The following is a 71,773-nucleotide window of genomic DNA, read 5'->3' on the forward strand; positions in this document are numbered from 1 at the left end:
TAAAACATGCAAACACACTGAACAGTCTCTGAAGTGTCTACCTGTATACATGTATAGACACAAACTCTAATTGGTTTTTCTGCAGGGGAGTCATTTTTCTTCACAGGGTGCTCAAAGTCAACCCTAACCCAGCAAGTAAAGCACGCCAACCCAAAAAAGCCTCTTGTTAGACTTCCCACAACACACTGAGAGACGCATAAGGTCAGCACGCATAACAGTTTTCTACCATGTTTTGGAATGGGTTACAGAGCCAACACCTCACACACTGTCATCAGCGAGTTAACACCCAACTCTCAGTGGTCACGCTTGCCAGGTTGAGTGTTTAACTGACAGGTGGGAATGAGGGAATTGTATATGTGTGTGTGTTTAGCAAGCAATCTATAATGAGGGGGCAGTGTGTGTTTAGGCCTGTAATGAGGTGTGAGAGAGAAGCGAAGACCTTAATAGGCAGCAATTACTGAGTGTGTTGTCATTGAGCGAGTCTATTTGTGTTTCGGTATATATGTGTGTGTGTGTGTGTTTGCATGCCCGTGTTGCAAAGGTTACTTTGACACCTACTCTCTAGTAATTCCAGTAGAGATCATTTGATTGACAGCATATCAAAGACACGGATCCTATTTCAAAACAAACCTTTGCATGCGTGGTTGTGTGTGTATGAGAAAAAAAAATTCTTTAATATAATATATTTTAGTCTTTTAAATTACTCAGGAAATTAATAAATAATATTTTAATATACAAATAATTATATTTAATTGAATATTATATAAAAATAATATATTTAAAAATTCATAATTTAATAAAAAAATAATTATATTTGTTGTTTTGTACCATTTTCACTCTGACTTATTTTTTTAACGAAATATACAACTATTTGTCATGCCATTAAAATGCACTAAAAGCATGAAATCATTAAAACCTTGAGTGTTGATTCAAGAATTTTCCTTGATGCTTTGTGCAAATCGATCATGTTTGTGAAAATCTTGTTAAAAAAAAAAAATACAATAGATTTTTTTCTCATTTAAGTGAATTTGAAGTACATTTGATGTGCCAAGAAGTTTAGTAATATTTGTTGATTGAAACGCATAGGAGCTGGAGTTGCGTCAAAGTTGTTCATGCATGAGTCAGACTCTGGACATAGAAATGTCTGGGGACACAGGTTCAAATCCAGCTTGCATCTTGGCCTGATCCCACTTCCTCTCTCTCTTTCCACTTTAATATTTGTCTAAAGACAAAAAGGCCTTAAACAAAGAATTAAAAAAAAAAAAAAAAAAAAACATGAAGGAAAGTTACACACTACGTCATCTCTCTCCGATGCTCTTTGACTTTTGGATGACCTGGTGATGACCTCCTGGGGACACGCTGGTTTTGGGATAGTCCCCAAGATGACCTCATCAATTAAGATGACGATGAGTTCAACAGCAGTAAGCCACCCCATCGTCATCTTTCTCCCTCTCTTGCTCACTCTGTACATCCTTTGTCTCCATTAGTTTCCATCTCTCTGTGTGCATTCCTTCATTAGACACATCTCTCGTGATCTCTGTCCCTGTTGTCCCTTCTTTGACGTTGTCTCACCCCTTCACCTCAGTTGAACTTCATTTGCCCTCCATTACAGTAGTTTCTCCATTACATTCCTTCTGTAATTTTTCCAAAAACAAAATGATAATCATTTCACTCCATGTCGGAGTGATACATTTATTTGTGCAGACACAGTCGAGTTCAAAAGTCTACACTATTTGCACTATCTGCACTAATCACTAGGTCACTAATCAAATAAATACATTCTGATGTGACTATGTTAACTTTTTACAAAAGGTCATAATGTTTGTGCCTCACAAGATGCTCTTTGGAGAAACTTTTCACTTAAATTGTTCCAATATAATATATATTCATTATATTAATATTATTATAATAATTACAAACATTTTCATAAGTGGACTTTGAACCTCTTTGCATTTGGGGGTGCTGAATATGCATTGGAACAGGGCCTGTCTAATTCAGAGACACGGTAAAGTAAGACATCTCAGCATGTTTGACCATGTGTATGAAGGACGGAAAGAAAAAGAAAAAGAAGACAGAAAAGTGAGAGAAAGAGAACATAGCTCTGATCTCTGATGAATATGTAAATCCTGATAGCGGCCTGCTCTCCAGGGGACCCCCTTCGCCCCTGCTTTCCCACCCCACACAAGAGACGAGGGACCGGGCCGTACTGAAGCTTAGCGGCCCGAGATCTTCACTCCCCGGATGATAATCCCACTGTCCAAAGGCACGGATAACGAGAAGAGGACCATAATCCTATTGTCCCTCTGTGTCACATATGTCGCTTAACACACTGTCTCTCCATCACAAGACTTCATCCAGAGCTGCAACAGATTGGCCCCCTCCAAAATAGTGCTTGTCTTTCTTACTGTCCCTCCCTCTTCCTCCAAACATTTTCCATACATAATAACATAACCCACACAAACCAAGACCCTTCAAAAAGCACACAAAACATCATCTTCACAAACTCCTCAGGCTGGGTTTGTATCAATGTCGCATCTCCATATTGCTTTGTGGGTGGCATGTGGTGGGGTGTGTGTGAGAATATATGCATGTGTATGTGTGGACGTTCCAAGTTAAGATGCACCCCTCGTCTCGCCCGCCTACCTCAGCCCCACAGCGCTTTGTGTCAGAGAGGACCTGTTGGTATCCGCCTTTGTCATTGAGTGTGTATGTCCATGGGCATATGGTTGATCCACCTCCAATAGGTTCATGTAGGCAGAAAACAGCCATTCATACGCCTATTCAGTCAAGCTGCTAGAGACACAGATTACTATGTCATAACACAGAGGGAGGGAGAGAGGGAGGGGTTCGAGTGATAGCGAGAGAGAAGAGCGAGAGAAAGAGAGATTACTTCATAAACTTACTCTGATCTCTATGTGTGTGGCGCTGCGCTAGCAATTGAAAAGACAGCCATTGTCGTTCTTTCAGGCTCGACTTCAAACACCAAAATTTGTTGCACCAACTTTGCCGAACTTGAGAAAAAGAGATGCTGTGTTTGCATGCAAGTCAGCTGTGAATCAAACACCGTAAGGCCTGATAGGTTTGCACAAAAATGCTGAATTGACCCTAGAGAGCGGCGTCAACATTTTGTCTAATATTTATACTCTCTTACGTCAGATTTGTTTTCCAAATTTGAGAAACAAACATGACAAAGGTGTGTGGGATCGATATATCCATTCATAAAACCTAGCATTATCTTCATGTGATAAATTCAAGCGTTTTGTTGTCGAAAAGAGTCGGAAATATGTAGGACGACAGGTTCATTGCTTATTCCTTGGGGAAATCCTATTAAAGCCAAAATGAATAGCAGATACAGTCCTTTCAAGGACAGTCTGTTCAATCGGCGGCCATATTTGCAATGCCTCCGGGCAGCTATTTCGGGCATTCAACACCAAGTCCTGTATATATCTGAATGGTGGAATCCTGAAATCTCAAAAACTGCTTGACGAACTCACAAATAAATAACATATTTCAAATCAGCAACAAAATTTGACATGGACAGTCCCATAAATGTTGTTTCGTATGCTCAAATAGCATTAAAAAAGCTCATTTTTCAGGCTAGATGGGCCAGCACGCATGTGCTAAGCGCCTGTCTCAGGTTTCTATGGGAATCGGAGCTTTAAATGGTAGCTGTAGTGATGCAATGATATTACCAATCAGCGATTGACTCTTTTACTTAGAAGGCGGGACGTATTCTGCCATATTGCGTGTTGCAGTTTGTCATAACTAACAGAAGTGAACCGTCTTTCTATATCTAGTCTTTGTATTTAGTCAATATCCATATACATCGATTCTGACGATTATGGAATTTCAGTCAAATAAATGCTATTTTTGCTGTATAAAAAAACATACAATGTGCATCAAGTGGTTATTTATATAAGCAACTGCACGACTGTAACTGCACTATGGATGTTGTGGGAAAAATTAAAACTTAAGTCACTGTAGAAATGGTTCTCTTTTATACCACGTTTAAAGTTTATGGCCCGCCCAACTCGGAAACTAGGTTATCAAAATTATCTCTGTTTCCCAGTCAAAAATATAACTTGAAAGGCCATTCATGCCCAGTTTCCATCTTGCAGACTTGTGTTTTACGATAATGCCGACAGCACGTGAAGGCAGCATTACCCATGGTGCATTTGGACAACATTAAGACAGCTTTGTGGTAAAGAACTTAACCATCTTCCTAAAATAAATAAATAAAAATACATAGTAAAAAGTTTGTAAAGTGTGTAATTTTTTAAGTTAAAACACTCCTATCCAAGTTATTATGCTGAGACATTTAAAAGTAGTATATTTATAGGTTAATGTTCTTAAATGGCGTAAACTTTAATGTGATAGCTCACAAAAAAATTAAATATTTTGTCATTTACTCACCCTCGAGTCGTTCCAAAACTTGTACGGCTTGATTTCTTCTGTAGAACATAAAATGGGATATTTAGGGGAAAAAAAGAAAGGAAAAAAATATATTCCATACAATTAAAGTCTATTCTTGTTTGAACCTTATACAAAAACCTATTATAACTGTATGTATACATACTGACTTTGTTCCTTGTGGTGCTATTGAAACATTATTCTGCATCCTGATCAGCCTGACACAGCAACACTGTGGAAGAGCCATCTGTTTTCCAACCAACGGCAGGCAGGGAAAGTACTGGGGAAACCTGTTTGAAAACAATCCATTAATTTAGTATTTCTGAATACTGCTGCTGTTAGAGTCACGGACACTTCACACAGTGACAGAAAAAAAATGCCATGGAAAGTTTCTGCTACCTCCACGAATATCCTTGAAGTGTCCCGTTTTCTTTCCAAATCAGTTTTTATATAAAGTTCACTTTCCTGACCTCTGCATTGTCTACTTGTCTAACCGGCTTGTTTGTCTCTCTCTCTCAGGCACAGCACTGTCTGCGTTATTCTCTGCATGTCCATCCTCGATCACCTTTTATGCCCTCCTAGGACAGAAAGCCTCTCCTTCTGACAGCAACGGCCATCACCGTCTCACTTCCTCTCATTCTGATGACCTCTCGTTCTCAGGCCCCAATCACTTGTTCGCCAACAGTGTCAACACTGTCATTAAAGGCACATTGTCCTTATTAATTAATGAGTGCTGTTGTTTTTTCCCTCTCTCCCTCTCTACATACTTATTCGGGCAAATGCGGATTAACATATTCATGAGTCGGCCAGCTTTGCAGCAGCTTGCTCGCGAATGGGGCGGCTCTGTTTAGCCCCTGTGTTTTTGTCTTTCTCCATACCTAACCTCGTTTGCTGGGCAGATCCCTGAACCATTAAAGCTCATGATCCCTTTATGCCAGCGAGACTCAGACAGGAGGGTCGGGTTATGAACCCAAACGTTGCTGTTTCACGCACCAGTGAACACACCCCGGATAATAAGGCTCAAATGCTAAGTGTTACAAACTGATTAAAATGTCTGTGTTACAACTTTATCTAGCCTCAATAAACAATGCTCTTCCACGAGAAACTGCGGCAGCTTTTGATATTGTCCCAGAACTGCTCAAATATTCCCAGCCCTGGTTATTTTGCTGGGTGATCAGACAAAGAAATGTTTATTTGTTTATCGTATGCAGGAACATAAAAAGCATTGTTAACAAGCATTAAATCCCAGACATAATTAAAACTGAATGTTCAAAATGATTATTACAAAAATCTTTACTGCAAACTTAACCTAAAAATCTCTGATGCTTATTTTGCCAGAGTACATTTGATATTTGGATACACAATATATCAGAACCATATCAGTTATCCGTCAATATCAAAGTATTTCTATTTATTTATCAGTAATGGTTGATATTGGATATTTAATTGTACATGCCCATTTGCTCTATTTTTACATTTATTTAAATGACATTTGCCATCATCTAACACTCACTGAAAGTTAATCTTTAAAAATACTAATATTATTTTATAACGGTGTTAAATGTAATCTTTAACGAATCTCAAAATGAATATCCATTTTTAAAACAGTACATTATATTGCTGTGATCCCTCATTCACGTGTAGCATTTCAAATGTTTGATTTTTTTTAGTGTTTTTGACTAAACAGGGCTGTAGCTGGTGTATCCTGGGCCCTGGTGCAGGTTGTTGCTATGGGCCCCCTTGAAACTGTGTTCCAGTTAAAATCGTGGGGCCCCCCTAAGACCAGGGGCCCCTAGAATCAATAGAGTCAACACCTTTCGCCCCGATAGTGACGGCCCTGAAGGCAAATTAACATAGAATAAGCCAATAATTAGCAGCTTACAAGTATCAGCCAGAATTTAATGTTGGTGATTTTCCTTAACATAACGAATGTGGGAAATGAATAGAAATGGTATTCTGCGTGACAATATATCTTGCAAACGTGATAATAAATCTATATTTCTCCAAATGTGAGCAAGCTTCAACTAAGAGCTCTAATGAACTTGTCTAGTGCATTTATGTGAACACAAATAAACCGGAGCAGACATGAGGGAATATGAAAGAACGGAATTATTCTGTTCAAAATAAACATTACAGATTGATTATTTTGCACTTCTGACAAAAATTAAGAAATTAATGTCACCGCAAGCTAAACAGTGGTCAAATATCGAAGCTGGAGCCTTTAATCTTTCTAATGATGCTCAGTTTGTCCCGAACAAGTAAGAATGTTATATTTTAAAGTGCAGACAGTGAATGTTGAACAACAACAATCTGGGGCCGTTGATGATCCCTGAATGCGAGGGGGTTAAACAGTTTTTTCAACTATGCATTTAACAAGTTTTTTCATTTAAATTCCAGATCAAAGCTTTCATTTTAAATTAGCCATAATTTCATAATGTAGTAATTCATTAAAATTAAATTAAATTAATTAAATCTAAATCAGTGTATATCCGAAGAAAACGTATAATGAAAAGTGAAATTATTAAAAAATTGGGAAGGTTTGTATTTAAGTGATTATCTTTTTTCTTTCTTTTAATTTCCTGAGCAGCGAAAGCCCTCTTATTAGCCATTATTGGTTGTGTCCACCACAAAGCCTTGCTAAATGCTAAACATTTACCTTACACACACACAGACTGAATCTGTCTCTCCCTTCAACTCACTGCCCCTGCTTACACATTCACTCATGCACACACATACACAAACTAAAACAGCCTCCATCTCCAACTCTTCGTCTCTTGCCCGTACACACGTGCACACACATTCTCTCTCACACACACAAACACAAGCACAAAACACACAAACTAGCACTCACCAATTTGTAGCCTGCACAGTCACATTGTTTGTTAAGGCTTGCAGTGCAGGCCGCTTCGTTAGCTTGGCCTTTAACGAGCTGCTTAATTGAGCTGTCTAGCGGGCCACCTGTCGCCCTGCACCTCATTAGCATACTAATGCTCCTACATTGTGCTGTAGTGACAGCCAGAGAGTGAGAGAGAGGGAGAATTGAGGGATAAAGTGGGCGGAATGGAGACGGAGATGTTATGATTAACCAATTTTTTACAATTACCAAAAAAAAAAAAAGGATATATTTAGCATTATTAATCTGACAAAAATATGCATATTATCAAACTGGAATTAAAATCTTAATGGCTTTCCCAGATAAGATTTGATTATATTTACCTGTTCCAGGTCTTGCTAAATATTAAAACTTAAATGTAAAGAATACAAATGAAAAACATCTTTACAAAGCATGAAGGTGATACCAAAGAAACAAACAAGATTTATAAGTTAAACGTAATGTGTGCAACCAAACGTGCTGTGTTGAGCAAAGGATACAGCTTTTAAGAGCTAAAATTAATTTGATCACTTATTCATTTTATTACTAGGCTGGATGCAATTGGGGAATGCTAGTGCAATGATCGTGGAAAGGATTAATGGTCTTTTTCACCTTTTTCCTGGCTGCACACAGTTGCTCAAGTGCCTGCTTTCATTCAATTCATGACATGCAGCTGCAGCACCAAAGATCTACCTGCCAGAGAGAGAGAGAAGTGCAGTGTTTTTGTCAATGGTCAAATGGCTTGACAGGTATTGTTGTGCGTGATTGGAGCATTCAGTACAGCCTAGGGCTAAATTTGCCTCTAAACACACTGTAAACTGAAGAGGCCTTTAGACCTCACACATGGACATGTGATTCACACACTTGTTCTGTCACACACAAACTAAACTTCTGAAGACAAGCTCCACACTTGCAGACACTTTTTAGCCCTGACCCTCAGAGGCCGAGTCCCCACCAGATGGAGAGCCGTCCACCTCAACCATTGATGACCGTGAACTTTGACCCGTAACAGGCTGACCACTCACACTGATCGTCTGACAGATACCCACACAAAATACACAATTGCACATACATACATATACCTCTGGCCAAAGGGAAATATTCAGCGGTGAGAGTCTGCCAACGGTTCATTAGATGATGAAGGATTCTTGCTCCCACTTACCCATTGCAGCAGGTGTGAATAATTGCTCCAAAACATCCCAGAGAGACACTTAGCAAAGCAAGACAAACATGATGACACTTACCGAATCTGTTTGAAAGACCAAAAAGTACTCCCTGTTCGCTAAGTAAGCAAGCTAAAAAGCTAAAAGTCCAAGAGTACATTTGCATGTGATCTCCTGCATTTGACATGCACTAATTTGACAGCAGAAAGCTGGCACGGGGAAACCAGCACACAAAAGATGAGAGGCACCACACTGGGCGACCTGCTCTGCTCTTTTTCAGCCCCAGAGAAAAGTGCAAAATACTTTACCTTACTGCGAGAGGACAGAGGCACACATGTCTGATCATGTAAAACACCATTTCATTAACAATAATAATACTAATAGTAATAACAAATAATTTAGTAATAAGTAAATAAATATAAAAAAAATATATATATATATAAAAGATATATAGATATCTTAAATATAGATAATAGACATGTTGAAAACATAATTAACACTTTATTAAACTGTTTTCAAAACCTATAATAATAATAAGAAGATTATAAAATTATTTTAATTAATTATAGAATTGCAGTCAGCTGATCACATCATTCATTGCTGGATACGACTGATCTTTAAAAAAAAAAAAAAAAAAGGAGGAAGGAGGAGGGGAAAAAAAAGAAGAATCGGCCCAGCCGTTGGTAACAACCTTTATATTATACATTCACACCATTGAGAAAGAGGGCAGAAAAAGGCAATGGCCATGGAAAAGAGGTAAGAAAAGAAACTGAAAGGTGAGGGGGTCTTCAGAATGGGGGAAGGCTGTATCTGAAAAGTGGCTGTAGAAATTTAGGGGGGGACAAAGTCACATCCATGCCGCACACGCATTCAATTCTGCCGGTAAATACCAGGTCTGGACAAACCACCATATGCTAATCACCAGAGCATTTACACGTCAAAATCAGCATCCCTGTCCCTTTTGCTCCCAAACTCATTCTTCCTGCTCTTTCTTTCCTCTCTTTCCCCCCTCACCCCTCGTTAATTACCGTATGTCTTTCGCTTTGATAGAGAGTCTCTTGCACGAATTAGTACAATATTGCAGTCCCCTTTAAAGCCCAACCCCCCTCCAGCTCCCCCTTCTTGTTGGATTGGGCCACCTTGTGCACGTATTGGTACCGGGTTTTTCAGTAGAACACTTGTCAGTGGCATGCATATGGAAATGTGAGTCTCCATTTTAGCTGCTAATTCTGCATCCCCTCTAAGGCCCCTTGCTGTGTGCCCCCCACTATCACAACTAGGGGATGCTGGGACCTCATGCTGGGGGCAACAAGGCGTTGTACTATTGAGGGATGGACAGGGGTCAGTGCAGGGGTACACTAACAGACAGGACACGCTTCTCTGGTCAAACACCAGCCCACCCCTATATTCTGGACCTGGAACGGTTCGGCCCGACACTGACCAGCTGTCATATTTAAAAAGCGGTTGAATTGTGGGTTAATATCTGAAAAAAGAACAAAAATATTTATTACTGAACAGACATATAAAACCAGGCTACGTTTTTACAACCAACTCTTTTATGGATCAAACATGATTATTTCTAACAAATGTGTTGTGATTTTTTATTCAGTAGCATAAAACTGAATAATTATCCTTCTTGCGTCTTAAACTGACAAAAAAAAAAAAAAAAAAACTTTAAAAACCTTTCAAATGGGGTAGGATGGGGGAATATGATGTCATGAGAAAAAAATCCCCTTTCATTGTATGGACTAGTACGACCTCACTGTAGTAAAAAAGCCTCTCAAGGAGCATAAGCCAATCAGAATAAGAATAAAAGAGAACACAGAACCTAATCCGCAGCCTGCTATCAAACAGGCCTCTTCTGCATAAGTGTGAGCGGTTGAGAAATGCTCTCTCCGGGCGTACGTGTGTGAAAGCGAAGGTGTTTGTGAGAGAAAGCGAAATGACAAGTGTGGGTGTGTGTGTTAAAGAGAGTGTGTGTGACTGGCATGCTCTTGACCTGCGGCTGTATGCTGCTAATCCTCTGATCAGGATGCCAGGAGGACTGCAGGGCCTCAGGCCTCAGTCCGGCCCCTGATAGACTGGCCCACTCACAATAATACACTGAGACCTCAGCCCATTTACATCCCACAGGCTGTCAGAAACGCTCACACGGTCCACATTTTATCTCAGGACAGATGGAGCCCAAACAACTACAGGAGGAAAGTTACTTATTTCTGTAATATTCCACATAATTGTGTAGTACAAGTAGTGTGTTTATACTCAGTGCAACTAGACCAAGTATACTATGAGTACTCGGATGATGTCCGACTGAAATGTCAAAAAAATTAGTAAAGATGCGGATGTGACCACAACCCAAACTTTACAAATTTGAGCTGAATGCTTAACATCACACCATGTGTGAATTATGGTTAAATATTCAAACTCATGTGTTAAAACAATGACAACACAAACACACAGAACATGCATATGTAAAACAATTTCCCTTAACTAAAAATAACTAATTAGTTTCATGTAGTACAAAAACATTATTTGAGATGATTACTACCCTACTACAGCTTGAGAATGGGAGGAAAGGTAGAATTAATTATGAAAAAAATGTTGAGAATGAAAGTAAAACAAAATGAATGTAATTTTTGATGCCTTAGACCAGTTTGAACCATCTTAAATTCATGATCTGCTTGAATTCTGTTACTGGCACAAATGGGTAAAACTGTAAAATCTGTAAAAACCAACATGAAAGACCTAAAAAAAAAAAAAAAAAAAATCATATTCTGGTCAATGAAACCTTCAAAGCCATTTTTTGACAGTCAACATAAAGAAACCAGTTGTCCGAGAGCGTAGAGAAAGCACCAAGTGAGTGTGTGTTAATGCATAGAAGGGGTGGGGGTGAGGAATCTCAGACTGCCAGGCAAATACTTACCATTTGTCTGTGTAAGAGTGTCTGCAGGCCCCCAAATCCCCACGTTTTGTACGAACAAATTGGCAGAACGCGGGGTCTTGTTTGCCCAGCCTCTTTGGAAGGCTGTGGGAAGTGGGTAGGCTGATGAGAGGTGGGTGGGAGAAATCCCCATCAAAGAGGGCCGTGCCTGGGAACAGAAGAACTAGATTCCCTGGTCTGAGAACTGGCCTCCGTCAGAAATAGTGAAGTCTAAATAACCAGTGGGGAGACTCATCTGCCTGACCTGACCCGAATACAACTGAAAAGAGGGAAACCAGGCCAGATATTGACGCTATCAGATCACAAAACAGCAGAGGCGGCAGTAAGAAAGTATCAGTTTTCACAAGAATATTAAGACACTATCCAACAATGATAATAAGAAGTTTCTTGAGCTCCAAATCAGAAAAAAATAATAATAAAAAAAAAAATATTATATAGATATATAGACAGAAAGTGAGAGAGAAGTTATTTTAAATTGTAATATTTTACATAATATTACTATTTTTTACTATATTTTTGATATATAAAATATATTTAATATATTTTTGATAAAAAAAAAATAAATAAATACAGCCTTGGTAAGTATAGGGGATCTCTTTGAAAATATATTAAAAATTTTAGAATATCGGACTTTATATATATAATGCATTATAAAATCATTTTTAATGCATTAATTATGCCTCGTAATGAACCTTAAAATGCATTATATATAACCAGTTATAATAAATTGTAATATTTATGTTCCACCTTTACAAAGTATAATGCATTAAAACATGACAAACCACCAATTTCAGATGTAACAAGGAATCTGCAAATATTATAATGCATCATAACATGCATTATGAATACATTTATAATGCACAAAGGCTTTAAGTAAAGTTTTACAAAATATCTTACAGACCCCAATCCCTTGAACAGTAGAGAATGTTAAAAGTGACAGCTTAACCCAATGCGTATATACACACATTTTTAAGTCATAGCATATGTTATGACCAAATATAAACAGTTATAATAGGCTTGTGTTTGTGTGCACTGCCTATAAAGTCATACCTGAATAAGATGCGGGTGGGTGCTCAGGAAATGAGTCTGAGTGGGCAGACCATACCATGATGCCATACGATGATCGGTGTCTGTAACTAGTCGTGTGACTAATCCTGTTAGTCTAAACACACACGTTTCCTTTTTTCCCCGCTGCCTTTCTGCCTCTCTTCAGTTTCCGGGACACACTTCTCCCTTCACCATCTGATTTCCTAACCATAGACAATGACTTCAGAAATTAACCATGAACATTTGAACATCTGTACGTCAGATGAAACAAATGTATTAAATGTTATTATAATATATGGTTTATTCTCTTTATGGTAGGAGGGAATGGGTTAAGCTGTTACACTTTTTAAATCATACTTTAGGCAAAGAGAAATAAGATTAATACAGATTGTCTGCTATTGAATTAAATTACGCATCCATAAAAAATAAATGAACAAGAAATGTTCAAAAACATTAAAAAAAAAAAAAAAAAAGATCCTAAACTTGTGAACAGTGATGTACATTCAAATTGCAATTGAGCATCCTGTTTCCAGCTCAATTCAAATTCAGAATTGAAGTGTGATTTAAAAGGCATTCTCAATTTAATATAACTCGATTTTCAGTTAGTACTACACTAAATGACATTACTGCTTTTAAGTACTGACAAATAAATGACTAGTCACTGACACTTTATATTTTTTTTAGAAAATTATTTACTTTATTTTCCATTTTAAACTTCATATTTCAACACACACTGTGTCTAATATATTTAAAGAACACAATGACATGTCACGCTTTAATTGGTGTACTGTATTGATACTCTGAAATCTCAATTTCATTTTTTTTTTTTTTAAACTGATGAGCTTTCCTTCACATGGCAGTTAATTTTAAAAGTTTTCAAAACTGAAAAAAAAAAACAAAAAACAAAAAACAAAAAAAACAGAGCTACAATTAGTTCACGTTTACTTTTCAAAAACAGAGAGCGCCCTCTGCTGGATATTCAACAAAATACTATTTAACACTGTCAGGTAGATTAATGTTTGATTAGTAATGTCTGTCAAGTCTTTCAGTCTTGTCTTGCAAATTACTATAAATAACAGCAAGAAATAGCCTACTTTTTTCATTTATGCAGTCTGATACAGATCCTATATGAGCGACAACGTACTGAACATGAAGATACTGAACTTTTACTTCCCGCTGAGCTTTAGGACATCTCTCACCATAGCACCAATCCCATCAAAAATGAAGTGCAACTTTGTTTCACACATGAATGCAGGTGTGGTCACCACCTTATTCTTCTGGTCCACATGGGCTTCGTAAGAATGGAAGGTTAAGGTTAATTCAGAAAAACAAAGCTTTCATAACATTAATGAGAAGTAAATTAAATAATAAAAGTCGAAATCATGACATTAAAATGTTTTACTTTAGTCTAATAATTATGACTTTATCTTAGCATGTCATGATTATGACTTTTCATAAAAAAATCATTGGTGACATTGGCGCCATGATAAACTTTTTACATCATTTACTTTTTATCTCAATTACAGTATGTCATAATTTTGAAAATAGAGAAGAGAAGAGAAGAGAAGAGAAGAGAAGAGAAGAGAAGAGAAGAGAAGAGAAGAGAAGAGAAGAGAAGAGAAGAGAAGAGAAGAGAAGAGAAGAATACTCTGTACAGGTAGGATATGGTGACTTCTTTAACAGTATGTTTGGCTCCCAGTGCAGTGATGGCTTGTGTAGTACCGGCATATGGCCACTTCCCACCTTCTTCCTCCTCGTGACCCACCGTCACATCCACACCAGGGAGAACTCTCGCCGCCAGCACTGGAGATATACAGCATAACCTGGTGACCAGAAAACAAAAAGTCAGTGCTTTATAAATGCCTATAAAGTCTGATTTGATTGACAAATTTCATATATTTATTTCAGAGCACTTCATAAGTCCCTGTCCCAAATGGAACCCTAAGGCCCTTGCAGTCTTCCTCCATGACCACAATTTAGTGACGTAACACCTTGTGTCAGTGTGGGCTCAAGTGAGCAACAAGCACACATATCGACTAAAAAGGGGGCGCTCGCGAACACTATTCTGAAAACTAAAATGAAAAATGGGACACCCTAAGACGGTCTTGTGGACTGAACAGATACGTGCATGCAGGGGCCACTATAAGACCATAAGTGCACAAAAATTGTGCCATTTGGGACAGGGCCTTACTTAGAGCACTTGAAGTGCTTGAAGTTTCTGACTTAATATGCATTCCTTATTTTGTTAAACTTTAATAGCCTCGCAGTGCAATCTGGTTCTGTTTTTTTTTGTTTTGTTTTTTAACTTATAAGTATTAAACAAAAAATTTAAACAATTTAAACAAACTTTAGGCCTTTATATGGTCCAGACCTCAGAAATAGAAATTTTACTTAAATTACTTTGAATGACTGCAACAGCTACATTACAAGGTATTTCTATATAACAATAAATTTAATAAATAAAAGCACAAAAAGACCCAAAATCAGTGGTCTATCCACCTTATTATTAACGTAAGAGCGGAGGCAGCTATATGTAAATTGAAAGTTTCTGGCCTTTGGTGTCATCCGCTTCCAGTTATTTTTAGCTGTACAAAACAGCTTGTTAGGTTGTTCTGCATTTTTGTAATTATAAACACACTGGCTTGTAGCGCAAACAGTTTTACCATTTACAGCATTTTGTTATTCTTCTAGTTATTTATCTACAGTGGCATGAAAAAGTATGTGAACCCCTTGCAGAATCTGTGAAAATGAGAATTATTTTAATAAAATAAGAGGGATGATAATTAATGCATGTTATTTTTTGTTTAGTACTGTCCTGAGTAAGATATTTTACATAAAAGATGTTTACATTTAGTTCACAAGACAAAACAATAGCTGAATTTATTAAACCAACCCCATTCATAAGTATGTGAACCATTGATTCTCAATACTGTGTGTGGTTACCTGATGATCCATGACTGTTTTTATGTTTTGTGTTGGTTGTTCATGAGTCTCTTGTTTGTCCAGTTAAAGCAGTTAAACTGAGCTCTGTTCTTCAGAAAAATCCTCCAGCTCCTGCAGATTCATCAGTTTTCAAGCATTTTTGCATATTTGAACCCTTTCCAGTAGTGGCTGTGTTTTCATACTGAGGACAATTGAGGGACTCAAACTTAACTATTAAAAAAGGTTCAAACATTCACTGATGCTCCAGAAGGAAACACGATGCATTAAGAGTGGAGGGGTGAAACTTTTGAATTCAAAGATCAAGGTAAATTGTACTTAATTTTTCTGCCGGGAAACATGCAGGTATCTTCTGTTGGTTCCGAAGGGCAGTACTAAATGAAAAACAATGATATTTAAACAAAATAAGAAAAATTGTAAAATCTTCATCCTGTTCAAAAGTTCTCACCCCTCGGCTCGCCTCTTAATGCATCGTGTTTCCTTCTGGAGCATCAGTGAATGTTTGAACTTTTTTTAATAGTTGTGTTTGAGTTTCTCAGTTGTCCTCAGTATGAAAACACAGATCTCAAAATCCTACACTGCTGGAAAGGGTTCAAATATGCAAAAATGCTTGAAAACTGATGAATCTGCAGGAGCTGGAGGATTTTTCTGAAGAACAGAGCTCAGTTTAACTGCTCAGGACAAACAAGAGACTCATGAACAACCATCACAAAACATAAAAACAGTCATGGATCATCAGGTAACCACACACAGTATTGAGAATCAATGGTTCACATACTTATGAATGGGGTTATTTTAATAAATTCAGCTATTGTTTTGTTTTGTGAACTAAATGCAAACATTCTTTATCATCCCTCTTATTTTATTAAAATAATTCTAATTTTCACAGATTCTGCAAGGGGTTCACATACTTTTTCATGCCACTGTATAGTGGCTAATGAATCAGAAGTCTTGCACATTCAGAGAAAATAGCTTACTTTTGTGTTGTAAAATAAGGTGAATATAAATAGTAATTTATAACGACTTACCCAATTGGCTTTCCTGCTTTATGGAAGTCCTTTAAAACCCGCTCCACGTCCTTATTCACCTTACAGTCCTTCCCATCAACAGCAAATGTTGAACTGATGATGGTAAAGAGGCAGAAGATAATACAGAGAAATAAGGACTACAACAGAAATGTACCTAAATACAAAAAACTGTTTATCAAAAAGTTTAGTATTGGTTTTATCTTTATTTTCTTTAAAAGACAAGTCCAGTTTATCACAAGTCACATAAGTCACAACACTCACAGGTTTTTAGCTGCACCGAAACCTCCAGGGAAGATGACCGCGTCATGATTACTGGCACTCAGTTTTGCCAGGTCAGTGATGTTGCCTCTTGCAATGCGCGCTGATTCTGACAAGACATTCCTATATAAAAAGTTGAGCAAGTTTATGACTTTCCACAACATGTACTCCTAAAGTAACAAAAACACAAAAATGTACAGTTTTGCTAAGGTATATAATGGACTGTTTTGACAGTATAATCCGAGAGGGCACTTTACCTTGACTCAGTCTCCGCTGGCTGACCTTTGCCGTGGTCTATCACATGCATCTGAGATACATCGGGAGCAAACATCTGAACCTCTGCACCTCCCCGACTTAGATGCACAAGGATTCTACACACAAAAGAAAAGAGTTCAAGCAATAGCTCTGATGCAAGACACATTTGGGTTTCACTGAGAGAAAAAAAAAAATCTGAAATAGGACATTAATTGTGACATTTTACAGTAGTAGAGAAATCCTAAAGCAGGAATGTCCAATCCTACTCCCGGAAGGCCACTGTCCTGCAGAGTTTAGCTCCAACCCCAATTAAACAACAGAACCAGCTAATTAAGGTCTTACTAGACATACTAGAAACTTCCAGGCAGGTGTGTTGAGTCAAGTTGGAGCTAAACTCTGCAGGACAGTGGCCCTCCAGGACCGAGTTTGGACACCCCTGTCCTTAAGTCAAACTTAGTATAAAACCCATGCAACAAAAAGACCCACAATAGAATTGTCCTGTTGGTTGTCTGTCCCTTATCAAGCTAGAGATTTTGTGAACCCACTTAATAACTCTAGAAAGAAAAATAGTACAGAGACATAAAAAAATGATTAAGTTACTCACGATGATGCCTCATGAATTTCAGTACCATCATAAACACCACATCCAGACAACACCTAATGAATAAAAGTTAGAACTCAGAACTCTTGTGGACACACTGTAGTAGATCTGCTCATAATAGTGTATTTCCATACTGTCGCAATAATTGCACAATTATGTGCTACAATACATAAAATAAATTACAAAATATATTCATGTATATTATCCTTTAACTATCATAAACACCACATTCAGACAACAACACTCTTGTCGGCATGAGTTTTTGGCAGGAGCTAGAGAGCAGTAAACAAAACAAAAGGCTTTCGGATTACTTAAAACTGATGGGTCATGTGACACTGGCGGCTGGCTCTACTTTCATGTCACCGGGGATTCGAGTCGCTTGCTTTACATTACAAACGCAACTAGCGCCATCGTGCGTCTCATTTATCGACTAGTGAAGGTTAAATGAGAACTTCAGTAACGTTATTAATATTCCTGTGCTATTGTTGCAGTGTTCGTCCTCTGCTCCCGTCGGGGTTTATTTTGAGATAATGAACGTCTGACAGTAACTGTAAATTTCTTTGCCCAGACTAACACAGGGTGACGTGAAGAAGCGTCTCTACCAGAACTGAGAAGGAACTACTTTCAGTGCACAGTTAAACCCCCGCTGAAATGCAGAAAATGTTCATTAAATCTATTAATTTCACACAATACACACAAGGCTACTCTAAAACGGGACACTAAAGCGTGTAAGTAATTTGACACAGAGCGCCAATAACAGTCACGTGCAACACGAGTTTGGGTCTGCATAACTACTTACAACAGCGACTTTTGCGCCACTGCAGTTTGAAGATGCATGAAACTGAGCAGCGGCCGCATATCTGAAGTGCGCAGTACGGAACAGCGAGCGCAGAGCAAACATGGTGCGGAGTGAGAAGGACATGGAGGAATGCACCGAAGAACCACTGCCTTCTTCGGAGTTACTGACGGATGGAAAAACATAGAAACATACCGCCACCTAGAGTTTACTGTGCTAATCCACATGGGCGATCTAAGTCTTATAAATGTGCAACATCAGAGTTTAAATATAATTCTATAAAACTTTATATATATAAAATAAATGCTTTATGCTTAACATTACAGTACAGTCCAAAAGTTTGGAACCACTAAGATTTTTAATGTTTTTAAAAGAAGTTTCGTCTGCTCACCAAGGCTACATTTATTTAATTAAAAATACAGTAAAAAACAGTAATATTTTGAAATATTATTACAATTTAAAATAACTGTTTTCTATTTGAATATATTTCACAAAGTAATTTATTCCTGTGATGGCAAAGCTGAATTTTCAGCATCATTACTCCAGTATTGTGTCACATGATCCTTCAGAAATCATTCTAATATGCTGATCTGCTGCTCAAGAAACATTTAATGTGTACAATTGTACAAAATATTTGTGTACAATATTTTTTTTCAGGATTATTTGATGAATAGAAAGTTCAAAAGAACAGTGTTTATCTGAAATCTAATCTTTTGTAACATTATAAATGTCTTTACTGCCACTTTTGATTGATTTAATACATCCTTGCTGAATAAAAGTATTCATTTCTTTAATTTCTTTTCAAAAAAATAAAAATAAAAATTCTTACTGACCCCAAACTTTTGAACGGTAGTGTATAATGCTACAGAAGCTTTGTATTTCAGATAAACGCTGTTCTTTTGTACTTTCTATTCATCAAGGAATCCTGAAAAAAAAAGTACACAACTGTTTTCAACATTGAAAATAATCATAAATGTTTACTGAGCAGCAAATCAGCATATTAGAATGATTTCTGAAGGATCATGTGACACTGAAGACTGGAGTAACGATGCTGAAAATTCAGCTTTGCATCACAGGAATAAATTACTTTGTCAAATATATTTAAATAGTACACAGTTATTTTAAATTGTAATAATATTTCACAATATTATTGTTTTTTTACTGTATTTTTAATTAAATAAATGTAGCCTTGGTGAGCAGACGAAACTTCTTTTAAAAACATTAAAAATCTTAGTGATTCCAAACTTTTGGACTGTACGTATTAATATACATATACAATCATATATACACACACATACATATATATACATCCACACATAGGCCTATACATATATGTGTGTTTTAATTAACTTTAAAGACATAAATAACCTTTCACCATTTTTTTATTTTAAAGTTACAAAGTGCATTCTTAGATATAAATTTCACATGACAAAATATTACAAATACCAAAAGTGCAATCTAAATCTTTTGCCAAAGCAGTTTCTTTAAAGGTGTCATCAGTTTCTGATTAAAGAACATCATCATAACATCTTGAGTAAAAGTTTAAAGTTATCATTAATAGGAACCACATGAATCTAGTAATGTTAATATTGAATTAGTGATCACTAAATTAACAATTAGGAAACTGGATGCACACATAACATACAATAGAAAATATATTTCTTATGAGTGTAAAACAAGACAGGTCCTAAATGACAAACTACAATGACACCCCATTGCAATTCTGAACAAAACATCTGGGATTGGTGCAACAAAAATACCAACAAAGACTTAATCATGCAGAATGCACAAACTTGGACAGAACTTTGCCAGCACTCTTCAGACGCTCCAGTCGCTCTTTCAGTTCTCTCCTTTAACGTGCAACATCAGAATCTTCTTGGAGGAGCATTCCTGGATTGTTCCATCCAATAATGGCAAGCATTGCATTCTGAAGCTGAGAGATGTACTGGTCCAGTATGTGGTACTGGACTATCAGTGGCACTTGATTAGCCAGACAGTCAGAGGTAATCTACAAATACATAAAAAGTACACTAAAATTCATTCTAAACCATAGCAAGAAAATCAATATTTATTTCAAGACTCTGCTGCAAATTATTTAACCTCTCCTTGCATATGTGACAGGAGAAGGTGATGTGTTTTTGATGTTAAAATCTTTCTGCTATCCCAAGAAAGAAGACAGAGATAACTACAAGAAAACCAAACATACGTTTTTGGGAAACAATTTTTCCAATTGCTAAGTGGCAATGGTGGCAAAAAGATTACACACAGACATTAAAGAACAAAGATTCCTGAATGTTTTAGGTATGTGGACACATGCATAAACGTTTCAAATGATTACCATAAAATAGGCAGTGAGATGCTGTGCCATCTCGCGTACATCTGCACTGACGAACTGCCTTTGCCCAACTGTTAGGCTTTGTTTTACAGTGTCAAGCTTGTTGCTGTAGAGATGATCTTGGGAGTATACAATCCTCTCCATCTTAAACTGAGAATGTATTTTCTCCTCAGCTTTCTGAAACTGCTCATCAAGAAAATCTTCAATTGGATCTTTGGAGGCCCTTAATAGGTGAGAGAAGGCCTTGAAATGAGAGCTAACAATGCGATTCACACATGAGTGAACAATGTCTGTAAATAAAAGACACAAGAAAACAGAGCAGCCAATCAGAGGAGGTACAGTAAGACGCATCATAGTATATATGCATACCTGATACTTGTCACCATTTTATGCATTTGAATTTGTTTTTAGCTTGTTTCTCAAAGATCAGAATGAGGACACTGCAAACCATCTGCCATTTACCTGTGACGTCTTTGAGCAGCTTTAAAGCAGGTTCCTCCAGCTCCTCAATGTGTTTCTTGACAATGTTTTCGAAAGTTCTGTAGTTCACAAATCCAGGAAGCTCCCTTCCTCTACGAGTCCTAACATACTCTTCTACCTCATCTCTGAGGGTTTCCTCCGCTAGAGAGAAAAGATGAAGGAAATCATGGAGTACACACCCCTGTAGCACAGAGGGTTACACTAAAACAGCATGCATATTGCATGCCCACACAGATGTTTGTTGCTGCACAGAAATGGCTTAAATGCATTTATGAGGGAACTCAAAAAACAATATCACAAGCTTGCTGATTCACATTTATTGTGGAGAGAAAACAAGACACACTGACTGTCCTTTAAAGGCTACAGTGGCTTGATAGTGTAAAGACACTTTAGAAGACTTCACTGTGTGAATTGCTTTCCTGTAATGAGAAGATTCTAGAACAGAGCTCCATTCAAGAATCCAATCTTCCCTCTCATTTGTGTCACGGTCAAACATTTACTGATTTATTTAAAATTGACTATTCTTTAAGATTTAAACCTTCTGTAAATGAAAAATATAATTCATTATTTTATTAGAGAAAGTGCAAAATAAAGAGAAAAAATTAAAGCAATATAAACTGCACAAAGCTACATTACTGTCACTGATAATTAAAAAATGGAGTGTCTATTTGCACTAAGTAATTTACACTAGCCCCGCCCACCAATGTCTGGTTGGGCCACTCAATTTTAAAAAATGACATGCAGATTTCAATGTCTTCAGTGGCGCAGCAGCAGCGAGTAAGGCTCGTAAGACCTGGCTTTTAACGCGATTGATGTGGGTTCGAATCGGCATTTTGCCGAGCTAATACAAATTTTTATTCAAAAAAAATGAAAATAATGTTCTCAAAGTGGAAATAAACTGTGTGTGGGGAGGGTTTTTATTCTGCCAATAAGGCAGCATCCATTTACTACATTTAATAATTATAATCATTTACACTATGATATTATTGCATCCTGTTAATGTAGAAAAAAATACTGAGGTGCAAATAGTATCAGCAAATATAAAGCATAGATAGCATCTTATTGCAAAGAACTGATAGTGTAAATAGAATAAATCGCTATTTTCACCTAGTATAAATAGCATATCACTAAGAAAATGCTGCTATTGTCACTTAGTGTAAATAGAATATATTGCTATTCATCACTTTTATTCAGCCGCTGCCTTAAAAATTTATGCTGTTATAATCTATTATATAAACAAAATATTTATAAACGCACTCTTTATGGTTTTGGCATCCAGGACAGTTTTCCATCTATTAAATTCCTTCCTGACTTTGGTGAAGACCCTCATATCTGAGCTTCTTAGATCTTCTTCTGCCTTCTTTATTCCTTCAAGGGCATTAATGAACTGGCGAATTTTCTGCAAAGTGCAAGTCTCATCAGGTTATGAGATTAAAAAAAGGCCACATAAAAACATATGGGGTGCAACATATACAATTAGATATTTACTGTTATCAGAAAATTGGTTTTCTCGTGTTCATCAGTAGGAACTCCGTCTCCCAGTGCTCTAAGATCCTCAGTCGTCTTCTCTAATTTCATCTCAAGTTGTTTCTGCAACTGTGGCAGCGTTTTCTAAAGGTAAAGAAATTACATGGAAATGGAGACATTAGAATGCCAAAAACAATCTAGAATTCGATATTCTATGCCCATTTTAGTCTTCTATGCATTAAGACATTTATTCTGTTCTGTGTCAATGTCTCTACTGTATGTTATGTAACTCTTTGTTAGGGGCTGAGTAATTAATACAATTTTAGTTTTGATTTATTAGCTGAATACTATACTGCTACACAGACTTACAAGAAAATTTTTTTATTTGTCCTATTGTTTGTACTTTGCTTGTTTTTATTGTATTACTGTTTTTATTGTCTACTTGTCTTCAATAATTGTTTGATGATTTTTTTAAACTTAGTACTAGTTTCTGCTGTGGTATTGGAATTGGTATAGAAAATTGTGAAAATGTACCTAAAATTTTGATATAATAGCAACCTAATTTCATTATATCACTATTGTATCCATATCGCCCTATCCTAATCATGATAATTATGATTACATTATTGATCAAAATAATCGTGATGATGATTTTTGCCATAATCGAGCAGCCTTTCTCTGCATACGCACAGTAATGTGTTCAACCAATTCTTTTGTGAGTCTTTCTGCAAGAAGGGGTATTGTAGCTTTTCCTTCCTCAAGAAGACACCTAAAGGGAAAGGATGAATTCCAATAATAACAAGAAAGTTGAGGAAAGCAGCATAACTACAGCATTTTGCATACTTTTTATCAGCGAGTTATGTGAAACATGTATATAAATAAACAGTGTTGCTGTTACAGAAAACAATTACTAAAATATAACATGACATGAATGTTATGAACATTATATATTTAATTATATTTCACAAACATCTTGCCTGCATATATATATCACATCATTGTTCTTCCTCCACAGACATAAAATGTCTCAAGCTTCAATTCTGAGAGAGCAGACTTGCCTGAAATGAGCATGTTCATCAAAAAAACGTCTTTCTTTTTCCAGCGCTTTGACCAGATCAAGCTTCTCATTGATGTCTTGCTGGCCTCGGCACTTTACGATCATGTAGCCCTTCTTCAGTTGTATCACTTGATTATTGACTGTTCTGACCACCGTCTCCTCCATGCCTTTGTCCACCAAGTCCGGTTTAGTCAGAATACCTGCAGATATGAATTTTGTCTATACTCTTATCAGCGTTTTATTTTATTGTTTCACCAATCAAGAAAACAGGAAAAATGTATGTGACAATACCCACCCAGGGTCCTTTGTCCCGTTGAATCGACTTTGGATGCCATCTGCAGTGCCTCAGTGGTGGCGATGTCAATGTTTGCAGGCACCACAACCAAGCTGATGGTTTCTTGTCTTTTGATGAACTTTTCAATTACATCTTTTATCTGCTACAGAAAAGGTAATGTAGTTATAGTAATGTTGAAGGGATAGACTTTATTCCTGTATAAAACAATTTTTTGGGTTTGTGACACATGTAATGGCACAGTCCAACCTGTAATATTATTTGAAATTCCTATTACTGTAATAACCACCTGCATTTATGCTTAAAGGTCTGAAAGGTCTGAGAAATGCAAAATATTGTAATGCTGTAACATTTATATACAAATAGTGTCTTACTTGTTTCTCGATGTCTTTTGGCTGGTTGCCAATGGCAACTCTAGCAATGCCTGGCAGATCAATGAGTGTGAGGTCAGGGACATCACTGGAATGGATCTCTAGAGTGGTCATGTCATGACTGATCCCTTCTCCCTTCCCAGCCAATGCTGTCTGAGCTACAAAACAATACCATGTTCTCAATCATCCTACAGATGAAACCTCACAGGGAATTAAAGTTCTCGATAAACTGTTTATTAATACATTAAATGTGTAATAATACAGACCATTTAAGACAGCATTCTCGATTTCAGCTGGGTCCTTCAGTTGCTTTATTTGATCCTTATATGACAGAAATCCATGCCAGTTGTTGTCCTTTGTAATTTTCTTCAGTTTCAGTACCAGAGGACAGCGCGTCACAATACCTGTGTTTAATGTACGGTCATATGGTCAACTTCTTATTCGTATAGACTTCCATACAGTAAATATATTCACAGATACAGTCTCACAAAATGAAGACTTATAATGTATTGTGTTTGTATTACCTGTTCCCCTAGGCAGCGCCACTCCAGACAGGGCTTCCAACACAGAACTCTTTCCTGAGCTCTGGTCACCTATGACAGCAATAGCTGGCAGGTTCAGGTCCTTTTCAACACCTAATGTCCTGAGAGAGTCCACCAGGTCAATTCATGGGCGCACCTTCTCTTCATAGTGCTGGTTCAGACCACTAATCGCATTTCCTCCCTTTGAAGAAACGCGTGGAGACATGTCTAAAATTATAATAATAATATTAATAATGACAGCTAGCTCAGCCAAAGTTTGTATGTGGTCAATAATACTTTATTCAAAAGTTGTTTATAGAGTAAATATGGATAAAGCACGTTGCTAGGGTGTCGTCGTCTTCATTTGAATAAAGCCTAGGCCTATTTGAATTTGAATAATCTTAAACTAAATTCAACGTGAAAATCAACAAAAATAAGCTTTAAACAGTTTCTTTAAAACTTGCCATAACTTTATAACTTTTCAATATTAACGTTACTGAGCGACTAGGGAGAAAACAAAAAAGCAGGAATACGCGCTGGATTCAGTGCTGTGAGAGATGCGTCACGCGCTGATACGAAGATCCTAAACACTTAAATTTCTGTTTTATTAAATGTAAAACTTAACAACGTGGAGTGAATATTTTCCGTTTGGTGGTGCATTCAACAAACACACCTCTTTCGACAAAAGTGTCTCCAATTTCGCTGTATTCGCTCGGATTTGAGTTTCTCTCACCAAGAAGCGAGAAATGTGATGTTAAAAAACCCGGGCTGGAATACTTACAGAACTCATTGAGCTCTGTCGCTCCGATCCTCCCATACACTCCGTTCCAGGATGAATATGTGAATATGCATATATAGATAGTCTGGGTTCGGGCCAAATACCGACCTCGGAGCCCTCTCCTCGGACAGCACGCCAAATATGCATACTATTTATTTATCTGACTTATTTGCAAGTGTGAACCTTTTTATGGTGTGAACTCGTGAAATATCAGTTGCCGTTCAGTTCAGTTTCCTCAACTTTCTTGTCATTATTGGAATTCATCCTTTCCCTTCAGGTGTCTTCTTGAGGAAGGAAAAGCTACCCTTCTTGCAGAAAGACTCACAAAAGAATTGGTTGAACACATTACTGTGCGTATGCAGAGAAAGGCTGCTCGATTATGGCAAAAATCATCATCACGATTATTTTGTGTCAAACAGCACCTGACTACTGGACTTCATCTTTCCCGTCTGATTGCGCTATAATACTGTCAAATACACAAAAGGTTTACATAAACACAGTTGGTTATGTCTGAAGTAAGTTGAGAAAATCGGCGCGTGCAGGTCTTAAAGTGACAGCATCCTAGTTAGCATGCGGACCCTTGTCCTTGAAGGGATAGTTCACCCAAAAATTAAAATCCTGTCATCACATAATCACTTTCAAGTTGTTTTAAACCTGAATGAGTTTCTTTATTCTGTTGAACACAAAAGAAAATATTTTAAAGAAGGTTGGTAACCAGACAGTTGACAGCACCCACTGACTTTTTTCCTACTATGGAAGTCAATAGGTGCCGTCAACTGTCTGGTTACCAACATGTAAGTAATGACAATTTTCATTTTCTTAATCGGGCCTGGTTAGACACCATGTTGAATTTAAAGTGGATGAAAAAAGACTATGAGAGATAGACTTAAAAGTACAAAAATGAAGACCAAAAAAAATGTAGATATCAAGCTGCATATGCAATGAACATTTGATGTGCTAATCTTTAGTAGCTCCTCTGAAGGCATCTTGAGAAAAACAGCTCTATATTTAATGAAGCACATAAAGGACCTGAACTGGAAGTAATACAACCTGTTTGTGTGTGTGTGTGTGTGTGTGTGTGTGTGTGTGTGTGTGTGTGTGTGCGCGTGTGTGTCATCTTAAGTTTTTTTTTTTTTTTTTTACAATTTAAAAAAAAAATTTTGCAACCTGTTTTACAGAATACAGAAGTTTTTTGTGCATATTGGCATGGCTCAGCAGCTCCTCTTTCTCTGTACATACAAACAGCTCCCTTTCCGGCAGGGATTTTCATGTATAATCATAATAGGACAAAAATGTAATTGTTTTTTGGGGTTTTTTTCAATTTGTTAAAGGGTTAGTTCATCCAAAAATGAAAAGGTCCAGAAAATTAGTAAAGACATCGTTAAAATAGTCAACGTGACTACACTGGTTTAACGGAAGTGCTGCACTGCATCAACTGCGCAGGAGACTGACAGGGAAGAGAAGAAATTGAATATAGACGTTATTTTTGTTTTGTTTTGCACACAAAAATTATTGTCATTGCTTCATAACATTAAAGTTGAATGACTGTAGTCACAAGGACTATTTTAATGATGTCTTTAATACCTTTCTGGACCTTGAATGACAGTAATTACGTTGCTTTCTATGGGGGATAAAAAAACTATTGGATTTAATCAAAAATATCTGTGTTTCGAAGATGAAAGGTCTTATGGGTTTGTTTCGACACAAGGATGAGTACTTAATGACAGAAATTTAATTTTTGGGTGAACTAACCCTTTAAAAGTTGGTCTATACCACAAAACTATATTTCCAGAACAAATGCATTCTCAGATATAAATGTCTCAAATGCAAACACACCACAAATATCGAAGGAAAGTTGTCATATCAAAGGTGTCTTTAATTTACAAACATCAGAACAGCATCATGAGTACAGTAAATTATGACAAATGATTCACCTTATTAATGTGACACCAGATTAATTAATGTGAAAATTCGAATTTAGTTAAAATTACAAGATCAAAAAAATGTCATATATATATTCACAAACAGTATTAATCATTCACAATAAGACCAGAAACATGCAATAAGAAAATTACAATGACAATTATTTAAATTAATTCATGCAGATTTTAAAATAAAGGAACAGTCAGTAAACGTTATAGGAGCAGTACAGTTATGTAACTGAATGATGTAACTTTCCACTATAATGGTGATTTTTCACCAACTTCATTTTAATTTCCATCCATCCATTCTCCAAACCACTTAGGGTCACAGGGATGCTCAGTGTCTTGGGCCGAAAGCCGGGAAACACTAGATGGATGGCCAGTCCATTACAGGACGAACACACACACAGACATATACACATTCACACTCGCACTTATGGGCAATTTACTGTCTTCAATTGACCTGACCTGCATGGCTTTAGAATATGGGCGAAACCAGAGGACCTGGAAAAAACACGCAACAACATGGGGAGAATGTTCAAACTCCACACAGAAAAGCCCCCTGGCTCAGCCGAACCAGGAAGCTTCTTGCTGTGAGGTGACAGTACTACCTATAATTATACAGAATGCACAAACTTGGACAGGACTTTGCCAGCACTCTTCAGGCGCTCCAGTCGCTCTTTCAGTTCTCTCCTTTTACGCGCAACACCGGAATCTTCTCGGAGGAGCATTTCTGGATTGTTCCCTCCAATCATGGCAAGCATTGCATTCTGAAGCTGAGAGATGTACTGGTCCAGCAAGTGGTACTGGACTATCAGTGGCACTTGATTAGCCAGACGGTTACAGGTAATCTACAAATACATACAAAGTTATCATTCAAATTAAAAAACTCAAACACAAAATATAATTTGCACAAATCAATCAATATTTGTCACAAGACTGCACCAAAAAGAATGTCCTTGATTATGTTAAAGATTAACTAAAATTCTTCATTCGTTACAAGATATGTTTATTTTTTCCTTCTATCCCACATTAAAGGGTTAGTTCACCCAACAATGAAATTTCTGTGATTAAGTACTCACCCTCATGTCGTTCCAAACCCGCAAGACCTTCGTTCATCTTCGGAACACAAATATCATTTTCTCTTCCCTGTCAGTTGACGCAGTTAACGCAGTGCAGAGCTTCCATGTTCTATGTCAGAATGCAGACTCTATATTGGCCTGCTCCTGTGTCAGCATCACACGCATACATCGTGGTGCTCACGTGAACAGCGTCGGCCAATACTGAAGTGTTTGGACATGAACATGGAAGCTCAGCACTGCGTTCACTGTCAACTGCTTAACAGGTTGACAGGGAAGAGGAAAAATTGTGGACTAAAGTCGTTATTTTTGTTTTGTTTTTGAGTACAAAAAGTATTCTCTTCGCTTCATAACATTAAGGTTGAACCACTGTCTTCACATTGTCTATTTTAACAATGTCTTTACTGCTTTTCCATGAATGTGGTCATTTCGTTGCTTTCTATGGGAGATAAAAAAAAACTCTGGGATTTCAAAATATCTTAAAGCTGCTGTCCGTAAGATTTGCTTCTTAGTCGCCATCTCTGTTTGAAACCAGCAATTGCAGTTATATGCGGAATTATTATCTTTACATGCATTGTGCATCGACACAGCTCGTCAGCGCGGATGAATCTAATGTTTGCTGTCAGTCAGCACATCGGTGTGGATACTGTACTTTGGAATCACACATTGTAGTCTTGAAGTATGACCAAAGTAGGAATTTTCATCTGAAAATGTCATCTGAACAAGTAAGTAACATGTCTGCCACTTTTGTTCTAACCAACTGAGGGGAAAAGCATTAGGCCTACAATAAATCACACTGCCAGTGGTGATTAAATCTAACGATCGCTAAGCATTTATCTCATATCAAATCGTGCAAATTATTATTGTTGTTATACTTTGTTCTCAAATTGTTAATGTTAACAACATCAGCATTGCGTGACTATGTGTATTTAGTGTGCATTAGCGTTATCTGTAGATTTCAATTTCTGTAGCCACTCAACAGTCCGAAGTCTTTTGCTTTTTGACCATGGCTGAACCTCCAGTTGTCACTGATGATTGTCATTTGGACCTTTCTGGATTACAATTCGCCATCAAAATGATTAGTTTAATTATTGTAGCTGCTGTAAGAAAAGGCTATAAATGATCTGCTACCAGTAGCATCCTAAATGCATAGTCTAGCTGGGACTCCTTCCTTCTGTTTACAGACATGATGTAATGACGCAAAGACGAACTGCTGCTGCACGCTTGAATTTCCAGCGGAAATCCACCAGTATCGATTTATTATAAAACATTATTACAAGCTTGCCGTTGTGAATCGAGCTAAGGTAAGGAGATAGTTTTGAACACTGGATGGTTATGTACTTGCTCAAAAATTGAGTTTAGATCATTTTTAACCCAAAAAAAGTTACGGACAGCAGCTTTAATTTGTGTTCTGAAGATGAACGAAGGTCTTGCGGATTTGAAACGACAAGAGGGTGAGTGACAGAAATTTCATATCTGAGTGTAAAAACACTTTAATGTGAAGGATCAGTTAAATGTAAGCACTGCAAGTTGTGGTAATATGCTGTTTGGAAGGAAATTGACTTCAGAGGAATGAGTGGTTGGAATATTTAGAATTTAGAAACAATCATTATTTTTTGCAGTTCGGTTACACTAGTGGTACAGAGACTACACACTTCACCCTTTAAAGAACAAATATTACTTATAAGGTATACAAACCGTTAAATAGGAGGTGAGATGGTATGCCATCTCACGTACATCTGCACTGGCAAATTGTAGAGATAAATTTTTTGAGGGTTTTTGTTTTACATAGTTTAGCTTATTGCTGTAGAGAACGTCTTGGGAGTAGACAATCCTCTCCATCTTAAACTGAGAATGTATTTTCTCCTCAGCTTTCTGAAACTGCTCATCAAGAAAATCTTCAATTGGATCTTTAGCAGCCCTCAACAGGTGAGAGAAGGCATTAAAATGAGAGTTAACGATACAGTCCACACAGGCGTGAACAATGTCTGTAAAGAGACGAGAAAGCAGAGGAGGTAAAAAAAATAAATAAAAAACTTATCATGTATCCATAAATGCCACTAATTTTATGCATTTGTATAATTCTCTTAATCATTTTGAAAGAAAGCTGTTTTTTGTACAGAAGTAACAAATCACATCTAGGTATATTCAAATTTAGAGGTAAAATTAAAATTGAGGTCACTGTAATCCATCAAACATTATGGTGCCATTCACCTTTGACATCTTTGAGCAGCTTTAAAGCAGGTTCCTCCAGCTCCTCAATGTGTTTCTTAACAATGTTCTCAAAAGTTCTGTAGTTCACAAATCCAGGGAGCTCCTTTCCTCTACGAGCCTTAACATACTCTTGTACTTCTTCTCTGAGGTTTTCCTCCGCTTGAGAGAAAAGACAGAAAAAAAAAAAAGAAAGAACACAACCATTGGCTTATTGGATTCCCATGCAACATGAGTAAAAACATATTTGTTTGCATATATACCAAAAAAAAGGGAAGGATAAAATTTTTATCCAGACCATTATCACCCTTGCTTTTTACTTCGTCAGTGGAGCCATTACCTCAAGCAGTACATCAGTCATCAGCTACAACCCATTATCTGTGTAAATACCTTGTGTAAATCTCTCTTTATGCTTACGTTTCAAATATTTATGTGTCCGTTCCTGAATGTTTAAATCTTTTTAACATATTTGGTACACTTTCGGGCATCACGGATGGTATTGGGTTTTGTTTCATGTTGTATTTTGATGTTCATGCTCATGGTTTCATGGTTTATTTTCTAGTTCATGTTTGCATTGCCTTGTTTGCTTTGTTTTCCATGTGCTTCCCTTGTTTATGTTCTAGTCATGTGATCCTGGCATGTGCTCCCCTTGTCATGTGTTCTATGTTGTCACGTTCTGATTGGTTCATTGTCTTGATTGATCACAGGTGTCCCTTGTTAGTCATTCGTTTCTGTGCATTTAAAGATGTAGTTACGAGATTCTACTTTGTACAAAATGTTCATGTCCTCGTAGAGCTTGTAATTACAGAGTTTATGCTGGAAGTTTTCTGAAAGCGCCCATATGTAACACCTGACTCCTGTAGATTCATTTAGGCTTTTATAGTGTTGCCATGGAAATGCATAATTCCCAGTCCAAGGATGTGAACAGCTCTGAATATAATGTCACGTGTTGTCATCTAAAGATTCCGGTAAATACGAGGTGGCGTGAACGCAGCATAAAAGCGCGTTCACGCGGCCTCGTAATTCCTGTAGTTACAAGATTCTAGCTTGTAAAAAGAGTTCACGTCCTCGTAGAGCTCGTAATTACAGCTTGTAAGCTGGGAGTTTTCTGAAAGCTCCCAGATGTACCACGTGGCCGCTGTACCACCAGACAGCTGTAGATTGATTTATTAGGCGTTGATAGTGGTGCCATGTGTTGTCATTTCAAGATTCCGGGAAATACGAGGTGACGTGAATGCAGCTTAAGCCCTCAAGTTTTCCTTGTTCTTTGTCTAGTATTGTCCCTGTAACCACTGTGGTGAGTTTTCTTGTTGATGATTTTGTACCAAGCCAAGTCTTAGATTGTTTTATGTTTGTGCATGTGGATTTAAATAAAACTGTACCTTGGGTTCTTCTGCAATTAGTCTCAGTGGATTATTGTTACATTGAGTTACCAAAGTAAATGAATCCGCATTAACGCCCCTTTACCTGTTAACGTTCCACTGTACCGCTCGTATATCTTTCAAAAGAGACCTTAGGAATACTAAGGTGTTATGTTGTGTTCACACCAAACGCGAATAGAGCGTCTGGCGCGAATGATTTCAATGTTAAGTCAATGTAAAGACGCGTTTACGCGCGTCTGGAGGTCTCGCGGCGCGAATGAGGCGTTTAGCGCGGCGCGGAAGACGCGAATTCGCCTCATTCGCGCGTCTAGTTCGCGCGAATGACGCGAATTGAGCGTTTCGCGCGATACGCGCGAATGGTGCTTTTTGTGCATTTAGCGTTTGACGCGAATTCGCGTCTGACGCCCGAGTTGAAAAATTTGAACTTTGGCGTAAATTCGCGCCGCGTTAACCAATCAGGAGCCTGCTTGCTGCTGTGGCGGCAGGCCCGCTCGGAGTCACTCATTCAAAATGGAGGAACGACTGATATTATCAGTGAGCAGTCACCCAGAGATTTATGACACAAGTTCATACTTCAGACAGGAATAAAAAGGAGCTCGCTTGGAAGAGTGTCGGTGAGGAGATTGGGCTACCTGGTAAGTTGTAAATACACATTTCACTTTTAAATCACGTACACGTTTATCGACCCGCGGCCTTCCCGCGACGCTGAGTCCGCCGCTGTTCTGCTCTCCAGAGCAAATACAAAGTGGTAGCTCTCTCGATGAACGCACGATCAACATCAGCCATCTTGCAAACAGACAACCGCCTAGCACTTCCCCCTCCCACTCGCCTCGGACGCGCGTCAATTTCGCTTCAAACTCTTGTTTTTTACGCGCGTCTATTTCGCTCTAGACGCGCGAATGCATTCAAAATGTTCAAGCGGCAAACTAGACGCGGTAGACGCGAATTTGACGCTCTATTCGCGTTTGGTGTGAACGCAGCATTAGTTCACCCAAAAATTAAAATTCTGTCATGAATTACTCACTCTCATGTTGTTCCACACCCGTGAGACTTTCGTTCATCATATTTTTAATAAAACCTGATAAGCTCAATGATGCACAATGTTGGGAGTAATGCATTACATGTTATGCAAGTTATGTAATCAGATTACTTTTTTTCCAAGTGACTATAGTAAAGTAACACATTAAATTTGCAACAAAATATCTGAGTTACTTTTTCAAATAAGCAACACAAGTAAAAAAAAAAACATCAAAATAACAACCGTATTCAACAATATCTGGTGATGGGTGATTTAAAAACAATGTTTCATGAAGCTTTGAAGCTTTACAAATCTTTTGTTTTTCGAATCAGTGGTTCGGAGCGTTATCAAATGTTATCATTGAAATTCTGAAATACTTATGACTAGTGATGGCCGATTTCAAAACACTGCTTCATGAAGCTCCGAAGCTTCATGGATCTTTTGTTTCGAATCAGTGATTCGGAGGGTGTATCAAACTGCTAAAGTCACGTGATTTTAGTAAACGAGGCTTCGTTACGTCATCACTGTTTCGAAACAGTATGAAATTTCAATGGTTCACCGATAGAGGGCGATGATAAAGTGAGCCCATGAATCAGTCACTGAGAACTATTGAACAAGTGTCTAGGGCTTTACCCTATGGTTTTACCTGATCTCTGATCAGTTTTATACATTTGTAGATGTTTTAATTATACTTTAGAATAATTAAAATAAATAATGGTAGTTATTAATTTCTTATTGGCCTGTTTAGCTTGAGCCATGGAACAAAGAAACAAGCCTTTAAAATTGATAAAAGAACAAATATTATACAGACACTCTATATTTAATCTTATTAGATGATTAGTTAATTCAATTTGATTGATTTTACTTTCAATAAAACTTCTGCAATACATTTGTTAAAGGGTATTTTTAATGCATGTTTGGCCTGAGTTTTGTTGCATTTCCACTGTTCTGACCACTAGGGGTCACCGTGGAGACGGGTGTCACATTTGCTTCAACTGTTTCAGTGTTTCACAAAGCCTCGATCTGCCCATCACTACTTATGACGTAACAGAGCCTTGTTTACTAAAGTCACTTGACTTTGGCTGTTGATACACGCTCCCAACCACTGATTTGAAAAAAAAAATAACGATTTGTAAAGCTTCAAACCTTCATGAAGCAGTGTTTTGAAATCGCTGAAAATGTATTCTCGTCGCTTCATAACATTAAGGCTGAAACACATTAACTGTTTTAAATATGTCTTCAGTAGGTTTCTGGGCATCTGAAAGTGTTAATTATCTTGCTGGCAATGGAGACCTCACTGAGCCATCGGATTTTGTCAAAAATATCTTAATTTGTGTTCCGAAGATGAACGAAGGTCTTACGGGTGTGGAATGACATGACGGTGAGTTATTAATGATAGAATTTTCATTTTTGGGTGAACTAACCCTTTAATTATTTCAATTTAGGTGTGAAAAGGTCTTTACATTTATCAGAAATAGAACAAGCAAAAGTAACATTACTTTCCATAAAAAGCAACATTCCAGAAACAAATGTTTGCGTAAAATGCCCACAAGATTTGCAGTACATCACTGGATACAGGATCATTTCAGTTAAGGCTAAGGCAACAATTCTATTATAAACTCACTCTTATTGGATTTGTCATCCAGGACGATTTTCCATCTTCCAAATTCCGCCCTGATTTTGGTGAAGACCCTTATGTCTGAGTTTTTTAGATCTTCTTCTGCCCTCTTCACTTCTTCAAGGGCATCATTGAAATGGCGAATTTTCTGAAGACCAAAAAATAAAATAGAAAAATGTCAAATTAAATCCAGGTTAAACATTGCTGGGGTGAAACATATACAATTAATATGCCCAACTTAGCGTGAAGTCAAACAATATCTTAGAAGTTTAGGACACTCTGTAGCATTCACCAGATGTGTCCAGTGTGCAACTTCTTTCTTTCTTTTTATTTATTTACCATAATCAAAAAATTGCTCTTCTCATGTTCATCAGTAGGAACTCCATCTCCCAGTGCTCTAAGATCATCAGTCGTCTTCTCTAACTTCATCACAAGTTGTTTCTGCAACTGTGGCAGCGTTTTCTAAATGTGAAGAAATATGATGTAAATGAAGACAGAATCTAGAATTCTGTACCCAATTCTGACTTTAATTTACTTCAGTCTTTTGTTTTTTTAAGGCATATACTGTCAATGTTTCTGCTGTATGTCATGTAACCTTGCATACGCACAGTAATGTGTTCAACCAATTCTTTTGTGAGTCTTTCTGCAAGAAGGGGTATTGTAGCTTTTCCTTCCTCAAGAAGACACCTGAAGGGAAAGAATGAATTTCAATATACAAATAATTTGAGGACAACTGGAGAATTTTCCATGAGTGAATATTATAAACATTAACAAAGACCATTTAAAATGCCACACAAAAATGTCCCTAATACCTGACAGACTGCACTGAAATGTTTGTCAAGTGCCCTAATTAATTTCCTCTGATTATAGACTAGCTTCAGACTGCATACAGACAAGAGCTGAAAAAATGTGCAATACTAAAATTTAAAAAAATGAGATGAAGATGACTAATCTTATTCAGTCTACCATTATTCTTACATAGACATGAAATAGTTTGTGCCACACATTAGAGAACTAAGCAAATTAATTTCTTGCCTAAAATGAGAATGTTCATCAAAAAAATGTCTTTCTTTTTCCAGCGCTTTGACCAGATCAAGCTTCTCATTGATGTCTTGCTGGCCTCGGCACTTTACGATCATGTAGCCCTTCTTCAGTGGGATCACTTGATTATTGACTGTTTTGACCACCGTCTCCTCCATGCCTTTGTCCACCAAGTCCGGTTTAGTCAGAATACCTGCAAATACAAAGATGAAAGTTTGTATTATTTCACAAAGCAAGATAAACTATAAAACTATAAACTATACAGGCGTTACTTCACATATTCTATTTGAAATGTTACCTACCCAGGGTCCTTTGTCCAGTCGAATCGACTTTGGATGCCATCTGCAGTGCCTCAGTGGTGGCGATGTCAATGTTTGCAGGCACCACAACCAAGCTGATGGTTTCTTGTCTTTTAATGTACTTTTCAATTAGATCTTTAATCTGTTACAGAAAAACAAAATTACTGAATGCATGCTACAAGGATCAGTGGAGCTACAATATGTATACTGTTACCTGATACCCAAGCTTTGAAAGAATTATTTTAAAATTATTTTTAAACTAAAAAGCTTTTTTTAAAGTTTTTTTTATTTTTCATTTTTCAATAAAATAATAAATATGGCATAAATCTGAAAATTTTCACACAGAAATGAAGGCCTGGTACTAGAGCACAAATGCAATGTGGAACAAACATGCTCACTCACTTACACATACACACACACACACACACACACACATATGTGTGACTGCAACAGACAGCACTTTTTGCATAGAATTTGGCAAACAAAATCAGCCACAAATGAAGAGCATATAGAGATATGAAGGGGTGAGACCTAACACACACAAACACACATGCACACACGCACAATATGTGCTGGATATATATGGTCTAAACACTTAGACTGGGTAAACCCAGCCACTTGTAATTCCTACAGGCTTTTTTCTATACAGCAGATGGCAGAATTCTGCCTCTAACACCCTAGCCTAGATCAATTTCCAGAAACAATAAAAAATATATAATATTTGACATGCAAGCTGTGTAGTTGAATTTTGCTGTAAATTAATATTTGACATGCAAGCTGTGTAGTTCTAAAATAAAAAAGTAGTAAATAAAAATGTATCATATCATTTGTATGTTTTATGCATGTATGTCATTGTATTTTTTTTTTATTATATTATGAAGATTAATTTATCATGTGATAATTTGCTGCCATGGTTTGATTATTCCTTTTAATATTCCCTGAAGTATTATTTACTGTATTTCTTAATTTTGTGTTTTGTATATATATATATATATATATATATATATATATATATATATATACACACATTTACATACAATTACCAACACATATCCAAAATGTTTGAGTGCTGTAAATAGGCCTATAGTGTCTTACTTGTTTCTCGATGTCTTTTGGCTGGTTGCCAGTGGCAACTCTAGCAATGCCTGGCAGATCAATGAGTGTGAGGTCAGGGACATCACTGGACTGGATCTCCAAAGTGATCATCTCATGACTGATCCCTTCTCCCTTTCCAGCCAATGCTGTCTGAGCTACAAAACAATACCACAATCATCCCACAGATGACAAAATAGTTCACTGAACACAAAATAGTTCACTAAATACAAAGCAGTCAATTTCTTAAACTGTTTAATAAAACACTTCAGTGTGGAATACAGACCATTTAAGACAGCATTCTCTATTTCCGCTGGGTCTTTTAGTTTCTTTGTTTGGTCCTTATATGACATCAATCCATGCCACTGATGCCAGTTATTGTCCTTTGAAATTTTCTTCAGTTTCAATACCAGAGGACAGCGCGTCACAATACCTGTTGAATATACTATATGGTCAGCTTAAAGGTAGGTTAGGCAATTTCGGAGAGGCTAGCAATTACAAGCTAGCTTTGAAAACATCTCCCCTCCCTTCAGAGCGCTCTCCAAAGCACAGCTCCTTCAAAACAAACGTGTGCAGCAGAGTCTGCAAAGTGTCACGAGACGAGAGATGGCGTTAAATTACCTTATGTCTCAAAGCATATAACATTACAATGATAATGAACGTAACTTACAACGCTTTTTTTTTTTTGTTGTTTATTTTGTTTATTAAGACCACTTCTATTATTGTTTGCTATCAGGATGTGAAGAGAGTTTCAACCAGTATAACAAAATGTTTATAAAAAAATTCCTGCCCAACATTTAACAACACATTATGCGGACTAACAAATAAGGAAAGAGCAAACAGATGTTTCCAGTCTGCTGTGTAATACTGTTTTGTGTTCGTATTACCTGTTCCCCTAGGCAGCGCCACTCCAGACAGGGCTTCCAACACAGAACTCTTTCCTGAGCTCTGGTCACCTATGACAGCAATAGCTGGCAGGTTCAGGTCCTTTTCAACACCTAATGTCCTGAGAGAGTCCACCAGGTCAATGCATGGGCGCACCTTCTCTTCATAGTGCTGGTTCAGACCACTGCTCTTTCCCTTTGAAGAACTGCTTGGAGACATGTCTGAACTCTGTCTGCAAAATATGACAAAAAGAGCCAGTTCTCTATTATAGATCATTTTGAACAACTGGCAACAAATGATGACTTGGCCTATCAGTTTTCAAACCCCCCATCCCCCCCATTAAAAAAAAAAAAAAAAAAAACTTTCGCCACCTTCTCTGGGCCAGCATCCTGTAACCTCAGGGTGAATGAGATTATGTTTATTAGTTGCCTTTTACCTGACATCTTTGAAAGACAGATGCAATGATTAATGCATCCACAGTGTTTCCCACAGGATTTTGTGAGACTGTAGTGGGTGGACATCAGTTCCTCTAGGGGGGTCGGGGGGCATGCCCCCCCGGAGGAAAATTTTGTACATTTTAAATTTAAATGCATGAATCTAGTGCATTCTAAGAGCAAAATTAAGTGACTAGATCAATGAAGAAATTTGTTCTCTTGTAAACAATTTTGTGCTCTAAAAGTAATTACTTAATAGCTGATGGTTGGGCACATAGTCATGTACACGACATATAGTAGGCTAAATGAGAGTTCGTAAGTGGTCAAACATGTAGAGTACACATTTAAACCATTAAAAATATGTAGCAAAAGAGGTTACCTTTGTTGAATTAATTTATTTGTGGGAGCCTGTGTCTGTATTTGTGGAACTGGTCACTCTTTGATTTGTTAACCAATCCAGAATGCACTAAACACACCACTTCATTATAGATAAAAATAACAAATGAATAAAAATATATAATCATAAGCTGACCAATAAATAAATAAGTAAACTAGGTGAGTATATAATTCAGCATCAAAAAGTATTCTAGCCTAATTCTTGGAAGAAAAAAAAAAGCTATGGAATGGCTTCAGATGACTTTGAATATAGGCAAGGCAAGACAATTTATTTGTATAGCACATTTCATACACAATGGTAATTCAAAATAAAATTATTAAAACTATTTGGAGAGAGAGATGTTTAATGTAACAAAATGTCAGTCATCGTGTGATAGCAAAATATAACTAGGCCAAGACTACTTGTTCTGAGCAGGTGTCAATGAACAGGCTGTAAAACTGTTGGCTAAGTTCAGACACAAACTGATTCTGATTATCTGATTATCTAACAGCAGTCAAGTTGTCATTGTTTGTGTCAAACAAGTTGTGAATTTGTTGTAACATTAAAACAGGAGATCATGAACGAGGATGATGGTGGCTGCATCCGAAAACTGGAAAATGCTGCCTTCTGAGGAAACATTTCAAGGTAGTAAGGCATCAAGGCACGTCCGAATCCAATGTTAGCTTCACTTCCTGTCTCATGAGATACCTTCATCTGATCGATTTTTGAAGGAAGCATAGATGTATCCTTAGCTGCCTTTGATATCCCACAATCCTGTGCTTTCCATTCTGTGACAGTTGAGCTAGAAAAATAAAGATGACGTCCGAAAGTTGCGTTTGCTGCTCAGTTTGTGTATAAATGTGCGATTTTGATCAACATATTTCAATTTTGATATCATTTCTATCGAGAAATTACTACTGTAGTAATTAAATATTTGTTTAGTTCTCACCAAAGCTCGCGCTATATTGCTGTAGATCATTAAACTGTTACACTGCCTCAGAGGTCTGTCCGAAATCAATTTCGTGAGGTGCCTTCATGCACAAACGCTGCCGTACAAGTCATTCTCTTATAAGATAGCGTTTTCGGACGCAGCCGGTGAACAATTCCAGGATATGCTTTTTTTTCATTGGTTGTTGCGTTAAATCTTACCCAGATACAATAGTGCTATTGTCTGATTGGCTATTGTGTAGCCTCTTTTTTTTTTTTTTTTTTGATTGGCTGATAAGTGGCAGGTTCGAGACGCGCTTGATTCCTTCCCGGTTCCAGAGAGAGCGGCCGGCGCGGCCAGATACATTTTGGGCGCTGCGGATTATTAAATATATGATAAATAGTTTTTCTGCGTGAGAAATACAATGTGTGGCGGGGAGTGCGTGACAAAAGACCGAAATGAGTGACTGTCTCGCTCAATGCGTGACACTTGAGACTGACTTCACAAAAGTTCGATTTTCTTTTAGGGCCGTTCACATAACGCAGTGTCTTTCCCTCGCGCAAGTCAGATATATCAAATGTAGATGCGGGGCAGGCGCGCTCAATGGAAGCGATGCGCTCGCAACGTGCATACGGTGCGTTTTGCAAGTGCATCGAGATGAAAACATCTCAACTTTTCAGAATGCCGCAAGGATGTATAATCTTGTGTATGCAAAGAAATGGGACCGAACGCGACTGAATGTAAATGTTTGTGTCCTCATTATTCTATTAATAACTAACAATTGATTTTGCATGTATGTATATGTATATACATATAAGACATACATTTAGAAAAAAAAAATACACATTGGTTGGCCTATTCATGAGCATACATCAGCAATTACACATGTTTAGGGGAATTGGGCATTATTAATATATAATGTAAGGTGGTATGTGCTAGAAATGAGTAAACCATTATCAGTGAGACTGCCCATGGGGTGGAGTCACCGCCTCGCCAGGCAGTGTCCCACATTGTCCCTCAGAAACATAGCCCTTGTCCCCCCTTGGGCTTATTAGCAGGTGGTCACCCTAGTGCAGGTGCTATTTTAAGGATTCATAAAAGATAAATCTGGCCATCTGAGAATTCGAAATGAAAATAAAAGGTTTGGATCACGATTTATTAGCACATCGTGTGAAGCTTATCAGCACCGAATGCGTTTTCATGTTCATGGATCACCATCGTTGTTGATCCTGGAATAACATTCTAATCAGATTTGAGGGACAAGCGTTCATGTCAAGTTTGCTTACAACCACAATAATCATTAGCCTATTATTAAATGTAGCTAAAGGACTCACAGTCTTAATGGTTTTCATATTACATGAATGAAAAAATACACTTACGCGTGAAGTCAGATTTAATATTTTCAAAATCTAAGACTAGAATAGAGTTTATCTGAGAAGGAAGCAGGTACTCACTCAGTTCACCAGCGGCTCCTCTGTGATGTGAGACGCGCTGAGAATCTGACCGTGTTAAACGCTTAAGTTTCGCTTTCATTTAATCCGAAACTGCACTATATAGAAGGAATTCTGGTGCGCACAATAACTGTTTGTTTGTAAGAGGGTGGTTATTTTGCTTCAATTTCATTGTTTCGTGTGGCTGCCTCACTAACCATTTTTTCATATAAACATTTTGCATATCTCATGTCTCAGTTTCACTTTACTGACCTTAAGTTTCAATTTACTCGATACTTAAGCGGTAGGTGATGATGTCTGAAATACTGTAATACGATTTGCACAAGTTATCCCTATGACACAGCAAATTTTGAACAACTCGCCTACATTGTTCTCGGATAAACCATAAAACCATGTCAATGCAAAATGAAAACGGTTACTTTTTAGAAATCACTCTGCATGTATGCCTATTGCAATGTAACGAAGTGACTAGTTTTTTAGTTTAATACAGTAAAGAGAACAAAAGTAAAGCTGTGCTCATACCACAAGTCTATATTTCTGTATTGAAGCTGTTTATGTGAAGTTAGGTCATTTAAGCAGTTCAGAAAGTGTAGGCCTATTGAATAGTGTAATTCATGAACAAAACTAATATACCAATATGCAGTAATATATGGATCACATGAAACAGACACATATGAAAGATATGATTATTTATTAACCACACAGTGCACAGATCAAGGAGAAATAATCAGGTCTTATACTTCGATGGATAAAATACAGGCTCGGTGGTGAGACACATATACATTAGCCAGCACACTGAAATGGCAAAGCCAGAATTGCATAGATGTTCAGATGTTTGAAGAAAGCTTTATTATTTGAGAAGAACATTAGAGGCAGGAATTTTATTTTGAGATCAGAGTGGCAAGTCTGTTAGTCTGTGCAGTTTCTATGTCTGTTTTAAGAGATTTCCACACAATCTGTATAGGCACTTGCACAGCAGTTCCTCTTTTCTTTCTCTGTACACCACCCTCTAGTGGTCACAGCCAAACAGCTCCTGAGACACCCTGTGCTGAACAGGCATGATTTTGGCCATCATCATAATCATGGGACTTTCAAAAATGTAGTAATGGTTACCGAAGACGACCGTTACACCCTTGGGTCCGCACATTGCGGCATCAATCCTTTTGAATTGTGTTATGCTTCCTTCCTTCACGGGCACACGTGGGGTGGCTTTCAAGTCAACGTCATAGACTGTTTGACCTATAGTAGAAAAGACAATGAGCTTTCTGACACTGTATGACAAAAGCTTGTAGAAGGGATCTACAGCAGACCTACTTTGAATGTGACAGAACAAGCATGCCACTGATTATACCTTTGATGACATGAGCAATGTGTTTGTCTGCGCACACAAAGGCAGCATCTACAGGACCCTCAATTCCCAGCTCGTCCTTCAGGGGTTTGGGGTAACCCTCTAGGTGTGTGTGTGGCTCTCCAACTTTGTACACAAACACCTCACTATCCTGTGCATGGAATAAAATGTATGAGAAGACAAATGCATACATCTGCACAATAGATTCAAAGACAAATTATAAAGTCTAGTAAAAATTAACTTCTGCACAAAAGAACCTTGATCATGTAGAGATGGCCTTCATAAGAGAAGACTGCATCCACTTCACTGTGTAACTCTTTGAAAGCACTCTCAATTGTGTCTGAATGAAACTTATCACCAGTTATGCTGAGGAAGTGGTGCCCTAAGGAAGAGAAACAAAGATATTATTATTGTAATGATTATTATTATTATATTGGAATGTGAAATTGCATTTGTTAAAATAGTGGCTTGCAGTTGTACTGCATGTGTATATTGGTATACATTTTTAAGAAACAGCACAATAACAAGAGAGCTTTTGCTTTATGCTTTTCTGATATTCGGAAGACTGTACAATTGTGATTTTGCTGTTGCAAGTGATTTTGCTTTCATATAAACATTTAATAAACAAAAGGCTAATATTGTGTAACTCACATTTTAGACACATTTGTCTTTTTTTTGTTCTGCCAACGAAAACAGTTCAAACAAATTATGCAAACGCGTATCCAAGCAACAATTCGCGTTTTTCAACAAATCGGTTGAATGAATGATTCAATGACTCACTCATAAAGGCTTCGCTCCTGAATAAATACTCTTGCTTCCCAATTCGAATACTATCCACACTAAATAGTAGCCTGTTCAAGATTACTGATCTCGAATTGGCCTACCAGTGGCGTGCACATACCTCTGGGAGGGCAGGGGTGAAATCGTGTTCCAGTGGAGGAGAAATGGGAACGCGGGGGCACTGTGATGTGACCACAAGGGGCACTTTCACGATCAAAGGGAACGCCACTAAGGCCTACTATTTAGGGTGGATTTAGGGTGGATAGTATGCCAAATGAGACTCAGGGTCTACGTCTAAGTTTTTGAAAGAATGAATGATTCTTGACTAGCTTATGAAACTACTACTGGCGTAATGATGTAACCTAAAAGAGTCACTCAAAATCCCTGTCTGGACAAAATAACAATAGGAAACTCACCTCTGAAAGCATATACACTGCCATCGTCGTCAGATGTGATAGCATCCAAGTGCACACGGCTACACTGTTCTCTCTCAACGTGTTCATCAGTGCTCTTACTTCCTGTGGGAGACACCAATAGAGACTTGCTATAAGATTCCAAGTATTGCTTTTTTAATGCTAGAATGCTTTCTCAAGCCTTACAACTTTTCCACACTTGTAACGCTTACCAAAATGTGAGCATCTCATGAAGTAATCACGGGTCTCCTTTGGATATTTGCCATGGACTTCTCCTGTAATGGGGTCAAATTTGGAGAACTGATGTCCATGGAAGCAGTAATAATGCTCCATGTAACGGAAGGCTCCTGTGCAGTTGGGCATGCTCTTGAATTCCTTTTCATCAACCTTCTTCGTCTTCATATTGAAGTGGTAGATCTCATCACCTTTGGTGGATTATGAAGGAATTTAAACACTGCAAAATCTTCTCAACATACTTACTGTACATGTTTTCCATTATGTTTAAACCTTTGCAGACACAGAAAAAGACTACAATATTACAATACCTTTGAAAAATATTATGGTGTCATCAGTACAGTCTGGCTTGGGACACTCCACTGCAGCATCCAAGTGGTCGGGAATTCCAGGGAAAACTTCAGAGATATCTTTGGGATAGCCCTTCTCCAGTTTGTGCTTGTAGTAGCTGAAGACCTTAGTGTCCTTTAATGGTGTTAAAGAAGATGTTAGTTTAATAGTCTGGTGTTGATACATAAAGCAAAGATCACAGTGGATTCGACACATAAATTGCACCTCAGGTCATGTTAAATTTACCAGGAAGAAGAACTGGTGGTCATGGTGGTCTGGGCTGTCTTCAGAGTGCATGCGGAATGCAGCATCCACATGTCCCAGGTGATGATGGTCGTCCAGCTCAGGGAAAGTTTCATTTGACAGTTCAGCCTTGCCATGGAAACCCTTGAACAGGTGGTCGCCTTAGTTCAAAAAATCAAAGAGAAAGGTCAGTTAAAGTTAATTATGTAAAATAAAAATCTATATTTTTTATTGTTTACATTGATATATTTATCATTACTGTTTATCATTTCTCTGATCAACCATCTCTCACCCTTAAAGAAATAAGGAATTCCCTCCTCGTTCACAGCGACTGCATCAAACTCCATTCCAGCACAGCGGTCAAGCTTAGCGCCATGGTGCAATTCATGCTGATGTCCTTCAAGCACCAAAAACGTTATATCATGAAATATGTGTCTTGATGAAATCAGGATGTGCTAATGTATCACTTACATTTACTGCCCAATTGAGGGGAAATAGTTTTTTTTCTAGTTATTGGCAAGACCCACCTTTTTTATCCTGACTCTCCTGCTGATGCCTGAACACAAAGAAACGAATAGGTCTAGGTTTAAATGAACCACTACAACACACTGTAACAGGGGCTCAGCTGGGGGCCTTAGAATTAGTTGAACTGCATGTTATGTTTCTCATTTATAAGCCACTTTTAATTAAAGCTTCTGCTAAATTAATTGAATTTATTGAGTGAGAGACCAAGCAGTTAAAGGTGAAGAAATCAAAATGTTGGTGCAAACATGAACACATAAAATCCCACTTCAAACACACAAACTTGCAAAAAACAAGTACTTATTATTAATGCTATATTAAAGTAACACACTTATAGCTAATTTGTACACATTATTGAGTATTTGGATTCATTTTAACCTTATACTATGTGTTGACAGGTGTGTATACTCACGAGGGAGCAGCAAGGCTCAGAAAGAGAGCCAGGCACAGAGTAAGCGTTTGAACGAGCCTCATGGTCAGCAGGGTCCTATGGGGAGCTCAGCTGGAGAAGGTAAAGCACAACCTGATGGCCCCAATTTATACACTCCACCAGGGACTGTCTTGCAAGCACGCTTGAGACGACACGTACGCCCCCCGTTTGCACAGAGCGTAGGAAGGGTCATTCAGTTACATGCCCACACATAACAACACACGTACAAATGTACGTTTGCACACTTCTACTGACTCCCCCATCCACAAGCTGGTCAAGGTACATGTGGTTTTTTCAAGGAATTTCTGGTGTTTTTTTGGGGGTGGTACGGGTAACGTGGTACAGGAGTTGTGCAATGCAAAGATCCATGCATTGTGAATTAGACTTGGCATGATTTAGTAAATTATTAGAAACCCCCTTTGCAGGTCAGCAGTCATTGGCATGATACTTCATACAGTACATGCATTAGCATGCATTTTCAAACTTTCCTACTTAGAAATATAAGAGTAAACTGTACTTTATGTTGTATATAGTATTTGCATGCATTTTGTTTCCTAATGTTTTTTTCTATTTTTTTGAGAATAGTTTGAAAATGTTTCCAATCGAAAGACATATCTACACAAAAGCTGCTGTTTTTAATTGCTGTGAATGACATGGTAGTAAGTGCATGACCCCAAATAAGGTTCAAATCTATACATTGTGAACAAAGTAACATTCATGTAAGATCAACAGCTGAAGCATATAATGTAGAAATGATAAAGCCATCAGATTTGGTCACTACTAGAGTACTAATACCTCTATAGTTTTTTTTTTTTTTTATTTGTTGGGACACTTCCTGTAAAATTTGCAGTATGCATTTGTAGAAAATATATCATAAAGTCAAGAATTATCAATTATTGCAACCATCAAGTTAACAAGTCACTAACCAGTGCAAGTAGAAACTAGCATTAACAAGCCTGCATAAATTGTCTCCTGTAGCCATAATGCTGATGTTAACAATACTTTGCAGCTCAGGTAAACAGATTGAGATGTTTTAAACTGTAGAAAATTAATTAATTAAAAGATAATGAAAACAAGTCATTGAAATGCAATGTGTGCTCAAATGAATGTATGCTTTGTCTCTATGTGCCTGGACAGGATCGAATTTTCTAGAAACCCAATGAAATGGGCTGTGTTACCTTTTTCCCGGTTAACCAGGCAAATAACACAGATATTTAATCAATACGATGTGCTGACCTCTGCAGTTTAGTTTGATATGGTGATCATTAACAGAGAATACTTTGTGCTGTCTAAATACATTTGGAAGCAAATGGATTAACATATAAAAGTGTTTTGCAAGATTCTTATTTTATATTATTTAGTTGAGGGTATTTTTGTGAGTGACCCCTTTCTATAATATAAAGGCAGCTATAGTATATATTTTCATGCATTTATACAATAAAAAATGAAAAATACTGTAAATATGTATTAATTAAATGCAAAGAGAGGGCAAGTAAACACTTTTTGTAGCACATATGAAAATATTGGGATCACATCAAAGCCTCTATTTTTTATACTTATATATAAGTATATATTTTTTATTCCTTGGTCATTCTTATTATTTATTATCATCTGAACTTATTTTAGATATCAAGATATGATATGTAATTTGTAAGCATAAACAAATTGTTGCAGGAAATAACAGAACACACAAAAGTAATAAATAATAATTAAAAATTATTATTATATTACAGAAATATTACAGATTTTTTTGTGTTCTATAAATCCATATACATTCTATTTTGAGTGAAAATTCATATATCTAAATAATACCTAAATAATAATTATTTAGATAACGTCTAAATAATAATGTTAAAAAGCACCTGGCTCATGATAGAGATAAGCATCCAACCTTGCATGTCTCACACAGACTATTTTCACAAAGAGAATTAAAGGCCACACTGGTGTCTCATGGTTACGGCACGCAGCCAAATCTAGAGACCTATGAACTCATCTTCCCTATCTCACTGCCTGCCTAAACTATGCGTAAAATGTTAGTTTTATGTAGAATACAGTTGACAATGTGGGATACAGTTTATACAAGTAGCCTATATCATATATATTTTATCTTTTAATGTATTCAATACTTTTTGTCCATGTTGATACACTCACCTCTTCAGTTTTCTATAGGATAGGGGACTGGAATGACCATGGCAGAACCTTAAAGGGGTTTATATATATATATATATATATATATATATATATATATATATATATATATATATATATATATATATATATATATATAAGACTTGTGTCGAAATGTTTTGAAAACTTCTGATCTATACATTGCAAGGTCTGAAAACATGCTCTGATGACGGAAGTGATCTCTTGCATTTTGCTTCAATGAGTGCAGTTGGAGATAGTGGTGTATTAGAGGTAAAAAATTACAGATAGTTTCGTGTATTAGGACATCAATGTGCCGTCATGAGCCGCAGGGATTAATTTGGATTTGTCTGTGCATGTTTTTTTACTCTTATAGACAAAGTTCCCATTGCAATGCATTATACAACTGACAGACCACCAACGGTTGGAGTTAAAAATCATCATTTGTGTTCTACTGAAGAAACAAAGTCACCTACATCTTGGATGCCCTGGGGGTAAGCTGATAAACATCAAATTTTCATTTTTGGGTGAACTATCCCTTTAATCTACCCGACTCCGCCCCCTGGATCTTGAGTGTTCTGCAGTGAGGGGCTACTGCTATAAATGCCGAAGCAAAGGAAAAAAAACAGCAAATCACAACTTTTCAAAGTTTGATTGCAGTGCTACAGTATAAATACTCAGTAGATATTACTCACACTTGTGTGATGCGTCATTTCTGTCAGATCCAATAGTTGACACTGCATCATGTTTTATTTTCAGTCTCTCTGAAAGGCCTGCATTGAACTGTCGTGCAGAATCCACAGTAAAATGAAGTGAACAAACAAAGTGTCTTACTGATGTGTTCTGACTGGAACTTTGTTAAAAAATAAAGTTAATCTCACTTTCTTAATGTTAGGATAACAAGAATAGCAATGCAAAGACACAATTTTTCCACAATTTGGCACAGTGGCACTGTCTTGTAATCCTCAGAGGCATCTCTATGGTTTTGTTGCTCAAGTAATCCTGTGTTTGAGTTTCTCTTATTTACTACTACATGACATGCGTGAACTGGTGGGCGGGGCTAAAGAGGCAATGATGTAGGAGGCATTGATCTTCTTCTGCAGATGTGGTCTTTTGTCGCACTATGATGTGATAATGTGACAAAATCCGAAACTAGACATTTTCTGAGTTGGTTTCAATAAAAGATGATGTTTTTGGACTATAGTTCTGAAACAGGATTTTTTTAGTACAATGACCAATGTCAAAAGATCAAGGAAAATGTGATTGCTCAATTCATGGCCCCTTTAATTTTGTGCTCATTGACCCATTTTTGTTGATTGTGATGTTTGTTTTGGACCATTGTCCTGATGGGAGATCCAACCCCCATGGCCCGTTACAAGATTTCTAGCAGAGGTCATCAGGTTTTGATTTTTCATCTGTTGGTATTTGATAGATAAATCCAGCAGAAAAATAGACCCACAAAATTAAAGTTTCAGCATTTTAATTAAGCATACTACATGAGGGCACTTTTTACTATCTTGTGGGTTTGCTGCCAAAAAGCTCTTTTTTTAGTTTCATCTGACCATAGAACCCAGTCTAGTTCCAGTATTGTCTGACAACTGAATATGTTGGAGCTTGTTTTTGGATTAACTAGAGGATTTTTCTTGAAACCTTCCCAAACAACTTGTGGTGATGTAGGTGCTGTTTGATATTTTTTGAGGCTTTCTGACCCCAAGACTCAACTATTTTCGTGAATTCTCTAGATGTTGATCCTTGGAAAGTCTTTGGTCGCTCAAATATCGTCCTCGCTGTGCAAGACAATTTAGACGTCCTGCGCCCTCTTCCATGCAGATTCTTAACATTTCCTGTTGATTGGAACTTCTTAATTATTGCCCTAATGGTGGAAATGGAAATTTTCAATACTTTGGCTATTTTCTTACAGACACTTTCTATTTTATGAAGCTCAACAATCTTTTGCTGCACATTATTCAGAACTATATTCTTTGGTTTTACAGATTGTGACAGATGATTAAGGGAATTTGGTGTTTCTGTTACCTCATATTTATAATCTTGTGAAACAGGAAGTAATGGCTGGATAATTTGATGTAATTTCCTAGTCACCTGGTGTGCTAAAATTGCAAATATGAACAGCAATATACAACATATTTTACTCATTAGGATTTCTAGGGGTACCAAAAAATTGTGGCCAGCGTGTATTCCCCTCCCCATCCATAAGTTTACTTCAATGAAAGGTTTGATTTTTATTACAGATCAAAGATATAAACAATGCAGATTTATTGCCTTCTTTGATCATTTACCAAGGGTGCCAATAATTCTGACCATAACCGTGTCCGTGTCCGTGTGTGTCCGTGTGTGTCCGTGTGTGTGTGTGTGTGTGTATCTACAAAACCACCTGACTATGTCACAGCATTGTTGACCCTAATGCATTAGTGTGACCTTGAACATGGCATGTAAATGTACGTTAAAAAGGATACACGAGTTTGTTTAACTGTGATTACACACCTTTACTTTGTGCACTCAAAGTAAATTTAGAAACATTATTTCATCAGTAGCTTCTAGCCTTCCACGATAAAGAAATTATTGATGAATTATTTTAAACAGAAATGTATTTCTAATGAAACTTATAAGTCTATGTACAATTTTATAAGAATTTAATGTTTCGTTAATTTTGACAATATGTATTGTTTTATCAATAATATGTTTCTATAAATTTCTATAAATAAACAAAAACATATTGCTTATAACAATAATAATATATTGCTTGGATTTTTTTATACAATGTAAAAACATTTATACAAGTATGGTTTATGAAGTGTGAAGGCCTTCTGAAGCGAAGCGTTTGTGTAAGAAAAATATCCATATTTAACAAGTTATAAAGTAAAATATCCAGCTTCCGCTAGACAGCCTTCCTTATTCATCTTACAGAGAAAGTGTAATGCCTCTAGCAGTTCAAAAGGCTTAACTACGTCCTACGCCTTTTGTATTTGACTTAAGAAAAAAAAGAGTAACAGACATGACGTGAAGGTTCAGCACAAAATACCCCATGGGGAAAAAAAAATGCGCAGATTTGGTATGTGTACCTTTAAATGCAAATGAGCTCATACTCCCCACCCCCAAGCTTCTGATTCCAATATTGAGGCATAATTAATACAGGAGAAGCTCACACGGCAAATATAACTCTCAAAATGGATCATTACAAATTGTTCGTGATGCTGCATATCAGTTCATGTAGGTAGCCTATAGCATGTATTTTGTGAATGTTTGCTAACATTCAATTATGAATGAGTTTGATAGCATGCTGCACCGCTATGTGGCAAAAGCTACACACAGTTGGAGACTCAATAAGAATGAAGATGTGTTAATGAATTATACAGAGTGCATTTTCGGGTTAAAAATGAAAATGACATGGCTCTGGTCTCCGTGAATACATTAAGAAACAATGGTAACTTTAGCCACATTTAACAGTACATTAGCAACGTGCTAACGAAACACATTCAGAAAGACAAATATATATGAAATTGGATCAGTGATGTTTACATAGCTGAGACCTATCACAAGCTCAGGGACAGTTGAGTGCTGCTGTCCTGCAGAGATTTGCTCCAACAAAAACTCACCTTCCTTCACGTAGTTTTAGTAGGCCTAATCCTGAAAACATTCAAGTGTGTTTGATCAGGGTTGTAGCTAAACTGTGCAGGACAGCTGCACTCCAGGACCAGTGTTACTAGTACATCGTTGTTGCTTGCGAAAACAAAATGGCGGCGCAGTGGGTGGAAAACATATGCTGCGTTCCAATTCGCCTACTTATACTACGCCCTAAAAGTATGTACTCTTTCTGTGAACAAAAAGTACTTACTTTTGAGTGTGTAGCAAAAGAGCAGACAAGCTTTGGGACATACTAACACGTCATACAATCGCGTCTTTTCTCTCTGTCGCATCCTGTCACCGTAAACTGGCCTGTCAATCATCTTACATCCTCCACATTTCATTTAGCTAATTTCCTACCGTATCGGAGAGAAATGCAGCACGTTGATCTGCAGTCGCGGGTCTTTCATGTGGAGAACTCTCCTCATATTAATGCATAATGATGCATTTAAAAGTTAATGGCCAATCAGATCTTCATTAAAGTCCACATTGGTATTTGCAGATGAAAAATAACACGGGTAACATTAAATATATATTTTCTATCAGGTTAAACTGATTATTAGTCACTCAAATCTCTCAGCGTCGATCGCGCGTATCCGCCATGTTTTGTAGTTTTTTAACACTTTTTACTCGTGTTTGTAGTTCTGAACTGAATCCTCGTCCAATGCGCAATGGGTTGTGGGCAATATTAGCCTCTATAGTGTGCACGGATCCACACTTCGAAAATCTACCGGAAATAGTAGACCATCCTGGGACTTTTGGCATACTCTTTTCAACATACTATGCTTTGGGACACACTTATTTTAATCTCACATACTATTTAGGATGGATAGTATGGACATTGGAACGCAGGGATAGACTGTAAAAAATAGGTGGAAACATACAGATTAAGGGGCGGTAATATTATAATAAGATCTCCTTCCTACTTCAAGGGGAGTGAAATCAGAACAGATCGTTTTTGCTTGCAGAGGAAGGCTTACCAAAACAAAGTTACTGGGTTGTCCTTTTTTCACATTTTCTGGGTTGGTAGATGCACAGGGGACCTAGCACTTATCTCACCCAAAAATGAAAATCATTCCATGTATGTCATTGTGTAAAACATCATGGCATTGTGTGCGCTTTTTGGACGTACGCTGAATGGCCGACCGTCGCGCCGGAATCTTAAATAAGGATACTGTCTTACAAAAAAGCTTCAGAAGGCCTTTATTAACCCCATGTAGTCATATGTATTCTTTTTTTTTCTTTCTTTTTTTTTTTTTATGGATGGATGCTTTTTTTTTTGTCTTCAGAATTTGGGTTATCATTCACAACCATTATAAACCTTGGAGGACTAAGGATATTTTTTAAATATATCTCCGACTGTATTCGTTTGAAACAAGATAGTCATATAAACCGATGGTTTGAGGGCAAGTAAATCATAATTTTTATTTTTGGGTGAACTATCCCTTTAAATTCAGATTTTCATGATATGTTAAAGTTTTACAGAATCCCCTTGTAGTTTTGTAAGATCTCCAGAGAAATAAAAATGGAATCAAATATAACATATTTATCTTATAAAAGGATGATCATGTGATAAACTAAAAGTTGTCTAGCAATGGCCAAAATTTGTATGTAATGGATGGGACAAGTGTGCAATATTTATTTACATTTAGGATAATAGCTTCTGATGTTGCGAGATCAACAAAAACATGAAAGTGGGTCAAAGATTTCCATCTAGGGTGTTTTTAAATGTTACCATTAGACCGGACTAGGCCAGTCATTACACCGCTCCTCATTGCTGTAGCTGTATTTCCCTCTCTTTCTCACTCTCCCTACTGGTCACATATATTCCATGAAGTAGAACATGAAGCAGTTTTGGGAATCATTTGGGTAGTTGCCCACCACAGGTGTAACTGGGTGAAGCAATGTTTCAACCGGCGAACATCAAAGTGCAGTTGGGCAAAAAAAAAAAAAAAAAAAAAAAGGATAAAAGACTGTTGCCTCCCCCTGCTGGACAAAGACAAGTTCAGCATCCTAACCAGCTTTTTGCTTTGTCATGTCTTGTCCATTGCACATCATACATATTACTTATGTATGTGAACAAAATGAAGCTAAGGCATCATCCAGCAGAATAACACAAACAAGTAGACACTGCTGTTTGCCTTATCATTCACAGTTGACACTTCTCAAAAAAAAAAAAAAAAAAGCACCTGGGGCACAAATACTAAAGCAGATCACATGAAGCCTAGTAGAAACACAACTAACTGTGTTTTCTTGACTTGGCTAGAGTGTATTCCAATTGGTGTCTTTCTCAACATAACAACAAAAACCCTGTTGGATAAATTACGTAACAATATCATCCCTGCAGCCCTGTACTTGCCTCAGCGTTCAATCACAGCATCCAGAAACTGTTAATACACAATCTGATATCTGGCATGTCTGGACTTTGTCTGCTCAATGTTTACATAGCCTTGTGTTACACAGAACGGTCACAGATTTGATCCTTTTGTGAGCTGAAACATCTCTGCTCATGTTCTCTTTAAGAAAATATATCTGTTGCAATATTAAGCAGAGCTCCAGGCAACAAATGCAAATGCAAAGTTATAGGCTCGTGTGGGAGGTAAAATTGATTCATGTGAGAGGAAAAAATGAAAGCTGAATGCATTGCTCAGACCCAGATGCAATCATTTCAACATCTCAGATCAATTTCAGTCTATGATTCCCCCTTACCCTTGTCAGTCAATTAAACTGGAATCCACTGAAGAAGCCTATCTTGAAAATATAATAATTATAATCAAAGTGAAGGATCATTATGACTGAAAACTATACAGACATTTTTTACAGTTTGCCAACTGTGAAATGAAAGAGGAAGAAAACTTTAAGCATTGGTGCAGGTGTGTTACTAGTCAGGAAGCTGGCTGTGAATTTGACTCAAAGCATTATTCTCTGAATTCCTGGTCCTGCTTTGTAAATGCAAAAATCATACCAGGATTTCCAGGTCATCCCAGAAACAGGAAAAGGGGCTATTGTTGGATCTTAAATGTAACGAATACTCTTGTGCCAGAAAGGTAAAAACATCAAGCAGTTTTTAAACATTCTCAGTAGGTGACAGAAAGGCAAAAATGTCACAATTTGTGTAAGTATCAGGATAAAATGATAACCTAATATTTTAACAACTCATTTTGGTAAGCAAAGACAAACATGTATGGGGCTTATTGAACCCCAAAATCAAATTACATGTAAAATTATACTTTGTATTATGGGATTATTAGGGTCATTTTTTTGCATTATGACATTTTCATGGCTCCTCAATGGATGTCAAAAACTACTGTGAAAGTGACACATGCACAGTCACATGTCTTTTATATATTTTTATATTTGTTTACATTTGCTTATTTACATTAGGGATATTTCCTGAAGGTTTTCCATTTTGAATTACAGCTGCATTAAACTGCCATCTCACACTACTTGACATACGCGCCCCCTCGTGGACCACTACGATCGCGTCGGAATAAACCAATCAAGATGCGTGAAAACTTAGAGCTGCTACAGACTTCCATGGTGGGAGTAGCGCGCGGTCTGCTCTATTTTTGCAGACACATTAAGTGATTTGCGTTTGTGCAAACCTATTAGAATTATCGACGGACACGACGCACAATAACATGTAAGCAAACATCTACATTACACTGTACAAAAACCAACGCGTTGGAGTGCGTGGAGCGACACTGAACAAGCGTGGATCTGTTGCCATGCTGACGAAAAACGAGATTGTACCGCTGTATCGTGAAGGATTCAAGGGCTTCGGGTTTCTGCTGTCCAAGTGTGTTGTGCTGAGCGTCAGGTGGGCGTCAGAATGATGAAGATGCGGCACCTGTAACCTGCCGAGTCTCCAGTTCCAGTCAATTAAACGGTAGGCGATTCAGAACGCTGGAAGTCGAGTGTAGAGGCAAGGGTTCTGAATCTTTTTTCGACCTACTGTGCTTCATGTTGGCTTACTGGAACATTTATGTTACAGAACTTAGTTAGACATGATGTGGCGTTGTGGTAACTGAAAGGTGATAGTTTCAACTGTAGAGAGCAATCAACTAGGTGTGTTTTTGATCAAGATGTATCTTCTGGTCACTCCAGCAGGGCTCAACCTGACGCTTTGATAAAAGCTAATAGTAGCATATAGTTATTAAATATAATTAATGTGATGCAAGTCTAAATGTTATTCCCAGTTCTGGGTAGATTACTTAGCCTACTAATTGTAGTCGGTTACTGATTTTGACCTAACTCGTTTATTACATTGATTTAAATAGGATAATCTTGTATCATATTGATATAAAAATACATAGAGAAAGAAAATATATTCCATTCTTTATCAACAACAATGTGAAGTGCATTAAAAATAACATTAAGTCAAGGTTTTCCAGACGGATTTGTGATAGAGCTGCAGGGGGTTTATTGAAAAGCACTTACTACAAAAGATGATTTTTTTGTTTTGTTTACCTGCATGTCATTTGACTATTTGACTATATACCAACATCAGTTAACATATAATTTTATTTTTATTTATTTATTATTGACTAATTTTTTTATTGACCTAACTTAAAATCCCAGGGGGTATTTCAAATTAATACATTGGGTCAAAGAGGTTTAGCTGACAAAAAAAGTTGGGGAATCCCTACAGTGCATGTAAATATGAAATTATGTGAATTTGTACATTTTAATGTGTTTGAAAGATAAAAGCCTTCCAAAGACAGTAATACATGGTTAAATGACTCTCAGAGTGTTAATTAAAAAATAATTTGTTCATCATGAGCTGATTAGATATGCAATGTTGAGAAAACATAATTTTTGGAACCTGATTAAACCTGATTAACATGAATGTGAATGTTTTTTTTTTTTTTAACAAAACGTTATTATTGAACTGGCCTCGACCTGAAAAATAGCCTTATCCTTGAACACAGTTCAACCATTCAGTTTTCACATTTTTATTAACCCTTTTTCACTTTTCTTAAAAAAGCACAAATATTGCATGTAGTCTTATAATTTACAACATTATAGTATTTAATAAGATTTATTAAATGCTGTTTATAATGTTTTACATGTGCTATGTTACTACAGGACTTTGTAGTCGCTCCTAGGTTTTTCATTTTCAACTACCCATTTATTCTAACACACAGACAGGAAACTATATGAAGCAAAGGGTCATTTGTCACAACTGTAATTATAGACAGGTGAGGGATAAGTAATAGCTATCATGAGTCTTATGAGTAGTGTCCAGTTTGGTTTTCTTGGCAGTGCACCATTAAAGTCACCATGAAATAAAAATGAACAAGTATTGTTTTTGGTTTGTTTGTTTTTTATGAAATATTGACATATCTTTTATATATGATTTACCCATACACATCTTTTTTTTTAATTTTTTATAATTCATATGCCCCTGTAAACTCAAAATAACTTCCCCTCCATCTTGCAACGACATCTTTTCTCTGATGACGTTTACTGGTGTTAGGGCGGGACAACCTGTTGACATGACATCACAGCAACAGCAAACCAAAACCATCCAATCAATTTCCAATGGACCAAATCAAGTCCCGCCCTACATTTTTCTTGTACGAGAAGCCGTTTCACTCGCATACACGTCACAATAGGGAAGAAAAGACCGTCGTAACTTCGGTTTCATACCTAATTTAAATACTTTGTATAAGGTGGTAAATGTGTGATGTGATCTATGAGTAAAATATATTTTATGTGAAAATCACCCTAGTTAATCAGTCATCAACAGTAAAATCACAGTCATATTTGGAAATGATGGAAGTAAACATTACCATATAGTATGTAGTCAGCAGATAAGTTCAGGACAAGTAACATTTTTGTCATTTTTAATATTTTGACACCTGCGTCACATGCACATGCTGACATAGTTTAAAAAAAAGAAAGAAAAAAAACGCATATATGTTACTTGTTATTCATCTGACTCCTTTATCCAAAGTAACCCAAAGTACAGTAATTACAGGGAAAGCCCCCTGGAGCAGTCTTGGGTTGGGCGCTTTCCCTCAAGGGTGCAGTGGTTAGAGGATTCATGGATCATCTGAAACAGTTTGATCCTGTGACCTCTGGGCAGACAGCCTGTATCTTTAACCACTCCACTTCCCCACCCCCGCCACATGTTGTTGTTCAGTTACTTGTTGATTTAGACATTGTGTAAAAATACACTGTCAGCACTGTATTTGTTGTAATGAGGTTGCTGGCTGTTCAGTGAATGCACTTCTATTTTGTTTTATGGTTTCTAATAAATTGCAGACATGTGAGGTGTATTTAGGTCAACAATCTGGATCCTGTCCATGAGTTCTCACTCTCTTAAGAGAATGTGTATGGACAAAGGAAGAGAAACACTATATGACATCATGCATCTGTGTTTAAACTTTGACCCCAAACCCTAACTCCTCCCTTACTCATGCTCTCTTTCTCTCTCTCTCTCTCTCTCTCTTTCTTGCAGTCAGCTATTTCACTTCATGCCCTGACATGTTGAGGAGCAAGAGGGGAGGAGATAAAGGACCAGAAAAACCGGTAAGCAGCTGGGAACCGGGGAGAATATGCGAAAGGAGGAGCAGATTTCAGTCTGGCCAGCAAAACCATAAGACCTGCGAGGAGGAAGAAAGGAGCAACAGAAAGACGTGAAGAGAGAGAATACTTATGGAGAAAACATAAGGAAAAACATGAATGGTGTTCATCAAAGGTGAGATTTTGTCTTGTTTCTCTTTCACTCACTGTCTTTCTTTCTATCAATCTTTAATTTTATTTCTTTATTGCTTAGGACAATTTAACTTGAGGGTTGGGTCAACACCTTACCTCGCTTGCATGTCCAAGCTTCTGTTTCTCTCTCAACCTTTCCTTCTCACATGTCATGGACGAGTTAAATGCCAAGCTTTCATTTAAAGGTGAAGTGTGTAATTTCTATGCTGCTGGCATCACCAAACGGAATTGCAGAAGTAATGACTGTTTTCAATCAGTAAAAGGTTCCACATTTTTGAAGGATAATGACTAAAAATAGCACCACCAGGATTGCCTATGATTTACATTACAGTATGCCAGAAGTCATTCATAAAGTATAACCCACTCAAAAATTAATTTTAAATACTGTGGTATTAAAAACATTCACAGCAACATTGGCTCAAATGTTTGACCTTTATTCATTTTTTTCTATACATGTTGACCAGTGAAGCACTTTGATGATTTTATATATAAAAGGTGCTATACAAATAAAACATATAATATTATTATGACTTGTTAAACTGGGTTAGGAGAAAGTATTTAAACATCGACAGAATTACACCCTTCTCCAGCTTTGTTTGTTTTGCATTACAGGGTTTCTGACTAGCAGCATGACTCGGACCTACAGGATTGCAAAATACAAACACACCTGCTGCCAACAGTTATCTGAGGACACTCTCTCTGACCCGCCAATCCGGAAACCTTTCAATTTGCATATAGCCCAACGTAGCCCTCTGCTCTTTCTGTGTTAACTGCGAGCATTAAAGAGATCCTAAGAGCACCTGCTTTGCTTGTTCTGTAAGGGACTATGGAAGAAGGTACATCCTCATGGTCCATCCCTATTCATCTCCAGAGGGCCAGATGAGGAGCATGTTACCCAGCTTGTTACGGGGCCGGCGATTTTACTGCCGTGAATGGGCCCTCGAGAAGCTACAAAGATGCATTGAGGCGAGAGATTCCGCCAAGGCCGCGGAGGGAGCGATCCGTGTCTCTCCAGGGGTCCTGGTGACTGGGGGCCCAGGCACGGGTAAGACGGCCCTCTGCACAGAACTGGTTTGGCCCCAGTCGGAAGCATGCAGGGCGGCAGGGTTGGCATCACGGTGTTTGGCCTGGCACTATTGCCAGCGAGAGGATGCGGGCAGTATTGAAGTGTGGAGATTTGTACTGGGGCTGGTTGAACAGCTGAAGGAAAGTCCACTTCTGGGACCAAACTATATGAAAGTCATTAGCAGTGCTGCTATTGCCGCTGTCCTGGAGCCCCTCCACTGCCAAAGAGCACCTGATGACACTTTTAAAAGGTTGGTGTATATATATCACAATTTATACATTGCAATGTCACAATATTATAAGTGGATTGCATGTTTTTTGTTTTGTTTTGTTTTAAATAGCAGGTTTCTTCTAAACTGTGTTGTATAAAAATGTGTATGAATAAACACATAAAAAAATTATTTAAATCATGGTAACACTTTACAATAAGGTGATAGAGAGGATTTTTTCGTCGACTGAGAATCCAAAGACTGTTAGTGAGTTTTTGAAATGAGCGCATGCGTAAGAACAGCCTCCCTCCTTCACAGCTTATTTCAAAGGAACGCCTCCCAAAACTCGTGCACGAGTATCGGAACACGAGTGTTTACCACTGGCATTCGCTGTGTCGTGTTAGTGGATTCATTATGTCGGACTCACCGCAGGTAACTCATAATCTGCAGTTGTTACTCCTGTCTCCTGACAAAAACATTGCATGCAGTTTATGCATTGCATTTTAAGTATATTAATATTATTACTTTCAGTGCACCTAATAAATAGTCTTTTATCAGTTAGTAAAGACAGTTTCAAGTAATATTGCAAAAATGTATAAAACAAAACATCCTCTTTAGCACCTTTAACTGCTTTAGTTAACATGAATTAAGAATGAACAATACTTCTACAGCATGTATTAATTTAAATTAATGTTAATTTCTATAATTAATGTTAATTTAACATTAGTTAATGCACTGATCTAACATGAACACCTGTATTTTTATTAACTAACATTATCAAAGATTAATAAATACTGTAACAATTGTATTGCTCATTGTTAGTTCATGTTAGTTAATAAGTTAACTAATGAAACCTTATTGTAAAGTCTTAACTAAATAATAAATAATTACAGAAATATTGTTACAAGAACCTGAAATATCATGAGAAAAATAATCACAATTTATATCAGAATGTCATAAAAAAGGGGTCTTAACCACTTTTTCTTTACTCAGAATTTCGCACATTTTTCTGTTGCTTTGCTCTGCAACAAATCACTCACTCTTCAAGATCTCTTTGAAGTCATTTCTGTCTGCCTTTAGTTCTCCAAGCATTTCATGTTTGCTCTCCAAGCATTACTCCTGTGAGAAATCCCAGATGTTTCACAGCTAAGCCTTTGGTGTACCTTACACACTCCCTCTGTATTTCACATTGTTTGTGCAAGGAAAATGACACTTCAGTGGGGCCTTTAAATGACTTAGACATTTTGTTTTGTTTCTAGTCTAGCAGAGTTTCAGGCTTCAGAACATTTTGTATTTCAACAAGGAGTTATAAGGTCAAAAAATAATCAATTAAACTTTAAATTCAAGATGTTTTGTGTAACAAGTAAATCGTCATTGAAGAAGACCCTTTGAATGTAATCTGCGCCACTTTATCTTGGTCTTTTTTTTTTAATTAGTGTGTTTTTTTTTTGTTTTTTTTTTAGTGTACAATCCTAACCAGTTATGCTTAGATAATATAAATGCCTCAAACATTGTTCTGTTGTTGAGTAAAGGTCATAAACTGTTTTTAGCACAACCCAACTGACATGTAGATTTTGATCTATTACCCCTATTGTGCTTTGCATGTAAACCGTAAATTGGAGCCATGCTGAGGGCTTATTCAGTGTGTATATGTCTCGTGTATTTGATATTTTCAAAACTCTCTCCTGACAATTTCAAAATCGTGCGTTTTTCTTACATTTTCTGGTTATTTTAATAAGCTTATGTTTTTTTTTTTGTGTTAGTTGTGAATTTAAATGCACTCAGTGGCATCTTGCTTGAACAAGGTTTCTTTTATTGTTTCCTACTATACCCTCCCACCCCCTGTATTCTCCTCCTCCCTCGTATTTTTCGTCTGGTACCCCTCAGAAAGACTCTATGTCAAAGGCAGGAAAGGGGGCTATTGTTCTGCTTTTCTGCCACATATATTTATTTATTTATTCCTCTCATCGCAATAATGATGCCTATTCACAGTTATCACAATAGCCCAGCATTCAGTGCACATGGATGACGCTATTTACAACCATCAAGGGAAAAAAAGGGGTGAAGACTGAGAATTGTGCCACTAGTTTGTGGAGTTAGTGAGGTCGCCATGCTGACAACTTTCTCTGTTCTCTCTCTTCTTTTTTCTTTCAGCGTTTGCTCTTACACTAGTTCTTTCAACTTTCCCTCGCAGATCTGACATACAGGCCCACATTCCACATTTGCCTTACACATGCTGACAAACTGCTGTGATGTTTTTCTCTGGTCCTGGCGAGAGATTGTAAGAAGAAGAGTTAATTTAGAGGTGAAATGCGAGCATCGTTCCCTGCTGTATTCAGCATGCTCTCTGATGTACATAAGCTATCATTAACACTGTCCTCAAAGTGGAGATCACATTTTTTGTATCTGGACATGAACTTTTATCATATGGAAATAATCTTTTGTCCGTTTGAATCTCTATAGATATAGTAATTAAACAGAGAAAATGTATTTAAGAGTATTATATTGAAAAGTAGATCGCTAAATGTTTTGCCTAACAAAATGGAATTGTACTTGTAACCTGTTTTAGATTAAGTTCAGATTTCTTGTGAAGATTTAGACTTGTGAAATTCTTCCATCTGAATCAATGGTAGGTTCACTGTAAATCCTATAATCTTCTTGGTTGACCATGACCACAATCCTTCCATTTTGTCCTCTCCTGAAGTAAAAAAAAATGTCACGTAACTGTTCTTTTAGGCTTGATCTCTTAACCCTTCTCTGTTTGGCAACTTTAACTAGCATGACCATTCCTGGGGTCAAGACCAGCCCATAGCCTGTCTTTGTGGACAGCATGAGTCAAGAAGTACATTTATTAGGTTGTTCAGCTCAAGCTGTGATCTCTGAGCATGTTAAAAGGGCATTAGCTCAACAAATTATATGAGCCCACATGTTGGAGATAAGGAACCGATAAACAGCATGCTTGAATGTGATTATATATTTTATGGCTGGAGTATGAGAGCGGAACTTCAATACTGATCCATTTAACCATAATAGACAGAATAAGGTGTGTTGTTTAAAATGCTTTGCTATTAAAGAAAGCAAGTGTGGATATTCATTATTATCAGAACATGTGCTTTGATTATTCTAAATAGAGCACAATGTTTCGGGTTTGGGAAGTTTATATATATAGGTAGGTTAGGGTTTATTGGAAAATTATACACACATAGTCTAAAAGTGTAGGGAGTTCAAATCAAATGAAGTCATTTGCAGTGCTTCAGTAGTGGACAGTTGCTCCTGAGCTCTTTTGCCACAATTTACTAAATTTATGCACAAACATAAACCTGTTCCAAACTCATGCCATTGATTTAGGTGTCAGGGTGCTTTAGGCTGTATGTGGATGCTCAAACTAACAAAGCACCTCAATGATTTGGGAAATCAACATAGGGGTGGTTTGTAGTTGTCTCTGCATATTAGGCTGGGATAGATGAACGTATTTTATCATATACCACATCACATGTAAGTGTTTGATTAAAAAGGCAATCACACAATGAGTGAATTGGGTCAGTGATAAGAGTAACACAGATGGGTAATTATGAGTCTGATAAAGAAGCACCTTCTCACTGTCTACTGGTATGCCCTGGAAGAAACAGGAAATCACTGAGCTTCCATAACACTGAGTCACGATGCCTCTGCAACCACACCTTAAGTCAGAAGAAGTTGCCGAAAAGGAATAAGAAAGCTTAAAAACATCCAAAGAACTCTCAGCATTATAAAGAATGTTGCATTTTATTTCAAATGTGTCACATAAGTCCATTCTATACCAAACAATGCCACATTTCAGCACTCTTGTTTCCTTCTCAGATAAGCTCTGTTTTATTTCTGAATTGACTTTCATTCATATGTGATGACATCTCTTTCCTATTTCCAGTTCTTAAAATGATTGAAGTCCTCATTTGTTCACTGTTGTTTTGAGAAATATGTCCGTCCTTGTTTCTCCTTTCTCCATTCTTCTGTTTCTTCTATCAAACTATTTCCTCCCTGCCCTATTCCTGGTCACATTTCTGTTCAAATTAAGACTTTATAACAGTGTCTTGATTCAGTTTAAAAGTCATATGTCTGTGTGGTTAAAGACGATATGATACTAGCAGTGGTCACTTGCTGTCAGTGTTCTGGCTGCGTACTATCAATTGTTTGTGCTGCTGGGTTATGCCTTTAGTTGTGTATAATATATAACTCCTTTTCGTTTTTTCTTTAGGGCAGTGTTAGAGCCCCTCATGTCCTTGACACCACCAGCTCAAAGTGTGTTTATTGTGGTGGATTCAGTGGACTCAGGGTGTTGTGGAGGTAATGGAGTTGGAGAACAGTCAATGTCAGGATCTGCGGACACTCAGAGTTCCTCTATTGCAGAGCTCCTGCTCAGATACATTCAGCTGCTGCCCCCCTGGATCTTGCTGGTCTGCTCTGCTCGCCGACAGAACAAAGCCATTTGCAAGATGTTCTCAGGTACACACTTGGATGAGTCATAAACCACTTCATGAGCACTGAAATGTGAGATAATTAGCTTTCTGTTGTGAATTGTTCATTTTAGTTAAAATTGTGCACAGGGACTTGTTCTGTCTTTAGAAATTGTGCAAGGATTATGTTCTGTCTTTAGAAACATATTTAGTGACAAATGAGTAATGTTCTCCACACTTGTATGACCACCCAAAAATTCAGAATTCCCAAACATACAACTTGACTCTTTGCTTTTTGTTCTATATTATGGTTTTGTAGTGCTTTGTTTTACTAGATGAAATGACCTGGTCTTGTGAGATGAGGGTCCCACGCACTCACTAGCTCTTAGTGGATGATATCTGAAGTATAGCATTAAGAGACTACAATATATTGTACAGTAGTTGTGTGCATATTTCAGCCTTTATAAACAAATTGGAATGCAAGGTCCTTAACCTTGGCTTGAAAAGCCTCGAGGACCGTCATGTTCTACCTCTGCCTATGAGATGAAAAGACTGGAAAGAAACTACTGTTGCTGGTCTACACAAATTGCTAAAAACATATTGCAATTATTCTGACAAATTTTGCAGTTGTTGTTGTTAGAACTGCAATATGATAAACTTTTCCTACTGCTGCTTAGATACAAAGAAAAAAAAAAGAAGACTTTGGCTCTGCTGCCAATAGTAAGAAATGCTCTTTAAGGCTGTTCACTCCGGAGTTCTCTTTAAAAACTTTTATGTGCCCCAGTGTTGTTGTTCTAAGTAACTTAGAGCAGCAAAAAAAAAAAAAAAAAAAAAATTGGAATTACACATACAGTAAAACTACTGAAACTACACCATTCATAGTTTTCACATTACATCACACCCTTATAGGATTGCCCATCTGGAGGGCAAAACAAGGCTTTCCTCCTTTGCCCGCTAGTTATTTTTACCAGGATTGTACTAGGTACTAATGTATTAAGACAGTGATATAAAAAAGACCAAATTAAGTATACCTTATTGATGATGCATACTATGTACAGGCATTTTTTTAGAAAACGCTTAGCATGTTGCATTAATATTCTGGGTTCATGTAAATAGTATGCATCATCAATAAGATGTATACTAAATTTGATCTTTTAATATCATTGTTTTAGTACATTATGGCACTTTTTATTTTTCTTCACATTAAGCATTTTAGAATGACCTGCTGTTTTTGGTGATAGAAATACTACAGCAGGTGCTGTATTTGGATCTGAAGTGTCCAAAACTTGCATTTCATTCACATATTTTTGTTTTTCTTCTTTTGAGATGGAAAATGGACAGGCCTATAATGCAGTTCTATGGATGTTTTGCCCTCCAGGTCTCCACACCAGTTATATAACTGAAAACTATGAATAATGAGACTCACATGTAGTTGAGTTTGTGTAGAATACAAACAAAACATGCTGCTGACTCTATATTTAATTGAAGCACAACTTTTTGTTGCACAAGACAATTTTAATTTTAATTTTGCAGCCCTAAAAACTCTTTTTTTTTATGTCTTGCCTCTCTACCCTGCAGGTTTTAGGAGGTTGTGTCTGGATGACTTAAGAAAGCCTGCAACTGTACGAGATGTACAGCAATATATCCTGCGGAGGCTTGACCAGGACGGGGCTTTGAGAAGACAACTTACACCAGAGACGGCTGAAATGCTTAATCTTTTGCACATCAAAAGTGGTGGCTGTTTCTTGTTTCTTGAACGAGTACTAGATGGTGTTGCACATGGTCTAGTAGGACTTCGAGAAATTAGGGACATTCCTGGCACATTGAATGGCCTTTACCTATGGCTCTGTCAGCGACTATTTCCTCGAAGGCTGTTTGTCCATATTAGGCCATTGCTGAATATCCTTTTGGCATCCCCACATCCACTAACAGCTGAGAAACTCTACATCATTGCTAGAAGCCGTGACTCCTACCTTGGGATTGGAGACTTCCAAGCACAGATGGGTCCTCTGGCATCTCTGCTTGTAGATGGCCCTGAAGGCAGTAAACTCCTCTTTCACAGCAGTTTTGCAGAATGGTTAACTGATGTCAAATACTGCACACAGAAGTTTTTGTGTTGTGTGAAGGATGGTCACCTTTCTCTGGCCATGTCCCTCTCTTTTCGAGCCAGTAGTTTGGGTACAGAGGAGACTTGCCAGCTGGCCCACCACCTCCTCAACAGTGGAGTCCATCAAGGGGAGCCAGTCCTCTTGGCACTGTGGTTGCTATGGACTGGAGTTCCATCTCTTAATGGTGCCAGAAAAGACTGTTCTTCTAATATGCCATCACCTCCTCATACACCTGTATTAGTTCAGCAAGATGTACTACAGCTCTTAATGAAAAGTGGAATTTACCCTGCAAGCTGTTCCCCTGACAATAGCTCCAGTGTTGGGGTTCACTGTGTTGGGGGAGGAGGCAGAATAGTTCGACGAGCATTACAGAGGGAAGACTCTGTGAGAGCTCTTCTTGACAGTGGCATCAGCGTGAACCGCACAGACCCATCAGATGGACGGACTTTACTAGCAGCTGCAGCCCATGCTGGACTTGAAGATGTAGCTGCATTGCTGTTATGCCGAGGAGCAGACCCTTCACTGAATGACAACCAGGGGCAGACTGCACTGACGCTTGCTGCCAGACAAGGTCATGTTGGTGTACTGAAGTTGTTGCTAGAGTGGGTGCAGAAGCAAGGAAGCAAGAATCCTGCAGCACAGCCCCTGCTGGAACATGTGGACAGTGAGGGATGGACTGCTCTTCGCTCTGCTGCATGGGGCGGCCACAAGGAAGCTGTGCGTCTACTTCTGGAAGCTGGGGCAGAGATTGATGGGTGCGATTCAGATGGCCGGACAGCCTTGCGAGCAGCAGCGTGGGGTGGACATGAGGAAATTCTGTTGACCCTCCTTAAACATGGTGCTGAAGTAGATCGTTCTGATGGTGAGGGACGTACTCCACTAATAGCTGCAGCCTACATGGGTCACAAAGAGGCAGTGGAGATCCTTTTGGATGCTGGGGCTGATTTGAATCTTGAAGATGGGGATGGACGTACTGCTCTTTCTGTTGCTGCATTGTGTGTGCCATCAGCAGCTGGAGGACGAGGGCATGGAGAGGTTGTAAATCTTCTGTTGGAGCGCGGTGCTGATCCGGAACATAAGGACAGAGATGGAATGACCCCTTTACTACTAGCCTCTTACGAAGGCCATGAGGAAGTAGTTGAACTCCTCCTGGAAGCTGGAGCTGATGTAGATGAAAGTTCTGGAGCACATCCCTCTGCTGTCACTCCTCTTCTTGCGGCTGCAGCTATGGGACATGCTGGCACAGTTAATCGTATGCTGTTTTGGGGGGCAGCAGTGGATGGCATTGATGGAGAAGGCCGCACCGCTCTCTGCTTGGCTGCAGCAAAGGGTAGCATCGAAGTTGTAAGAGCACTGCTGGACAGGGGTTTGGATGAGAATCATAAAGATGACCTGGGCTGGACTCCACTGCATGCTGCAGCTTGTGAAGGTCACAAAAGTGTGTGTGCAATATTGACAGAGCGAGGTAGCATGGCACGTGTGGGTGAGCTTGATGTGGAGGGTCGGAGCCCTCTAATTCTGGCAGCACAAGAAGGACACTGCAGTACAGTCAGGCTGCTTCTAGACCGAAAGTCACCCATTGATCATCGTGCATATGATGGACACTCTGCACTCAGTGCAGCTGCTCTGCAGGGACATCGGGAGATTGTGGAGTTATTGATGCGTAGAGGGGCTGATACTGATGTCCGTGATGCTGAAGGAAGACCTCTTCTTTATTTGCTGGTCCTGGAGGACCGTTTAGACATGGCCACCCTACTTATAGAAAAAGGTGGTGTCCCTCTTGAGTCAAAAGATGCAGAAGGGCGAACTGCACTCCATGTAGCAGCTTGGCGAGGAGACCTGGAAGGTATTGAACTGTTGCTGAAATATGGAGCTGACCCAAATGCAAGAGATCTTGATGGTCGGCCTCCTTTGCACTCTGTGGCATGGAGAGGTCATGCAGCTGCTGGCAGGCTGCTCCTTAGGGCTAAAGGTATCAATGTAAACCTGGCTTGCAAACAGCAGGGTGCCACAGCGCTTAGCATTGCTGCTCAGGAAGGGCATACTGAAATTGTGGCCATGCTTTTAGAAAAAGGTGCAGAACCAGACAATGTGGACCGTTACGGTCGCAGCCCAGTAAAGGTAGCAGGAAAACAAGGTCATTTCACGATTGTGCGACTTCTGGAGAGCTATGGTGCAAAGCCCTTTTCAGGTCTCATACCGTTTTCACCCAGTGGTGCTCCCAACACCTCTTACCTTTCAGCCATAGTCAAGACCCGTGCGTCCCTTTGTTCAGGAGAGCTCAGTGTTGATGGAATGCCAGCCACATCTTCTCCATCCTCAACCTCAGTTTCTGCCTCCTGTTCCCCAGCTTCGACTGCAGAGCGTTTCCACTCCATACCTGCCTCACAGACTTCCTCCTCCACTTGCCACTCCCAGACCACAGTACAGACTGTGCCTGCGGACAGTCTAAATTTCATCCAGCAGATACAACAACATTCACTTCCTCGTTCCCGCAGTCGGCCATCCACCTTGCCTCTTCCTGGCTCCAATCCTACCAGTCTTCAGGGCAGAGCATCTAGGCATAATCAAAAGGCTGTACCTAAGAGCAGTCCCACACATGAACAGTGCACCTTCACTGAACTGCCTGACTCAGACAAACCCTTAAAAGGGCTTGGATTATTGGGGGATGGTAACTACCTCTTAAAACCTAAAACTCCTTACATCATAGAGGATGTGATGGAGAAGAGCCACAAACAAGCTGCAGTTGATCTAAAGTGGAACTCCGTTATGGCTTCCTTAGGGGTGATGCCAAACCAAGAGGGCCCAATAAAACAAACAAAAAATAGGGAAAGCCCCCCTTTAGGGTATCCACCTTTTCTCCTCCAATCCCATGCAGAAAAAAATGACTGGGGGGGAATTCAGAAGACATCCATGTCTCCAATCATTGACCTTTCAGCTATTTCCCCACATAGTGCCTTACCTAATGAGTCTGTGTTTAACATGACAACTACTGACCCCCAGCTGAATCTCAAACAGGCAATTAAGCTGCAGTTTGAAGGGCCAACCAGTGCACTTTACAAGCGGGAAACCCCTCTCTGAGGTGAGGCATTAAGTTTCTCACTGACAATAGCATTACATCTGTCTTGTAGTGAACCACACTGTCTTTGAGCTACAGTCTTTATGATTGTGACTTGGAATGTCTGGAATTCTAATGACAACTTTGTCTGTTGTAGGCAAACCTGGACATTTAGGAGTTCAAGGAAGTGAGGGTTGTGTGGGTAATCACTGCACTGTGTGTGGGAGATGTTAAGAGTAGAGGAGGATGGCAGATGAGAGAGTTATAACACAACTGACCTCCACCTTTCTATAACCCACTGACCCCAAAGCACAAAAGAAGAGGGAAAGACATACAGTAGGGAGCCTAGAGGAACCTTAATTCAAAGGCTCAAGCTGTGTACATTCCAGAGATTTTCCTCCTTATGGCGTCACAATGGAGAGCAGCTGGCACTCCCTCATACTCCGTCACACAATTACAGGAAAATATATTTACATTCAGAGAGACACTTATGGATATTTCCTCTGCTGGTGTTGTGCATTTACAAAAGTTGACATATGTGCCCCAGGGATTTTTGTGCACATTATAACTCTGCATGAATGACAACTTTTCATAGACTGAACAGCTATTCGTTTTTCATCTTCATACACACTCATTGTGCTCAGAAGTGCCACCTTCATTTTATGTTGGTCAAAAGAATGTGGTCAAAATTTGAAGGCATCTACATTCAAAATATTAATTGTGGGTTATTTTCTGTACATTGCTTAGACTCTCTGGTTAACACCCAGGCTTGGACTTGCTGGGACAAAAAGGGCTTTTCAAAGGGCTTTTCTGTTGCTTAGTGGCTTTGTATGCTAGACCAAGTCATTTGCGAAGTTTGTGTCCTTTAAAGATGTTTCAGGACATAGATGTGTTACTACATATTTAACTTGAGTTTTTAATTTACAAGAACTGTCATTATTGTCACCAGTAAACCAGTTGACCTATCAGCAAGGCAAATTAATATTTTAAAGCTTCATTCCAATTGAATTGTATAGAGAGATGGGGAAAAGAAAGTGAGAAGTTATTGTTCTAAAAGCAGACAGAGGTAGTTAGGGAAGAAGATATAAGTGATCTAGTATACATGCTCATAAGAGGATGACTAGATTTGAATGGAAGGTCATAAAAACCTTATAGGAGGTCTGACAGGAAGAGAGAGTGATGTGAATTTTACACTTTGCCATAGGTAATTTATAATGTTTATACTGTTTTGTATGTTAAAATTTATTAAGATGCACTAATTAAAACAATGTATATGATTTTGTGTCTGTGTGCAAATTTGTATGGGAAAGAAACAAGCAAACCTGACACCCTTTGGTTTGCATGCAGCAGATCAATTAGCATTTCTGTCCCTCACATTTATATAGTACTCATATAGACAGTAAAAAGTGCTAGTTTGTATAGTTTACTTGACCATATGGAATTACCATTTTTGCACTGTTACGATTTCATTGGTTCTATTGCGTTATTACAGAAATCATAAGAGCTTAATAGTATAGTTCACCCCAAAATATTCATTCACCCTCATGTCTTTGGAAAACGGTATGGTTTTCTTTCTAACATGAAACACACAAGGAAATATTTAGAGTTTGTTTTTTTGTATTGCACTGTAGCACTGTAATGTACAGAAATGACTCTGAATACAAGAGAGAATGAATGAGCTTTGAAAGTTTGTGGAAGGAAAAATGTTTAGTTTATAACTCAACACGAATATTAATGTGGACATGGACATTCATGTTCAATAGAGGAAAAGAAAAAGAATTCAGATGTTTTCTGCCATTTTGAGTTGGTGTGTAGCCCATATTTCTCCCATGCTCTAAATGCGAAAAGTTACACATTCTTCAATGAGCTTTTCCTTATTTGTACATCTTCAGTAATGTTTAACACTTGTTTCTTCTATCTCTCTGACACACACATCTCTCCCTGTGAGGGGTATTTTTTATTGCCCCTCTAAAGTTTACTTGCTACTTCCATAAATCCCCTCAAAGCAAACAACTGTAGCTGTGTGTGCAACAAGAAAAATGCCACTCTTTTGGCATTTTGCCTATTGCACATGCAGCAACAAATACTGCTCATACTGTAATATACACACAATAGCCATAGGATTCAGCAAAAATAGCCACCCATATTCAAGAAACTGTTACACAAGCACACACTGCTATTATTATTTTTTAATTCTTACATGGATAGACAAATGGTAAATTTCATTAAGACATGCACAACACAAAAACAGTGACAAACTCTTCCTCTACTTTGTCTTCTAGAGAAAAGCTCCATATTAATAATTATCCATAAGTACATTATTATAGGTTGCATGAGGATCTCAAATATGCAGCTGCACACTGAGACTTGTGGTAAAACTGTTACTGTTACAACAAGCTAGGCCTCATAAACTCAATATCAAAAGGTTTGCTATGTCATTATCATTCTCTTTGAGACATTTTAATTTCTCAGACTACTGAACATTTTAAAGCATGTCATTTCCATTTTGAAAGTTATCTGTGTTCTTTCTTTTTTTTAATTCCAAGACATAACTTTACCCTATGTGGGCTGATGTGGTTTAGGGTTGGTAGACAAAATGCAAACTCAGGCATTCCTCTATAATGAAGGACAACTTGCACCCAGTTCTTTTATAGGTGTAATTTTTTTTTCTTTTAGACACCGCAGGATACATTTTTATTTGAGACGTTTTAAGGGCCATCTAACATTCCTTTTTTAAATGCC

At 37.8% G+C, this 71,773-nt stretch overlaps 5 protein-coding genes across 11 annotated transcripts; 1 reads left to right on the forward strand and 4 right to left on the reverse strand.

The window, feature by feature from the left end:
- Positions 1–12,503: 12,503 nt before the first annotated feature.
- On the reverse strand, positions 12,504–18,460 carry gatd3 (glutamine amidotransferase class 1 domain containing 3). Of its 5 annotated transcripts, none has more exons than XM_067408878.1 (8): positions 18,315–18,460; positions 17,519–17,571; positions 16,917–17,030; positions 16,663–16,782; positions 16,402–16,494; positions 14,100–14,256; positions 13,633–13,728; positions 12,504–12,628 (listed from the first exon to the last, which is right to left on the reverse strand). In XM_067408878.1, the coding sequence occupies exons 1-8, from the start codon at positions 18,435–18,437 to the stop codon at positions 12,596–12,598; spliced, it is 789 nt and encodes a 262-aa protein (XP_067264979.1). In that variant the 5' UTR covers positions 18,438–18,460; the 3' UTR covers positions 12,504–12,595. The 5 variants fall into 5 exon arrangements, with proteins under 5 accessions (XP_067264979.1, XP_067264976.1, XP_067264980.1 ...); XM_067408875.1 differs by having other exon boundaries at positions 12,504–12,636; positions 13,578–13,728; XM_067408879.1 differs by having other exon boundaries at positions 12,506–12,636.
- A 1,625-nt stretch (positions 18,461–20,085) lies between these two features.
- Positions 20,086–25,060, reverse strand: LOC137035359 (interferon-induced GTP-binding protein Mx-like). Its single transcript, XM_067408553.1, is given in 11 exon segments — positions 20,086–20,319; positions 20,650–20,936; positions 21,109–21,267; positions 22,384–22,525; positions 22,615–22,737; positions 23,284–23,362; positions 23,652–23,850; positions 23,946–24,084; positions 24,317–24,471; positions 24,580–24,717; positions 24,838–25,060. Coding segments are annotated over 11 exon segments (1,878 nt in total).
- A 2,469-nt stretch (positions 25,061–27,529) lies between these two features.
- Positions 27,530–41,570, reverse strand: LOC137036500 (interferon-induced GTP-binding protein Mx-like). 3 transcript variants are annotated; one of them, XM_067410719.1, is made up of 12 exons: positions 41,352–41,570; positions 38,162–38,387; positions 37,561–37,707; positions 37,278–37,432; positions 36,186–36,324; positions 35,878–36,076; positions 35,451–35,529; positions 35,182–35,304; positions 34,849–34,990; positions 30,828–30,986; positions 30,312–30,601; positions 27,530–28,385 (listed from the first exon to the last, which is right to left on the reverse strand). In XM_067410719.1, exons 2-12 carry the CDS (start codon positions 38,376–38,378, stop codon positions 28,152–28,154), a joined length of 1,884 nt encoding a protein of 627 aa, XP_067266820.1. In that variant the 5' UTR covers positions 38,379–38,387; positions 41,352–41,570; the 3' UTR covers positions 27,530–28,151. The 3 variants fall into 3 exon arrangements, with proteins under 3 accessions (XP_067266820.1, XP_067266821.1, XP_067266818.1); XM_067410720.1 differs by having other exon boundaries at positions 30,312–30,523; positions 38,162–38,391; XM_067410717.1 differs by having other exon boundaries at positions 38,162–38,391.
- Positions 41,571–42,039: 469 nt separating this feature from the next.
- hpxa (hemopexin a) lies at positions 42,040–45,720 on the reverse strand. The gene is made up of 10 exons (XM_067410721.1): positions 45,631–45,720; positions 45,224–45,252; positions 44,989–45,093; positions 44,700–44,857; positions 44,435–44,588; positions 44,102–44,314; positions 43,893–43,994; positions 42,954–43,078; positions 42,700–42,847; positions 42,040–42,587 (listed from the first exon to the last, which is right to left on the reverse strand). The coding sequence occupies exons 1-10, from the start codon at positions 45,690–45,692 to the stop codon at positions 42,358–42,360; spliced, it is 1,326 nt and encodes a 441-aa protein (XP_067266822.1). The 5' UTR covers positions 45,693–45,720; the 3' UTR covers positions 42,040–42,357.
- Positions 45,721–54,991: 9,271 nt separating this feature from the next.
- ankrd50l (ankyrin repeat domain 50-like) lies at positions 54,992–70,279 on the forward strand. Its single transcript, XM_067410490.1, has 6 exons — positions 54,992–55,324; positions 57,902–58,141; positions 58,771–59,474; positions 63,667–63,914; positions 65,444–69,055; positions 69,189–70,279. The coding sequence occupies exons 3-5, from the start codon at positions 59,005–59,007 to the stop codon at positions 69,052–69,054; spliced, it is 4,329 nt and encodes a 1,442-aa protein (XP_067266591.1). The 5' UTR covers positions 54,992–55,324; positions 57,902–58,141; positions 58,771–59,004; the 3' UTR covers position 69,055; positions 69,189–70,279.
- Positions 70,280–71,773: the final 1,494 nt, after the last annotated feature.

This window comes from Chanodichthys erythropterus, chromosome 14 (assembly GCF_024489055.1).
Source record: "Chanodichthys erythropterus isolate Z2021 chromosome 14, ASM2448905v1, whole genome shotgun sequence".
NCBI lineage: Eukaryota > Metazoa > Chordata > Actinopteri > Cypriniformes > Xenocyprididae > Chanodichthys > Chanodichthys erythropterus.

Excerpts from the sequence above, each read along its gene's own strand:
- gatd3 (XM_067408878.1), bottom strand. The coding sequence starts at position 18,437 with ATGTCCTTCTCACTCCGCACCATGTTTGCTCTGCGCTCGCTGTTCCGT. Across the intron at positions 17,031-17,518 it reads GAAATTCATGAGGCATCATC|AATCCTTGTGCATCTAAGTC; the intron begins GTGAGTAACTTA and ends TTTTGTGTGTAG. Across the intron at positions 12,629-13,632 it reads TTGATGGGATTGGTGCTATG|ATGGTGAAGGGAGAAGTGTG; the intron begins GTGAGAGATGTC and ends TTAGGAAATCAG.
- LOC137036500 (XM_067410719.1), bottom strand. The coding sequence starts at position 38,378 with ATGTCTCCAAGCAGTTCTTCAAAGGGAAAGAGCAGTGGTCTGAACCAG. Across the intron at positions 36,325-37,277 it reads CAAAAGACATCGAGAAACAA|ATTAAAGATCTAATTGAAAA; the intron begins GTAAGACACTAT and ends TTTCTGTAACAG. Across the intron at positions 30,602-30,827 it reads GCTGCTCAAAGATGTCAAAG|ACATTGTTCACGCCTGTGTG; the intron begins GTGAATGGCACC and ends GTCTCTTTACAG.
- hpxa (XM_067410721.1), bottom strand. The coding sequence starts at position 45,692 with ATGAGGCTCGTTCAAACGCTTACTCTGTGCCTGGCTCTCTTTCTGAGC. Across the intron at positions 45,094-45,223 it reads GGAGAGTCAGGATAAAAAAG|GACATCAGCATGAATTGCAC; the intron begins GTGGGTCTTGCC and ends TGGTGCTTGAAG. Across the intron at positions 43,995-44,101 it reads CATGAGATGCTCACATTTTG|GAAGTAAGAGCACTGATGAA; the intron begins GTAAGCGTTACA and ends TGTCTCCCACAG.
- ankrd50l (XM_067410490.1), top strand. The coding sequence starts at position 59,005 with ATGGTCCATCCCTATTCATCTCCAGAGGGCCAGATGAGGAGCATGTTA. Across the intron at positions 59,475-63,666 it reads CCTGATGACACTTTTAAAAG|GGCAGTGTTAGAGCCCCTCA; the intron begins GTTGGTGTATAT and ends TTTTTTCTTTAG. Across the intron at positions 63,915-65,443 it reads CATTTGCAAGATGTTCTCAG|GTTTTAGGAGGTTGTGTCTG; the intron begins GTACACACTTGG and ends TCTACCCTGCAG.